Here is a 65,757-nt window from a genome sequence, read left to right as displayed (position 1 = left end):
CTTTCTTTGGGCTGTCTATGTTGGTAAAAACCATTTCTGTTTCTGAAGCTGAGCCCTCAGGGAACACCCAGACGTGGGTTGGTTGGGAAGAACTTTCGTTGTCTGTTCTTCGGGAATGGAGGCTGGGATGCCTACAGAGGGCTGGCCGGGCCTCGTCTCCACTAGGGTTGCCTTCTTGCACGATGGCCGTGGGCACCACGTGGGAAGCAGGCAGGCAGCTCACCATCAGGAAGGGGGAGAGACTTAACCTCATTTGAGGAGTGTGGTGGGTTACGTGATCTCCAGACCACACAGCTAGGCGATGCAGTGCAGACCTGCCCGTTCTCAAATCCAGCCTCCCTCAGATGCTTACTTACTAGCCATGCAACCCCGAGCAAATCACTTCACTTTTGTCTGCCTCAGTTTCCTCAAATATAAAATGGGCATAACAAGAGGATTGCTATAAGGATCAAATGAGATATGTGTAGGCCCTTAGCACCATGCCTGGTACCTAGTAGGTGCTTACTAAATGCTAGTTTTCCTCCTTCCTTCCCATTCTGAATCCTGGCAAATACAATCGAGTCTAACCTGCCTGTCTACAATTCCTCCCTTCCTACAGCCTCAGACTCAGTTTGCCTTTTTGGTTCCATCGCACACCATTAAGCCGCTGAACCCCACCCACCCCCTCCGGATGGTCTGCTCTCTTGTCATGCCCTCCTCACATTTCACTTGTGACACCAAGTTTTTAAACTGAACTTATGCCTCGTATGACTGGAGGCGAGGACTGACTCAGAAGAGGAAGAGCTCACTTGGCCGCTTGCTTAGTTCTGGGCTCAGAGACCAGAGACGAGGCAGTCAGAGGCAATTCCTGGATGGCAAGCTCAGGTGAACAGGAGAAAGATGGCACCAATGTGGGGAAAGGGCAGCTGATGGATTCCATTTGGGGGAGTCCCAAGAGACAGTGGAATATCGAGGGATGTTTGTCATTTGGTCAGTCAGAGATGGACTTTTGGAGACCTTCAGGCAGGTGCCCGATGACCATTTTGCAGTCCATTCTCTGGCTCCCAAAGTGACTCTTTCCAAAATGGCGGGCATTTCTGCGATGTTGGTCGTCCTGCTCAGATTTGGGGAGAAGCCTCTTCCTTGCAAGAAAGTCTGGATTTGTGAGAATAGGGCAAGGCCAGCAGATGGCTTCAAAGCGAAATTGATGTAAAGTTGGGCATTACGTGCACTGCCGCCACATCAAATGCCCCGCTGTGCCCTCCGACAGCCTGCGTTTCTGTTCCTCCCCCAGCCATCTCGGTTCCTTATTGAATGGCGTTTCCCACTGGGCTATTTCCCAACCATTTCTGCGGTGGTGTCTCAGTGCAAGGAAAAGCTTCCTACAAGGAGAGCTGTCCCAGCATGGGACAAGCTGCCTGGAGCGGCGGTGGGCTCTCCCTCTCTCCCTGAGCTCTTGTTGGCTGCCCTGTGGGGAGGGGTTGGACTCTGTGCGGGTCCAGACTGCTACTTTGTCCCTAACCTGGTCCTGGAGTGAGTTGTTTGGGGTCCCAAGAGGCCAAGGGGCTTTGACACCCTGAGACAAAATGAGTACATGGCGGAGGCTGGACTTTTTCTTCTCACTGTTTATTTCTATTTTCAAGCTGCTAGGAAAGGTTTACAAACAAGGGCATTTTGTGTTTGGAAAAGGGACAATGGGGTGACACTGCCGGCCCAGGTGCTCCCAGTAGGTGCCCCCTTCCCAGAAGAAGGGAGCCCCCCAGATTTCAGCCATGAGGTAGAAAGCTGAGCTGGGGTCACAAGCTTGGGGATGGAGAGAACTGGTGCCCCCCACCCCCACCCCGGCCCACTCAGCTCCCTTAGCCCTGTGCTGGCTCTCCTGCCCAGGGAAGTGGCCAGAGCCTGGCACCTGAGCCTTCCCCCACCCAAGGCTCATTGGTGGCACTGAGTCCACAGTGGGTGAAATAAAAAACCCATTACATAGCCTCGCAGGGCCTCGGTTTGCTCATCAGGGAGATGACCCAGGATTTTTGTCAGATCGGAGCAGTGAGCGGGCCCACCCCAAGGAGCCAGATGCAAAAGGGAGCCTCAGAGTTCTCTGAAAAAGTGGAAGAGCAGCCTGCAAATGGCAGAGTCATCCTTCTCCCACCTCCCTTTGTGCCTCACTTCCTCTGATGCCTCTTCTAGGGGAGCTGCTGGTTCTCCTCTCCCCGGCATCGCCTGGGCCATCCTGGAGCGGCCCCTCCCCTCCCTGCATCCCTGCCCAAACCTCAGGGGTCCCCAAAGGCAGGCACTCTCAGGACCCTTGGGAGAGACAGTGGCCTTCCCAGCAAGCCGTCCCCGGGAGTCCTCCGTCCCCCAGAGGCTGGGGAAGGCAGGGACATTGAGGCCAGGGACGTTGAGGAGGGCTGGCAGCCCTGAGAGTCTGGGAGAGCAGAGCCTGGGGCCTGGGCCTGGGTCTCCCTCCTCCTGGCAACCCGGAGTTGCTCCCTGCTCCCTTCTTAGAGAGCCTGGGCCCCCTGCTCCAGGGGGCTTACCCTCTGGCTGCTGATCTCTGGAGCTCCAGCGAGCCCCCAGCCAGCCACGGCTCCCCCAAGGTGCGGTCTGATGCCCACCCCGGCCAGGCCTGATCTCTAAGAGCTCTGGGGCCACCCAGACCCCCAGGAGGTGGAGGCACCTTTGGGGACGGGCAGGGAACAAACTGGAGGACCAGGAAAGAAGAGTTCTCCCCGCGGCCTCTAGAGGGCACCCAAAGCCAGTCTGGCGGGACGAAGGGCTGGTGCTTTTCCAGGTCTGGCCCCTTCCTGAAGGGGGTGAGAGGAGGCAGAGGTGAGCGCGGCTGGGCACCTGCTGGCTGCGGCTCTTCCCAGGTTGTGGTTGGCTGGCTGCCAAGGCACGCTGGGCCCGGAAGGAGCCCCGGTAGGCGGGCGGTCACATCAAGGAAGTGGGGCGGCCAGAGCCAGGCTCTTTCCTTGGGTCCCTCCCTCTCGAGGCTGAGCCGGAGAGCTGCTTCCCTGTAGGGCTCCGGAACTAGACCCAGATGGGGGGTGGGGGTGGGGGGGCCGGGCTGGCTATGCCAGATACAGGGAGGTGCGGGGGCTGGTCTTCTGTCTGGGGGACGGGAAGCCCGCCCTCCTGATGAGCCCCGCTGGGCTGCCGGCTGAGCCTGCTTACTTTCCGGAGTCACCAGGGCAGAGCAGGCGGAGGAGTCTCCCAACCTCCAACAGGAGACTCCAGTCCTGGGCTCCTCTCCTCGGGAAGGGTCTTCCCACCCCAAAGGTCCCTCCAGCACGCACAGGGTGGATTGAAGAAGCAGCAGTGGGGTCCCTGGGCCATTCCAGAGGCCCCTGGGAAAGTAGCTGGGATGCACTGGGCGGGACTTCCTTTAGATGGGGTACAGGTACCAGAGGCTGCAGAGAGGAAGGAGCGGAGATGAGCCCAGACAGGAGAGGGAGCTGCCCGGGGCCCTAGTGCTGACCCTGCTGTCAGCTCTCCTGTAGGGGAGGCTCCCAGCTGTTGGGCCCACAGCCAGAACTCTTCTCTCCCTGAACCCTGGACCCTGATTGCCAGTAGCTTCACCCCCAGATCTGCTCTCACCTGCACTGGTACTGGGCATCTTCAGGGTGGGCCCAAAGCACCTTGAGCACCTCCTGGGGTGGGTCCAGGCCCAGATGCTCTGCTCGTTCCCATCTTTGGAGTCGAGTGATACCTGCCAAGGAGAGAGGGTGCAGGCTGGGGAGAGTCTAGAGAAATGGGGCACTGCCCAAGCCTGGGCCCTTCTGGTGGGCAGGGGAAAAGGGGGTTCACTGCTTCGTGTGGCCCAGCTTTGTGGGCACCGGCAGAGCATGAGGGAAGGGTCAGACGGGGCTCCTGGAAGCTCTTACCTGTACAGGGCCCGAACTGCAGGTCCAGGTCAAATTGCCTCAGTATCTCCAAGTGGCTTTTCTCCTCCAGGACTACACCGGCCTCATCCCCTGGCTCCTCCCCTGACAAGAGAGGCCATCGTTCAGGCCCAGCCCCTAGCCCCCTGTGACCATCCTCCCCTTGTTGGGCAGCCCACTGCCCCTCCCCCTGGCCCACATCCCTTTCCCCTTTCCCCTCCTCTGCGGCTCTCTGCTCCCCTCTATCCCCTTCCTCCGTACCCCGTGCCCCGGCCCCTGGCCCGCCACCTTTCCCCGCCCTTTCCCTTGCCTCTGCTGCCCTGTGCCGCGTCCTGGCCCTCGCCCCCACCTCGCAGCCCTGGCTCGGGCGCCCTGTCCCCCTTGCCAGGACCCGGCCCGCCCTTCCTCCTCCTCTTCACTCTGGGGAAGGAGTCGGTGATGAGCCTCCTCTTCCGGCCCATGGCAGCCACCCAGGGGGGCGAGAGGCCTGGGGAGAGACAGCTGCTGGGTGGAGGACCGGGCCAGGGACGGACCGACGCACTGACCCAGACAGGCGGCTGGAGGGAGGAAGTCCAGCTGCTTCCAGGCAGGGGCCGCCCCCCGCCCCCGCCCCCGCCCCCGCCCCCAAACATGTCAACGCGCCAGGCCAATGGCAGGCCGCGGGTGGGGGGCGGGAGCCCGGCGGAAGCCAATGGGGCGCGGCTCAGGCCTGGGGGGCGGAGCCGAGGTGGAGCTTGATAGGGAGAGACCGGTCTGAGCTCGGGCCGGAGGCTACCCCAGCCGAGCCCGACGGCCCGCTGGAAGTGGTCCGTGCCAGCCCCGCCCCCGGGCAGATGCGGTCTTCGTCCCCCTAATCCCTGTGACCGAAGGATCCAGGCTCGCGCATTCCTCTCCTTGTCCCATGGAGCTGGGGGGCGACCCACGCCCGGCACCCCCCTGCGGCTTCTGGGCAGCCCGAGGAACCCGGTGGAGGAGGGCAGGAAGAGCGCCTTCCCCCACGTCCCCCGCAAAGGAGCCCGAGGCGATCTGTGCCTTCCGGGCCTTCCTTTCCCGGTCTGTAAAATGGGCCCTGCTGGCCTCTGGGCTACGTCGGAGGGCCGGTGGGCCATAATAGGAAGCGGAGGGATGAGGGCGGCTTTACCCCTGCCCGCAGGGTCCAGCTTGGGCCCCAAACAGAGGTTCAGGCCGTGCTCAGGTCTCCCAGGGAGGACCAAGGACGGGAGCAGCCAGTGAGGGGCCGTCACTGCTGCCTAAGCAGAGAGCCCGGGGGAGAGTGAGTCAGGGGCAGGCCGGCCTCCTCACCCTCCGCGGAATCCCTGGGCTCTCGGTGTCCCCAGGCCGGCAGCCCCTTAGCCCCGGATTGCAGGGAGTCCGTCCCCATCCCAGGCCCGCCAAGCCCACCAGGATGTGCCTGATAAGCCTGGGAGGCCCTGGGGCAGCCCCTCTTAACCTCCCAGAATCCCTCTCCTCCCCACCTCCGTGGGCCAAGGTCTCCTGAGGGCCCTGGACTCTCCCCACAGGGTGCAAGAAGAGGCTGTGAAGCAGGGGGGTGGGAGGAGGCAATCCCAGCCTCAGGGTCCTAGCTGGACCTTCTCTAATCCCCCCCTTAGGTGTTGTCAAGCACCCCAGGAAATGGAGGGCCTGAAGAAGGTGGCTTGTCCTTGGAGGGGCTCCCCCAGGGTCTGGGCACCCTCTTTCCTCAAGGGAAGTCCAACCCTGGCCACGTGCCTGGGAGCCTGCAGCCTCTTGGGGTTCAAGCTGCTGCTGTCACAGCCCCTAGAGCCCGCAGGAGGAAATGGGGAAGCATGGGTGGGTCAGCCCCCTCCTCATTCCAGGCCCCTCCCACCCTGAAAGCTGATAGCCGTGGGGCCCCTGCCACCGCCCAGGGAGCGTGAAATGGGGTGTGCCGTTGGGCGGGCCGTCCCCTCCTTCCTCTCTGGTGCCTCTGGCACCTAGACTGCTCCGAAGGCCCAGCCTTGAACGCTCCACTCACCACAGCTCTGCCAGTGTCCGCAGGGGAGAGTTCCGCTGCCGCCTCTCTTTGAGCCACTCAACAGGAGTTGGGGGTTTCCCTTGAGGGCCCAGCTTCTCCCGGACCCCAAGGAAGCTGTCAGCCCATTTTCTCTGTCCTGGGATTTACTGGCCTCATTTGGGGCCTGAGAAGGAACCAGGCAGCCCCCTAGCCTGGCAGTGCCAGCTGATCATGGGGCTCCTCCACGTTTGTGTTCATTGTCTCTGGAGGCCCTCACAAGAGCCTGGGGGCACCAGGGCTTCCTGCCTCCAAGTCCCAGCCCTCTCCCCTAGGCACCCCCTGCCTCTGGGAGGAGTTCCCTCAGGCTCTCCTGGCCATCCCCCCAGCCCTGGGTGGCAGCCCTCTGGGCCATCCCTGGCTCTGGCTTCTCTTCAATGCCTCCAGGATCTGCCATTCCCTCCCTCCTTCTTTCCAGAGGTGGCGCCCTGAGGGCCCCCCTTTGTCGGGCAAGCCCTATTGGTGGGTCAGGACAGGGAAGGTATGCAGGGCGCATCCCCTGGGCCTGCAGGAGGGCCTTGCAGGAGCGTTCTCGCCTCTGTGGGCCTCCCCTCGGTGGTGCTGGGGGTTGGGGGCAGAGCCCTGCCTCATCTGGGCACCTTTGACTTGGCTGCTTCGCCCGGGTCCCCGGAGACCTGGAGCCCCCCTGCCCTCTGCTTCCCTGGCACCTGGGGCCCAAGGGCATGGGCTGAGGCCAGGGCCTGCTTGTGCCAGGAGGGAAGAGAAGAAGAAAGAGCCTCCCACCCTGGGAGCTCTCAGCCCCACCTGCTTCAGGAGAAGGCGGGGATTAGAAGGGCTTAGCTGAGACAATGCACTAGGCTGGGGGCCCCCTGCCACTGCGCATGCACCCTAGGAGCCCCCCACCCCTCCTTAGGGCCCCACTTTGGCTTTGGGAAAAGCCTGTTGGGGGAGGGGGGAATGAGGTGGCTGCCAGGGGGCCTGAGGCCTGGGGGGCTTCTCCTGCCCCCCCCCCCCCAGCTTCCCCGGCACCCAGAACTAGCCCCGGAGGTCCCGGGCACTCTCAGGCTCTCACTGGGCCTCAGCCCCACTAGGGGGCCTGGGCTGGCGGTGGTGGACTCTGGGGAACACTGGCCAGGCCTGGGGAGTCGGAGCCTGGGGCTCTCCTCCACCCTGGCCCCCCCCAGCCCTCCCCTTGGGGCTTCTCCCCCTTTCCCCGCAGACCGTTTCCCACCTTGGCCGCCAGGTGTCAGGCATTGTCCGGCGGAGCTGCTGGGAGAGTCCTGGTTAACTCTTTCCTGGCCAGTGGCTCCTGCTCGCCCCCAGGGACCTCATTCACCCAGCGGGCTCTGCTTGCCCCAGGACGTCTCTAAAGGTCCTTGTCCCAGCCAGGAGAGTGGAGGGACAAAGGCTGGGGAGAAAGGTGGCCTGGGGGGCTGGCCAGGACCCAGCCAGCCTGAGTCACTCCCTGCCCCTTGCTGCAGAGGCCAGAGGAAGATCCGGGGGACTCTGCCTCTCCCCTACGGGGGCAGAGCTTGGGGGAGACCCTGCTCTTGCAGCCCCCTCTGCCTCCCTGGTCCAGGCCTAGGAAGTGGTTAGGGCCAGAGCTCTCCAAAGAGCCTGGGCTGCTTTGCCATTGCCCTCTCCAGCTCATTTTCCAGATGAGGGAAACAGAGGCAAACAGAGTGAAGTGACTTGCCCAGGGTCATATAGTCAGTAAGTGTCTGAGGGCAGATTTGAACTTGGGGAGATGGACAGATCTTCCAGATCTCTCTGCACTCCGCCAGGGGCAGCTACTACTATCTGCCTCTTCAAGATGCACTGCGGCATCTCCTTGGGCTCTCCAGGGCTTCCCAGGCACTGAAGGTGAAAACACTAGAAAGTAGACCAGGAATCAAATCAGCATTCATGAGAGAAGAACTGCCCCCCCCCCCACCACCCTGTCCTCCCTCCTGGTTTGGGTGGGAGAAGCCACTGGACCTTGAGCAGGTCACTGTACCTCTCTCTAAGAGCCTCCTTTTTCTCCTCCTCTTCTTCCTCCTCCTCCTCCTCCTCTTCCCCCTTCCTCTTCCTCCTCCTCTTCCTCCTCCTCCTCCTCTTCCTTTTCTCTTCCTCTTCCTCCTCCTCCCCCCTCCTCCTCCTCTTCCCCCTTCCTCTTCCTCCTCCTCCTCCTCGTCCTCCTCCTCCTCTTCCTCTTCTCTTCCTCTTCCTCCTCCTCCCCCCTCCTCCTCCTCTTCCCCCTTCCTCTTCCTCCTCCTTGTTCTTTTAAACAAACTTTACCTTCTAAGGCAGAAGAGAGATAAAGGCTAGGCCTTGGGGGTAAGTGACTTGCCCAGGGTCACACAGCTAGGAAGTGTCTGCGGCCAGATTTGTACCCAGGACCACCCATTTCTAGGCCTGGCTCTCTATCTACGGAGCTCCCTAACCATCTCATTGTACAGATGAGGAAATCAAGTCTCAAAGAACGTAGTTGACTTATTATCTCAGATCACCTAGCTAGTTAGTAGGTGACAGGTGAGATTTGAACTCAATTCATTGTTTCCTATCACCACCTCATATCCAATAAAGAGCTGGAGATGCGGCACTGTCTATCAAGAGAGTGACTCAGGGCGTGTGCATGGGAGATGCTGGGTCATCAGGAAGGGCCACGGCAGAGCTTCGAAGGCCACCTGGAGCGGAGGGGCAGGCGAAAGAACCAGGAAAGAGTCGCCTCAGGAAAACCAAGGGAGAGGCATCTAGCAGGAGCATACGGGCGCCAGTGCCAGCGGAGGGGCCCTCGGAGTGAGAAGGTTGGACGGTGAGGCCCGCGGCATGCTGGGAAGGGCTGTTCTGTTGGAGCCCGCTTGGGCAGCCAGAGGGAAGCAGCTTGATCCAGAGACCCCTGGAAAGACTCTGGCAGAGTCCAGGAGGGAGAGGAGGAGGCCCCGGCCCAGGGGGCGGCTCAGCTCCGTGGATGGCGGGAAGATGCTGGGAAGGGAGAAGGGCAAAGTGAGGCAGAAGAGCGGCGGGGATGCGAAGGAGCGGATCGGAGAACATGGAGCTGCCAGGGCTGGAGGAGTGGCAAGAAGAGGCGGCCTGGAGAGAGAAGGGCCCGGGGAGAAGAGAGCGAGTTGTGTTTGAGCACGTTCACGACACGCGCGGGACGTCCAGCTTGGGGAGTCCAGGACCCCGGAGAGGAGAGCCGGATGCACCGAGATCTGGGGACCATCTGCAGGGGGATGGTCGTTGAGTCCATGGGCGACGACGACGAGCTCACCATGGGCTATAGTGTAGGGAAAGAGGAGAGGGCGCAGGAGAGAGCCTGGGGGGGGGAGCAGGAGAGCCCCATGTCAGGAAAGCCTAGAGAGGAGAGCAGGTGGCGGGCAGGGGCTGCAGAGGAGCCCACAGGATGCCCTCCAGGAAAGCCCAGTTAGGGACGGAAACCTGAGTGTAAAGGTAGCTGGGGTGTGAGGGGGGTCAGGAGCCCAGGGCCTGGGTCTTCAGCAGCATCAGTGCCGCCCCTGTGCCCGAGGACCCTGCTTTCCAGTCCTGCCCAGGCACTGGCTGTATGACCTTGGGCCAGTCACAGCTCAGCTTCCCCATATGTAAAAAGGGCAGCACCTCCTGCCGCAAGCACGGTTAGGGGCAGTTACCTGGGGGAAATGTCCTGTGCTAGAAGAAGGGGGGTGTCAGGTGACTGCTCCATGCACGTGTGAGAGAGGGAGGGGAGAGAAGGGAGGCCCAGGGAGGCCTTGACTAGGCACTAAAGCTCTTTGCCAGGGCTGCCACCCCATTCCTCTTGCCCCCAGGCCCTAGAGGGCGCGAGTGGTGCAGGTCCCAAGTCCTGCAGAAGCGGATCGGAGGCACTAGGTGGTAAGAGTGTGACCGCCAGCCAGTTTCTCCTCTGGAAGTGGCCCCCTTCGTCTACACCCTGGCCGGCTCTTTTCTCCTCAAACAGCTGCATTCAGGATGCCATTCTCTCCTTCCTGCTTGCCAACGCCAGCCATCTTTCTGCACTGCTCATTTTCCTCCATGTCCCAAAGTGTCCGGCCCGCGCCTCCTCCAGCAAGTCCTCCACTGCCTAGTTTTTCTCCTGCTAGCTCTTCCTCCTCCTCCTCCTCCTCCTCCTCCTCCCAACCCCTGTAGATGGGTGTTCCCCAAAGTCCCGTCTCTCCCTTCCGCTTCCACGTTCTTTGTTGATCCTTGGTGGTCCCCGTCCCTGACGTATCCTCAGCTAGTGTCTGTACAGATACTTCCAAGTCTCGTCTCTCCACTTGCTTGGCTTCTCTTGGAGCAGCAGGTCTCCTCCTGCCTCGGGGACCTTCCCTTGGACTCCCTCCATCCCACCATGGCCCAAGCGGCCCCATCGCCCCCACCAGCCTGCGCCTTCCCTCCCCCTCTCACGCCTGTCCATGGGGCCATCCTGGCCTCCTCCCTTCCCCCTCTTTTCCAGGCTTCCCCAGTCCTTCCCCCCAAATACTCCTGGGAGTGGTTTCCGGGGCTACCATTCTGCGCGATGGGCCCCCCCATTGCCCGCCTGGTGTCTTCCCTTCTCCACAGACATCTCCAGCCGTTCTTCATGCAACTGCCAAAATGATCCTCCCGGGGCTTCGATCCGGGCCTCCACTCCTGCCCTTCCAAACCCGCTGGGGCTCCCTCCTGCAGAAAATGCAGACTCCTCGGTGTGGAACTCAAACCCTCCCCAGCCTGCCGTGACCCCACTCTGGAGGATCTTAGCACCGGGGCTGGGCGGACCATCGGCCACTATCTAGTCCAGCTCCCTTGGCTCCCAGAGGAGGAAACTGAGGCACTGGAAGATGAAGAGACTCTCTAGAGGTTGCAGGTAGCAAATGCTGTTCTCCCTCCCTCCTGGCCACCCCTTCTCTGAAGCCCTCTCAGGTTGCGCACAGCCCGGAATGGGGCCCCGTCTGTCTCTCTTATCCTTGGAAGCTCCTGCCTTCCCCATGCCGTGGCACAGGGGCCTTCGGGCCACGCTCCCCCCCCCCCCACGTTCTGCCATCCCACTTTGCAAGTGCCGCAGCGTCTCTTCTCCCCCCTCCCCCGTTCCCCGAGTCACGGACGGCCCCCCCAGTCCTGGAGGACCAGGAGCCAGGAAGGAGGCCCAACGGGGGATGAGGCCAGGCGGGGGCAGAGGAGGGCTCTGGGGAAAGCATTTTATTTGTTAATACAAGAATAGAAATTCTGCAATAAATACCATCTAATAAATAACATCTCCAAATAAATAAATATTAATACAAACAAACTGAGAGTTGTGAGTGGGGGGCCGAGGGGTGCTGCCCTCTCCTCGCCCCCGAATGCTACCGTCCTCAACAATGTAAACTTTTAGGAAACTCTGTGACTGTGGCCGCCCCGCTGGGCCGGGCGGGGGAGCCAGCAGGACGCGAAGGAGAAGTGTGAGGCCAAGTCATGGGCACGTCTGCGGGGAGGGGTCCCCGGCGCCCACCTCCCGGCCCTGCCCCAGGGGGGAGTGTGGGCTGGCTTAAGGCAAAGGGACGGGGGGCGGCTGCCCCGGAAGGCACTTTTGCTGTGGGCGCCCCAGAAGTGACCGATGCTCCGGAGGCCGGAGCCCGGGGCCGTCCGCTCCCCAGAAGGCTGTGGGGGGGGCTCGGAAGCCCCCGGGCCCCCCAGGAGGCTGGGAAGCTTATTGCAAGGCAGGGGCAGAAGAGAGGTCAGAGGTCAGCAGCGGGGGCCTCCAGGCGCAAAGTGACCGCCGCGGCCGCTCTGGGCTGCATCTTCTTCTTCAGCCGGTTGAAGTCCTTGGCTGAGCGCCACAGCCAGGTCTGCAGCTCCTTCAGCAGCCAGAAGTCGTCCATCTTCTGGAGGAAGTCGCTGTGGGGGGGGCCGGGGGCCCAGGCAGGCTCGGCCCCCTGGGGGGGCAGCGGGTAGCCCAGGGCGGCCATGACGCCGGCGATGCTGCCCAGCAGGCCCTGCAGGCTGGTGCAGAAGTGGGCCAGGCTGCGGCGCAGCTCGGCCGTGGCGGCGTGGCGGTCCAGGCCCTGCAGGTAGCAGAGCAGGTGGCTGTAGGCCTGGTAGTTCTGGGCCAGCCGCAGGCGGTCGTTGAGGCTTCGCCACACGTCAAAGTTCACGGTGGCGCTGGGCAGGGCCTCGGCGCTCAGCCTGGGCGGGTTGAAGTCCGGCTCGTTGAAGGGGGGGCCCAGGTAGTTCAGCTGTGGGGGGAGAGGCCGGGCGGCTCAGAGGGCGGGGGGGTGGGGGGCAGGAGAGCGGGGGGGGGCAGAGAGCGGGGAGGGGGGCAGAGAGCGGGGGGGGGGCGCGAGAGCTGCGGGGGGCACGGAAGAGTGGGAAGGGGGGGTGGGGGCAGGAGAGCTGGGGGGGGCACGGGAGAGCGGGGTGGGGGAGCAGAGAGTAGGGGGGGTGGGAGAGCCAGGGGGGCACAGGAGAGCGGGAAGGAAGAGGCGGAGAGCGGGGGGGGGGGGGGGCGGGAGAGCTGGGGGGGCACGGGAGAGCGGGGGGGGCACAGGAGGGGGGGCGGGAGAGCTGGGGGAGGCACCAGAGAGTGGGGGGGGCGCAGGAGAGCGGGGGGAGGGGCGGGAGAGCTGGGGGGGCATGGGTGAGCGGGGGGGGGAGAGCGGAGAGTGGGGGGGTGGGAGAGCCAGGGGAGGCATCGGAGAGTGGGGGGGCGCAGGAGAGTGGGGGGAGGAGAGCCAGGGGGGTGCGGGAGAGTGGGGGGGGCCAGCTGAGAGAAGGGCCGGCTGGCAGGGGTTAAGGAGGGGCCGCAGAGGAAGCCGAGGCGGGCACAGACCAGTCCTCGGAGAAGTTTGGCAGCCAGAGACGGGCCGGTAGCTGGAGGGGCGGCAGAGAGCCCAGCGAGGGTTTCAGAGGGGGGAAGCCGGAGGACCGAGGGGGGGCACCTTCCACCCCCCAGGAGGGCCGGGGAGGGGGAGGGGCCGGGCCTCCAGGGGCCCGGGAAGGGGGTGGCGAAGCGCCGAGGAGGGGGCGAGGCTCGGGACAGGCCAGGGCCCAGGGGGAGGTTCACACGCTGACAAGCTCAGAGACAAACTAATTTCCTCGGTGTATCCTGGGGCCCAGCCAGCTCCCCTCCGCCCTCCGCCCTCCCCTTCCCTGCCCTGGCTCCGAGCAGCCTTGGGGTGCGGGGGAGGCCGGGGACGGGCCACCTTCCCCTCCTGGACGCCCCAAGAGCGCCCAGCCGGGAGGGAGGGGGAGGTCAGACAGAGGGGAGGCCTAGGCTGCAGGGGCCCAGCGTGCGAGGCCGGGGCGAGCCGGGACACAGGCGTGCGAGTGGGGGCCGCCCCCAGCCGGGCCCCACCCGTGCCAGAGACACCACAACACGGTGTAAACAGAGGAGACTTCCCCAGCCCCCAGGGGGAGGGGGCGGGCTGCTGGGCCGGCAGCCAGTGGGGCAGTGGGCCAAGGCGGGTGCGAGTCCTGCCCACATGCCTAGTCCTGGGGCCGGGAACGGGGAAGGGAGGGGGAGCCCAGGGGAGCGGGAGGGAGGGGCGCCCCGGCCCGGAGCCCCCCTACTCACGTAGGTGCCCGCCAGGCTGCGCAGCTGGTGCTCCAGGTAGCGGGTGAGGTCGTAGGTCTTCTGGATGGAGGGGCCGGGCCCCGGGTCCCCCGTGCGGTTCAGGGCCGGAACGGCAGGGAGGTGCCACAGCACAGTGCACAGACAAGCCAGCATCCCCCACGAGTCCCCTGGAGGCGAGAGACCACAGAGGGGCCTGAGGGGCCGCCGGGGCCCTCCGTGTCCCTGCCCGCCCCTGGCTGGGAGGGGAGCCGGGAGGGACAGGCCGTGGGCGTGCGTGCGCGCCTGCTGGGGTCCCTCCCGTGGGGAGGGCAGGGAGGGGGCTGAGGCGGGATGTGGCCGGAGGTGATTCCACTCCTGCCTTGGGCCTGGCCTGTTTGGTGGCTCCACGCCGGCACGCGTGCCAGAAGCGTGCCACCTCGGCTCGGTGGCCTTGAACCCAGGACCCACCCAGCCGCCCATCAGGGGCCCAGAGCCAGGCGGGAGCCCAAAGGCCGTTGAACCGCACGCGCGGCTCCGGGACTGACGAGCCTGTGTGAGCTGGGCCGAGTCACGCGAGAAGCCCAAGATGGGGCGGCCTCGTGCGTGCGGGGCAGATCGGGGCTGCTTGGCTCGGGGGTGGGAGTGGCATGAAAGCTGGCCGTTGGGTCACGGTCCAGAGAGGGTCCGGCGGGGCTCCCTTGAAGGGTTCGAAAGTGGCTCCGAGTCCGTGGTCTGGCGGGGCTTGTGCTGGGCCTGGGCCAGGGTCAGCTTTGCACAAGCTGCCTCAGAGGCTCGGGATGCTGGGCGGGCTTGCTGGGGGACCTGCGCCTTCAGACGAGGAGACCTTGGCCAAGTACCTTCTCCTCTCTCGGCTTCAGCTGCCTCCCTTTCGAGAAGTCCGTGCCCGGCTTGCCTCCCCTGCCTGTTGGGAATGCCAGCCCATACCCAGCTTTGCCCTGTGATGAGCTGGGCGGCTTGGGCCTCTCCTCCCAGCCTCCATCCCCGGAGGAGGAACCCTATCTCGGCTGTCACTGGGGGGCGTTGGGGCCTCTGGGGTGGTGACTCAAGCCCACCGCCTTCCCCTTTGCCCCTGTGGCTGCTCCGTCCTCTTAAAGCTGCCACCCAGCCCCTTCTGTCTCTGGGGCCGCTGGGCCAGCCCTTCACTTGGGATCCCCAGAGACATTCCGACCTGCCCAAATGGGCCTCCGAGGTCTCCTCAGGTTAGGAAACAGCCCAAGAGAGTGGAAAAAGCACTGGGCTTGGCAACAAGAAGTTGGGCCTGGAATTCTGGCTCTGCCCGGACCAGCTTTGTGGGCTCGGGGAAGTCCTCAGTTTCCTTATTTGTAAAGGGATGCCCTCGAGGGCCCCTTCCCAGCATTTCCTTGTTTGGAAGTTAAAAAACAGTCCTTCCCCCCCTCCCCCAGGTACTCCCCTCTTGCCTCGACACCCCCCTTGGGTGCCATTGGGCCCACACTTGCTGTCCTAAAGGAGTGACTTGGCCCCGTCAGGCTGTACTCCTGATGGAGGGTCCCCCACGTTCAAGGCAGGGATGGTGCTGCTCCCCAGGATCTTGGAGCCTGGCCCTGGAGGATGCTGGGAGTTCTCCGGGCCAGGCTTCGGCTGGAGGTGGGAATGGGGCCCCGGGGTGCTGTGGGCAGCCCGGCTCTAGCCCTTCGCCCGGGTCCCGGGTCCCCCACACCAGGGAGATGCCTTTGACTAAAGCAGAACCTCCTCATCTGGGCAGAAACACTCCTGAGATTAACCAGACGAGGCCGGTGTTTCCAGGAATATTTCAGTTCTGAGGTAACTGTGTCACCGCTGGGGGGGGGGGGGAGCTGAGGGATGAAGGATGGAGAAAGCAGGGAGAGCAGGAGGGGGCGGCTGGGCCCTCCCCCACCTGCCCCCAGCCTGGTCTCCATCTCCAAGGCTGGGAGGGGACGGTGGGAGGGGCAGCGGACACCTGTGTGCCCCAGGAAGCGGGCCGCCCCTGGGGAGAGGAGGCCGGCTCTGGGCTCCGGCTGTCTTTGGGGGTGCTGTGGTCCAGGAGCCCCCCTCCCCTCCCCCAGCCTGCCTCTGGCTGCCGCTGCCGATTGTTTACATCCCGTCTCCTCTGTGTTTATAAATCCAGCTGAGCACGTGAGGAGCTAATGAGCCAGCTCAGGTTTCCTGCTGGAGCACCCCCACCCTGGCCCCCACCCGGCCAGGCCCCTAATTCCATCCAGATCCCTGGGCCCTGGGAACGGAGGGCCCGAGCACACATACACACACACACAGCCCACGCAAGCGCATGGCCACCCCACACGGCTGCACACGCAGGCACACACGTGTACACGAGCCTTGGCCCAGCAGCCCCAACAGTCCCTGGCCTGCAGCCCTCAGCCTGACCTCACCCAGTGTGTCTGGGGGGAGCCTGGAGGCCCCAGTATGCCATGGAGGTGAAGGACAGGAGAAAAGCCTAAGAGGGGCCTCGGGGCCAGCAGGACCCCAGTGAAGCAGTGGGGGAGGGGGCCAGCCTCCAGGGAGAAGGCTGCTTGGGGACCAGAGGAGGCTGAGGAAGGCTCTTTCAGCCCCCAAGAGTGGGGGGAGGACAGAAGGGGTTACCAGAGCCCTCCCCAATTTCACATGGAAGAAACAGACCCAGAGTCAGTGCAGACCATCTGACCCCCTCCAGCTACCACCCTTGTGTGACTCAGGCCCCCAGCCAGGCAGCAGAAAGTGGGTAGAGGTTCTCTTCTCTTCCTCCTCCTTTCTGCTGCTACCTGAGCTGGCCTTTCCGGGAGGTCCTGCCTCCTCCCCCTCCCCAGAAGGACTCCTCTTTCTTCCCAGCCTTGAATAAAGGGCTGGATGGGGCTCCACTTCCGAGGGGAAACTAAGGCCCAGAAGGAAGAAGCAGGGGGACGGGTGAGGGAGTGGAGAGGAGAGCAGGCCTTTTCTGCCTGAATTCAGAGCGTCCTGTGGGAAGCCCGGTGTGTGTGAGACCTCCGGATGTGGTAGCCGGGTGGAAGCACCCCCAAGGAAAGGCCGGGGCAGAGGCAGGGCCGGGAGGGCTCCAAGGCACTGCCAAGCCAGGGGGGAGCGAATCGCGAGTGGGAGCCGGCCGAGGACCGGGAAGGAGCAGTGAATGGAGAGGAAGCCCGGTGTGTGGGAGAGGTGCTGGTGAATGGCATGAATTAGGGGCGGGCTGGAGAGCTCGGCTCCGGCTCCACCGCGTGGACCGGAGCCCAGAGTGATTGGGCTAGGCCAGAGGAAGGCCACGGCCAGGGCTGGGCTGGGGGGGGGGGGGGGGCCAGGAAGGGCTCCGTCTGCCAGCTCTTGGGACTGCCTCAGTGGACGCCTCCTTTGTTAGCTCTGCCGGCCGCCAGTCGTAGAGGACTGCCGGCCGGCTGTGCCGGGCACACACTGTACTAGGCACGGCCAGAGGAATGCCTCCCGCGCCTCATCTCTGGGTGTCTCCCGGCCTTCTGTGGGTGGCCCAGCCGGCCCGTCTCCCCCAGATGCCCTGCTCCTCTGGCCCGTGGCTTGCCCCAGCCCTCCCATCCCTCTCGACAGTGGGAGAGACTGACCATCCGCGGGAGAGGAAGGGCGGCCGGCTTTGGTGGGACCCTTGGGGCGCCGAGGAAGGGGGCCCAGCGAGGGGAGGGGCCTCCGTGGGAATTAGCGCTGGCCGGGTGGGGGGGTGCGGGGGGGGGGGGGCTGGCGGACTCGAGGAAATGGGGGAATCCCTCGGGGTCTACAGCGGAAGAGCCCTCCGGGGCTGGAGGGGGGCAGGGAGATACTTGGATGCCTCGAGGGGAGAGTTCTTGGGAAAGTTTTCGGGGCGTCCCTGGGGTGGGGTTTAGAGGAGTACTTGAGGCCTGGGGAAATGAGGTTGGGGGGCTTTCTCTGGCCGGACCCCAAAGCGATGACCTTGCTCTTCCCGCCCCCTCCCCCCGCGGCGCCTCCTTCCCCCTGTGTGGCCCCTAAGCCCCCGGCCCCGCCCCCACTCCCCCCCTCCTGGGAGCTTCTCCCTTCCCAGCGGCGGGGGCGGGGTCAGGGGGACTGACGGAGTCTCTGGAGCCGAGAGATGCCCTTTCCCCCTCCCGTGGCGAGTTCCCACCTCCAGGCGCGGCCGAGACGGAGCGGTCCCCTCCCCTCCCCAGCCCTCCCCCGGGGCTGAGGACTAACTGACTCCCTTGGCCGCAAAGCGGAAAGTCTCCCGCCGGCCGCTCCCCCGGCCCGTGACGGGCTTTTTCCTGCCCGGGTCCGGCTGGGCCGCCCCCGCCCCCTCCACTAATCACTCCCAGGCCGAGACGGGGCCGGGCCGGGCCGGCCTGAGTCCGCCTGGGCCGGGGGCGGGGACCAAGGAGCAACCCGCTCGGGCCCCCCCCAGGCCCGGCCGCCTCCCTCTTACCTGCCGGCTCCCCGGCCACGGGGAGCATCGTGGGGTCCGGCCGGGGCTGCTCCCAGCTTCGCGCGCGCCCCAGCCCGCAGAGGAGACGCTGAGTCCTGGCGGCCCGGCCCGGCCCGGCCCGACTCTCCGCTCCCTTTCCTTTCCCTCCCCTCCCGTCCCCTCCCCTCCGGGTGGGCGCAGCGGCGGGGGCGGCGGGGACGAGCGGCGGCTGAGTCCAGCTGAGGTGTTGGCCTCCCCCTGTTCCCCCTCCGTCCCTCCGGCCGGCCGGCCGGCCCTAGCTCGGGCTCCCCCCTCTCCCCTTCCCCTCCCTCTTCCTCTCTCCAACTCCCCCTCTTCCCCTTCTCTCTCCCTCCCGCTCGCTCGCGTCTCTTGCGGGTTCGGACTCCCCCCACCCCCCGCCGTCCCCCTTGTCTCGGTGTCTCTCCGTGTCTCTGTCTCTGCCTGTCTCTGTGTCTCTGGCCCTGGCCCTGCCTCTGCCCCGGGCTCGCTCCGGGGCTCCGAGGGTGGCGGGCTCTCCCCGCCCCTGGCTCGCTCGGGCTCCTCCTGCTCGCTCCGGGGCTCCCAAGTCCTCGGGCTCGGCTCCTCTCTCCCTTTGTGCGGGGCCGCTTGTTGCACCCGAGCCCGGCCCCAGCAGCCGCCCAGCCGGGCGGCGGACTCCGGGAACGGGCCGGCCGGGCCGGAGCTGCCCGGGGTAGCCCCCCGGGGGGCAGGGAGGGAAGCGGCTCCTGAGGGTCCGGGGAAGCGGATCTGCAGGCGACCGGAGAGGAGGGGGGAGGGGGGAGGGGGGCGCTCCTTCCTACCTGCTCGGAGGTCCATGGGGCCGGGGGCCGGGCAGGGGCCGGGCGCGGCTCCTCTCCCGGAGGCTGGCGGAGTGGGAGGGAGGGAGGGAGAGCCGCGGCTCTGGCGAAGCCTTCCTAATCCCATCCGCCAAGCCCACTCGCAGGTTTTTTTCTCTGGCTCGGGGCTTTTTTTTCGGTGTGGGACATTCTGCGAACTTTTTTTTCTTTTCTGACGTGTAAGGCTGGAACCACAAATTGTAGCGGCCCTCCCCGGGGGTGGGGGGAGGAGGGGGGAGAGGAGGGAGGGAGGGAGGGAGGGAGGGGAGGGCTTCTCTCTCTCCCACAGCATCCAGGGGGGGTGAGGTGAGGCGAGGCTGCGGTACCACCCTGGGCCTCCGGGGGGAGGGGGGGAAGAGGGAGGGCAGGAGACAGTCGGCAAACACTGGGGAAAAGGGGAAGGGAGGGAGGGAGGGGGGCCGAGAAGGGCCCTTTCTCTCTTGGGCTCCCTGCAGCGTCTGCCGTCCGTCTGCTCGACCCCTGCCCGGATGCCCGTCTCCACCAGAAGCGGACTCCGAGCTAGCCCCTCTCATTGCCCATCGCCTCCTGCAGTCCGATCCCAGCCCCTCGCCTCCATCTAGGACCGTTCGCCGCCCCCCCCCCCAGCCAAAGTAGTGACACATCCCCCACCCCCACCCCGTGCCAATGAGCTGGCCTCTCAGCCAGAGATGGGGTTCTCCCTGCCTCCCTTTGTCTGGGGAGCCCCCACCCCTCTCCCCATTGTCCCGGCGCTCTCCCCATTCTCCGAGCTCGGACTGGGGCCTTCGCTGAAGCAGGTGACTTAGTGACTTGGGATCCCCCCTCCCCTTCCCCTCTCTGGGAGGGCGCCAGCTCGGAGCTGAGAGCACTTGGCACTGGCCTTTCCCCTGAAAGTTCACGAAGTTTGTCATGCTTTTTCTTAATGTCAGCCCGAGTGGGGGGGGGGGGGGAGGGAGATTTGTAATTCATTAATCAGCACGAGGCACAGGACCAGTTTCAACACAAGAGGTTTCTGTGGGTGACTCAGCCGTAACTCTCCCCATTCAAGACCAGAGGACAGACAGACTGAAAGAACTTCGCCTTTGGGGAAATGCTTTCCTCTGTAGAGATTTGGCTTTCTCCTTCCTTTGGGGCTGGGGGGAGAGGAGAAGCTGCCTTGGCTGCCAGCTCTCTTCCTTCTGTGGGCAGGAGGTGGGATGAACTGGAGACCTAGGGGACCCACGAGCCTAGAGTCTCTCTCTGAAGGGGCTCTGTCTGTCTGTCTCTCTCTCAGCTTTCATCTCTTCTTCCTGTCTCTGTCTCTGTCTCTCTCATGTCTCTGTCTCTCATCTCTTCTTCCTGTCTCTCTCTTTCTGTATGTCTTTGCCTTTCTCTCATCTCTCTTCCTGTCTCTCTGTCTCTGCCTGTCTCTCATCTCTTCTTCCTGTCTCTCTCTTTCTGTCTTCCTTTCATCTCTCATCTCTTCTTCCTGTCTGTCTGTCTGTCTGTCTCTCTCATCTCTTCTTCCTGTCTCTGTCTCTCTCTCTCATCTCTGTCTCTGTCTCTGATCTCTTCTTCCTGTCTCTGTCTCTGTCTTTCTCTCATCTCTCTTCTTCCTGTCTCTCTCTGTCTCCCTTTCATCTCTCATCTCTCTTCTTCCCGTCTGTCTCTCTCATCTCTCTGTCTCTGTCTTTCTCATCTCTTCTTCCTGTCTCTCTGTCTCTCCCTCTTCCTTTCTCTCTAAAGGCTACCAGAAGGAGAACATAGGAAGAGCCCCACCTGGTCCCTGCAGGCTCCCCCATAGCCTCTGGGAGCCCAGAGCCTGGCATCTCCGAGGTGCTCAATGAATTCCTGTGGACTCTGAGGAGGGTCATTTGGTCCTTAAGTGAGTCCTGCCTGAGAGCCGGGAGCCTAAGATGGTTTTGTTCTGAGTTGGGGGGCCGCAGGGAGAGGGCAGAATAGCAGAGCTACAGCTGGAGGCAGACTGGGGGAAAGGGGACCCTCTCAGGGATAAATTCCAACAATCTCTCCCCAGGGGGGCCTGGACCCACTGAAGGGGGGCAGGAGAAGGGGCCTGAAGCCCCCTGGCCCCCCACAGCCAGCCCAGCCCAGCCCAGTCTGGGTTTGCAGGCCAGGCCATTGCTGCTTTCCCAGGACAGCTCTTCCCTTTTCTGCAGGGTGAGAGCTGGGGAGGGGGAAGTTTGTTTTCAATTACCTCACTGGAGTGGGACAGACTTGGTTGGTGGATTTTTGTGCTCTCTTTTCTCTAAACAAGGAGAGAAAGGGCTGGCCCGGGGCTGGGGGCAGCAAACTTTCCAGGGACACCAGTTAGCTGCTGGGACCAGACTGGTCTCTGAGGGAGAATGGAAAGAGCCTCCTGTGGCCACGCTTCCAGCTCCCTCTGGGCTTGGGAGCCTCCCTGGGCAGCCTCCTGTCACCCTTGCCAGGCCAAGTAGACAAAAGCCAGGAGGGGCGCCTGCTGGCCAGGAAGAAACCCCAGGAACTGCCCAGTGGAGAGGGAGGGGGTGGGGAGGGAAGAGGACCTGCTCAGAATGAGCCCTGCTCGGTTGGCCTCCCCTCTTCACAGCCGAGCTCACTTGCAGCCTTTCTTCTCTGGCTGGGAGTTTGGAGACAATATGGTTTAGATTTGGCTGAAGCCCCTCAGCACCTTATAAAGCACCTTGCTGAGTCAGGGAGAAAGCAGCCCCAGAACAAGAGGGGAGGGGGTGTGAGAGAGGGAAGGAGAAAGAGGAATGGGGGAGGGAGGGGAGAGAGAGGGATGGAGGGGGAGAGAGGAGAGAGGGAAAGAGAGACAGAGAAAGAGGGATGGAGGGAGAGGGAGGAATGGAGAGGAGAGAGGAATGGAGGGGGAAAGAGAGAGGGAGAAGGATGGAAGGAGAGAAACAAGAGGGAGGAGAGAGGATAGAGAGGGATGGAGGGGGAGAGAGAGGGATGGAGGGAGAGTAACAAGAGGGAGGGGAGAGACAGAGGAGAGAGGAAGGGAGGGAGGGACAGAGGAGAGACAGACAGGCAGGAGGAAGAGAAAGGAGAGGGTCAAAGGAAGGGAAGATGAGGGAATATGGCTTAGGGAGGAGAGAAAGGAACAGTGAGACAAAGTGAGGCTACTGGAAGGAGGATGAAGGCATTTGCCCTCCTTTCCAATTATTCACCCTCTGAGGGCCCCCAGAAGTCATTTGTGCTCAGGAACTGTGGGATGTCACCCCCGAGAAGGCTTGGAGGGTGATGTGTGGGGCCATCTGGCCACCCCGGGCGTGGGCACGGGCATGTACATTTGGGTTCTCCACTCCATTGCCCATGAAGCCCAGCCACATCCTCTGGGCTCTGGGCCCAGCCCTTCTCCGGATCCCCATTGGTGCTCCCCCCCCCCCCCCCACTCCCCCTATGGCTCCCGTCTCTTCCCAGGACAAGGCTCCTTTCTGCAGGAAGCTTACCTGGCTAGCTCGGCGCCAAGATTCCCATGTGAAGTGACTACAGAGACTATACTGGCAATGTGTGTCCCAGCTGCGTGCTCAGGACTCAGCCTTGGAGAAAGACAGTCTCTCTTCGGGCGGGGGCATGGAAGCTCCCAAAAGGAAGAGGAGTCTGGCGGGGTCTCTTTTCCTGCGCTGGGAGATGACCAGCCTGAGGCTGGGCTCCAGCCGGGAGGGGAACAAAAGGACCACAATCACCTGGGAAGCGGCATCTGCATTTCTTCACAAAGTAAGCGAGCTGAACTCAAAGCTGGCTTCCAATCGGAGGCTCCAGGCTGTCTCCCTCCCGGTGGCAGCTCACCCAGCAGCCACCCCGAGGTGGTCTGGGGCTCAGTGTCCCTCCACAAGGGGCGGACTTCCCGCTCTGCGCTCCAACTCCAGAGAATTCATCCCAATGACTCTCTATGAGTTTCACAGATCAAGGGGCTTGGAGGGCACTTGTGCCGCCTGGCTGCAGCACAGCAGCAGCCCCGGGACCCAGTTCCCTCCCCTGTCCCCCGGGGACTCTGGAAAGAGCCCAGGGTTCTTTGGGAGCCAGGCCCGGGGAACCTGGGCCCGCATCTCCTCTCCTGATTGCTCCGGCTTCTCTGGCTATAAAATGAGCTGCGACGTCCCCTGCCTGCCTGCCTGCCACGGAGCAGTGGAGAGAAGGAATGCCGGTCCTGCAGGCACAAGACCTCCACCCAGCCACAGCTCTACCTGGGGGACCCTGGCCCGAGCAGGGATGCAAAGAAAGAAGGGGAAAGGGCTCATTAAGCACCCCCTGGGTGCCCCGTTTCCTTCTGAGCATTTGGGGCTGGAGAGAGAAAAATCAAGGCAGTTATTTCCCCTTTCTGGGTCTCAGATTCCTTCTTGTAAAATGAGGGAATTGGATTACAATCAAAATGGGATTCTTTTGGTTCTAGATCTAGGATTCTCTCAGTGTAGGGGTGTTGGAAGCTAAGATTTAGTCAGGAAGACCCGAGTTCAAATCTTGCCTCAGATAATTATTAGCTAATTTTTTAATTTTAATTTTTAAAATTAAGCTAACTTAATTTTTTTCTTCCTCAGTTTCCTCATGTGTAATAGGGAGATAATAATTGCATCTACCTCCTAGTGTTGTTGTGAGGAGCAGATTAGATCATTGTAAAGCCTTTATAACACTATCTATTACTTTTTAAATTTTTTATTTAATTAGATGATTTCGAATATTTTTCCATCGTTACAGGACTCATGTTCTTTCTCTCCCCTCCCTTATCAGACACACAATTCCACTGGATTTAACATAACACTATCTATTATTAAGGCCAATGGATAGAGCATTGGGTCTGGAGTCAGAAGACTTGAGTTCAAATCCAGTCTCAGATACTGACTAGATTCTGGGCAGGCAAGTGAATTGACCTCCCTCAGTCACAGATTTCATATCTGTCAAATTAGTATAATAAAAGCACCGACCTCTCAGGGTTGCTGTGAGAATTAAATGGGGTATTTGGAAAGTGCTTAGGACAGTGCCTGGCACATAGTAGGTGCTCCATAAATGCATGTTCCTTTCTCCCTTCCCTTGGAAGGACCCAATGAGATAATATGTGAAAAGGTGTTTTTTTGTTTTTTTTTTAATGTTTCTTTTTTTCCTCCTTTCCTCAGACTCCCAGGTTCAGTCCACAGAGCTTGGTAGGGGGAGAGACTAGATGGTGATTACACTTCCATAATGAAGGGGGAGGGGGAAAGTCTGGCCATCCATTTGCAGGGTGTGTTGGCCTAGGGTTTCATCTCTGGGGAGAGCCTAGCCTTTCCACTCCGGAATTCTACGTGTCTGCCTCTGGGTGGGGGTCCCCTTCCCTGGCGGTGCCTGGCGCCTCTGAAGAGGGGCTCTTCTCAGCTCCAGCAAGCATCGCTCAGTGCCAATGGCAGCCAGACCAGAAAGTCCTCCCTCTTCCTCCCCTTTGAGTTTCCAGGATTGATCCCCCCGGCAAAGACAACAAGCCCCTCCAGGTGCCTTTCCACTCCTAAGTAGCAACGAGGGGCCCAGAAGAATTCTCCGGAGAGTCCCTGGAAGCTGCCATTGGGAGCAGAAGAGCCGATTGCCACTTGGGATGATCCGAGTTCAAGCTGGAATCCTGTACCCTTAAGTCTCACCCCAAACAGTCTGCCACAGAGCCTGAAATTCCTCCCTCCAAGGAGTCCCTTCCATTCCGCCAGGCTCTCGGGCCTCCGAAGCCCCCTTTCATGTGCACAGGACCAGGGAGGGGCCTTCTCTGAAGCAGGTTGGAAAAAAGAATTATGCCAGCCCCCAGGGAGAGGGTTCGAGGAAGGAGAGGCTCGGACAAAGGCCACCTTCAAGCAGACCACCTTTTCTGGCTGATATTGGGTTACGATCCGCAAATAAAAACGAAGAGTATAGTTAGAGGAAAGAGAGGACCTCGTGGAGGTAGTCCTGAAAGAAGTGGGGGATTCTGGGAGGCCTCGGTAAGGAGGGAGGCCGTTCCTGAGATGAGGGAGGCTGAGTTTGGTAGAACTTCTTCATTGGTTCCCTTTGATTCTCCCACCACCTCATTCTAGTTTGGAGCCACAGCCTGGGCAAAGGTGTGGAGATGGGAACTGGGACAGCTTGGAGGAGGCAAATTTGGCCAGGATGCAGTGTGGTCAGGGGATGGTCAGATCCTGCCAGGTTGCACCCTGTGGCAAGAGGAAGCTCCTGGAGCTTTGGGACAGGCGTGTGCCTGGTCAGACCTGGCTGGGCTTCTGTCCTTGGGGAACTGTGTGGACTGGATAAGGGAAGAGACTTGCAGCGGGCAGGCCAGTCAGGAGGCTTTGCTAAGAGCTCCATGAACAGATGCAAAGTGAAGTCAGCAGAACCCAGGAAGCAATAGACGGGCGGCTGGAGCAAGGGAAATGGGCCTGAATGCAAATGGCCCAACCGAGAAAGACCCAGGTGGACGGCCGCCAGGAGTGATGAAGAGAAGTCCCAGCCTAGCCCTTTGTGGGGAAAAGGGGGGGCCTTGGCCTTCCTAGTGCCCAAGGGTGGGACTTTCCCACGTGTCCATCCGTGGTGGGGATTTTTTTTTCCTCTTTAAAAAATTCTGTTTCTTCTATGGAATGACTCTCTGGGAGGGAAAGGAAGAGGGATGTGCGGGATAACTAGGATGCTGCAAGAAATAAGAGAGCAATAAAAAGCAGCTATTGCAGTGATTCATGTGGGACCTGGAACAGGGCGTTTATTGGCCGTGAGAGTGAAGAGGAGGGGATGGATACAAGAGATGTTGTAGAGAGAAAATCTAGAAGCTTAAAAATGGATTGGCCAGGATGACTAGGTGGCTCAATGGAAGGAGCACTAGGCCTAGAATCGGGAGGACCTGCGTTCAAATGTGGCACCAAACACTTCCTGACTGTGTGACCCTGGGAAAGTCACTTCACTCCCATTGCCTAGCCCTTGCCCTTCTGTCTAGACAGAAGGTAAGACAGAAAGTAAGGATTAAAAAAAACAAACAAAAAGATTAGACATGGAGGCAGAGGGAAGGGGAAGTGTTGAGGGTGCCCATCTATTCTTGTGCCAAGCTGTTTAGTGACATTCGTCCTTTGAAGTCATCTTGAGCACCCCCCAAAGGGTCCCCCCCACTGCCATCCCAAGACACACCTATAAGTGATACAAAATGTCAGAATCTCACAGCTGGATGCACCCCGAAGGGTTATCTAATGCAACCAAATTCCTTGTCACATTCCTTCGCTTTAAGAAATCTACTTTTACTGTTGCCTAAAGAGGAAAAAATCAACCCAATTCATGGACACATGGGAAGAGTCTGAACACTGGCGGCCCCTGAGAACCTCCACGGGAAGGCGGGCTGGGTGTGTCCCTTCCTCTCTGCTCATAGAGCCCCCCTTTAGGGTTATTGCTTTGTTCCATTCAACTTTGGTCTTTCTTGGTAGTTCTTTTCATTTCTATTGTGGCCCTTATTGTGTCTCTTGTTTTCTTGGTTCTGCTAAATTTACTCTGCCTCAGTTCACATCAGTCTTTTCATGCTTCTCTGTATTCAACACATAAATCAATGTTTTTAATACCCTCGTCCCTTCTTAGGATCCATACTGTGTATTAGTTCCAAGGCAGCAGAGCAGTAGGGGCTAAGCAATGGGGGTTAAGTGACTTGTCCAGGGTCACCCAGCTAGGAAGTGTCTGAAGTCAGATTTAAACCCAGGACCTCCAGACTCCAGGTCTAGCTCTCGGTCCACTGAGCCAGCCAGCTACCTCACACATCTCATTTCTTTCATTGTTTCCCAATGTGCAGAGTTTTTAATATGTAATAAAGAGGCATCTACATCCCCATCCTTTTATTATTATTTTAATATTTTCTTTTCCCAATGACATGCAATAACAATTTTTAACAAGAGTTTTCAGAAACTACAAGATCCAAATTGTCTCCCTCCCTCCCTTCTCTCCCCGTTCTTGGAGATGGCAAGCAATAGGATTGCTATCCATGTATTATCACGTGAAACTTTCGTCCATGTTGGTCGTTGTTGTAAGGGAAGAATCGGATAAAACCATGAACAAGTTCATGTGAAGGACCATCTGCTTTGACCTGCATCCGCCTGCAGCTCTTTCTTTGGAGCATTCCACACCCACGTCCTTCCGCATCGTCCTGGATCGTGGCACAGCGGAGAGTCACACAGTGTGGCTATTGCTGGCTCTGCCTGCCTCACTTGGCATCAGTTCATGGAGATCTTCCCAGCGTTCTCTGAACTCCTCCAGTTCGTCATCGTGGTCCATCCCCACCCTGTGCCACAATGGGTTCCACCGTTCCCCAGCGGACAGCCAACGTCCCTTTAGCTTCCAAGTCTTTGCCGCCGTAAAGAGAGCTGCTGTGGATGTTTTGTCCGAGCAGATCCCCCCCCCCCCCATCCTTAAAAAAAGGGATGCAGACCCAGTAGTAGCGTTGCAGGACCCCTCTGGGCAGAGCTCCACGTCGCCCTCCCCATGCTCGGCTCCGTTCACCCTCCGTTGTGCCCCCCCCCCCCCAGCACGACTCTCTTTCCTTCAGGGTCCCATCGGCCGGTGGGAGGTAAATGCGCATTTCTCTAATAGAGCCGGATTTGGAACATTTTTCCTATGATTGTGGATGGCTTTGATTTCTCCGGCTGAAAACTGCTTCTTCGTATCATTTGGCCATTTGTCGATTGGAGAACGGCTTGTGTCTTTGTAAATTGGACTCCGTTCTCTAATACTTGAGAAATGAGACATTTGTCCACGTAGATCGTTGCTCACGTTGCCGTAATATCATGCCATTTAATTCGTGTTCTTTCTATTACATCTCTTTTCTCAACCCTCACCGGCCGTCTTGGAGTCAATACTGGGTATTGGTTCTGAGGCAGAAGAGCGATAAGGGGTGGGCCATGGTGGGGAAGGGCCTTGTCCAGGGTCACCCATCTGGGAAGTGTCTGCGGTCAGATTTGAACCCAGGACCTCCCATCTCTAGGCCTGGCTCACCATCCACTGAGCTACCCAGCCGCCCCCTATTACATTTCTAAATGGGCATCCATTGCAGGGGAGCAGCAGCCCACCACACTTGGATAGCTCTGGTTTCCTTTCCTCGGGCCCCTGTGGATCTGTTGGCACCATGTCTCCTCGCTCTCACCTCTAGGGCCCAGCAGAACCAGTCGAACCCTTTGCCTGTCTTCTTTCCTCCAGCTCAGACATTCTCATTTTCCTCAGCCATGTTCATGTGGCAGAATCTCCAGGCTCTTCCCCAAGCTGGCTGCTGGTGCCTGAAAACTCCCCAGAAGATCAGCACGACTCCCAAGATGATGTTCCTCGCGGTGGGCTCTGCTCAGGGCCCTTTCAGAGAGGGCTGCCCAGGCACAGGAGTCCCATCTCCAGGCAGACAGACGGGAAGGGGCTCCCTTCCTGGCCCGGTATCCAGCCTGCCTCTTCCTGCTCCAGCCGCCATTTTGGTTCCTTCCTTCCTCCTGCCTGGGCCGAAGATCTTCTCCCCATAGAGTAAACAGGAGGTGAACAAGCGATGGATGAGCCACTCTGCCGGCTGTCATCTCCCCATCACACCGGAGCCTTCCCTTCCTGAGTTTCTCTACAAGCCCAGCCCTCTCTTGGATCAGCCCTGGCGGCTCTCAGACGCCTCCTGTCCGCCTCTCCGGCCCTTCCGAGGGGCTCTTCCCAGCTTGGGCCACGGCGGAGGCTCTCCGGGCACCTCCTCTCCTTCCATCTGTCCTGTAAGGCTGTTAACACTCGACGAGGGTGAGGGAGTTCCCTGATGATCCGCCTCACACGGCACACAATTTCCTTTCCTCCTCAGAACGTTCCCCTTGTGTCTGAGAGCTTCATCGTTGGGAGCTTTCCATTCTTCCTTGGCTAACTTCCACGGAGAACTTTAGACCGCGGGATCCTCCCTCCCCTCCTCGGAGGCCTGGGAAGTCTGCTCTCCCATAACCCAGGGCACCTCATTCGTGTCAGCCCATGCTCAGGTTTCCTCTCCTCCTCCAAAGGTTTCCATCACTTCTGCCCAACAACTCACTCTTCCTCCTTGGCAAGAAGCAGATTGGGAGGGAGGAAAGGCCCCTTCTGGGTTCCGCCATCTTTCCAAGGATGAAATGATCATGAAGGCAACAGGAGAAATGATTAATTCCCTTGTTTGGGGTGGAGAGAGGGAGAGAAATAGAGGCAGGGAGAGGAAAAGAGAGGCCGAGAGGAGGGAGAGAAAGAAAGAAAGAAAAGGAGAGAAGAGAGAAAGGGAAAGAGAGGCCAAGAGGAGGGAGAGAAAGGAAGAAAGAAAGAAAGAAACAAACAAACAAAGAAACAAAAAAAGAAACAAACAAAAAAGAGACAGGAGAGAGGGAAAGAGAGGCCAAGAGGAGGGAGAGAAAGAAAGAGAGAGAGGGAAAGAGAGGCCAAGAGGAGGGAGAGAAAGAAAGAAACAAACAAACAAAGAAACAAACAAAAGAAACAAACAAAAAAAGAGACAGGAGAGAGGGAAAGAGAGGCCAAGAGGAGGGAGAGAAAGAAAGAGAGAGAGGGAAAGACAAGGAGAGGCAGAGAGAGTAGAAGGAGAGAGACCCAGAAAGATAAGGAGAGGGAGAGGGAAGGGTGAAATAGAGAGGAAGGAGAGACCCAGCACATGTCCTGATGATTAATTCTCTATGGCCAATTCGCTCTCTCTCATCCCCTAACAACTCTAAAACAGAAGAGCGAAGGCTATGCCATTGGAGGTTAAGTGACTTGTCCAGGGATGGCACAGCTAGGAAGTGTCTGAGGCTAGATTTGAACCCAGGTCCTGGCATGTTAGCCACTGAGCCAGCCCGCTGCTTCCTGCCATCTGCCATCCTTCCTGTTTTTGCCCACATGCGAGCACCCTGTGGACTCTGAGCCTCCCCCTCCACTCCCTGAAGTTCAACATCTCCTCCCTTGAGCACGGGGCATCCTCTGAAGAGCCAAGTCCACTCCCACCTCCCCCTCAACCAGTGTTGGGCCTTTGGAGCCGGCTCTGGGCCTGGGTGCCAGGCAGCGGCCCTCGGAGAGCCTTGGGTGCCTCCGGGAGCCCGATGAGACACGGAGGAGCTCATGGGCAGGAGGTCTGGAGCCCCAGGAGGAGCCCATCGTGGACAAGCTGGCTCCGTTCTGCGGGGGCTGCCAGGAGGGCTCAGGAGAGGCTGTCACTGGCCCACCCCTGGGAGGCTGCGGTTTCCAGGACACTCTTGGGAAAAGCCCTCTTTCGGCCTCAGAATCCCTGCTGTGCTGGTTCCAGGACAGGAGGGAGGGCCGGCTAGCCACGGAGGTCAGGGGACTTGTCCAGGGCCACCCCGCTGGGAAGGGTCCGAGGCCTGGCGGGGGAGGTGACAGCGCCCCTCAGGGCCGGCGGGCGCTCCCAGAGCTGCCCCACCCCCGCTGACATTCTCGCTCCCGGGAGGTTCCCGCTCATGAGACGGCTGGCATTTGTGGTGGCGTGCCGGCAGTGGCGGAGGCGGCTGAGGGCAGGAGGGTGGGGAGCCTGGGAGGGGAAGGAAACCCATCAGGAATGTGTTCCTGCGGCTGCCAGCCCTGCCACACTTTCCCTTTTCCCAAGGAGGGAAGGAGCCAGGAGCCGAGGGCTGCCAGCCCTGCCTTGCCCTGGGCTCCCTGTGATGTCACCGGAAATCCCAGGGGGCAGGCGGCGGGGTTTCTGCTTACCTCACCTTCTGCCCTGCCTGGCCCTGCCCCGTGTCCCCCCTGGCCCTGACACAGCACCTGGACCAGCCCAGGCCCTCCCCGACCTCTCCCCGGCTTAGCACAAGAATCTGGCTCGGGAGGCTCCCTGGGGTCCCTCCCCTCTCTGGGGCCGCATCTCTCTGGGGGGTCCTGACTGCGGCAATGCAGGACCCCCTCCCTGGCACCTGTGCCCAGCCTCATGACTCGGTCTCCCCTGGGGGGTACCTCTGGGGGGGCCTTCTCCCGAAGTGCTGAGTCACCGGCTGCCACCCGATCCTCTCTGCCCTCCCTCCCTCCCTCCCCAGGTTTTTCCTGCCAACCTGGGCCTCCCTGGGGGCCGGGGAGAGCCTCAGCCTTGGGGGGGGAGCTGTGGAATGCTGAAAGGGCTTCAGAGAGGCAGAAAATGGGCCCCGGCTCAGCGGCAGGGGAGAGCAGCTCAGGGACCCCCAGCCTGGCGAGCGTCAGTGGCCGGTCCCTAAGGGTGGCGCATGGGGAGAGCTTTCTGCAGCTGGGGGAAGGGGGATCCCCACTGCACCCCGCTTCTGCTCTGCGGCTGGCGCCTCCGGGTGGGGGTGAGCCTGCGCCGCCCCTCAGTCTCAGGCCTGCTTCGGATCGGGATCGGCGCGGGCCGGAGGAGCTCTTGGGCAGGGAACCCGGCAGGAGGGGCCTCTTGGGCTCTGGTGGTCCTCCAAGGGGGTCGGAGCTTCCTGGGAGGTGGGTAGGCTGGGCCTTGGAGATGAGCCCGCTCCATCCCCTCCGCGTCCCAAGACTCCCCCCCCCCATGCCAGGCTCCCACAGCTCCTGTTTGCCTGGGATCTCCCCCTCCTCCCAGGGCTGGCCTCTGAGGGCTGGCGGGTGGCTTGGAGGCATCTTTGATCATCCTTGAATGAATGAATGAAAGAAATGATGAAGGAAGGGCCTGCGCGATTTTATCCTTTTAACCAGGGCGGGAGGGTCTGGCCGGGAGGCAGCGCCTTCCTCATCAGTGGCTGGGAGAGATGCTGGCACCGGGCACCCAACTCAGAGGGACTTGGAACTCGCGATGGCGTCTATCGAGCGCCCTCTTCTGGCCCTGCAGGGGTAGCCCCAGCCTGGTCTTCACCCCCCGCCCCAGCTCCCTCTTTGTGCTCCAACATTACCCAAGCAAGAATTGGGGGTAAATGTAGGGAGACAGAACCGTCCCCGGAAGCCTGGCTGGCTTTTCCCCACCAGGAGCTCAGAGTTAGGAAGACACCCGTCCAGTCTGCCTCTTTTCCGAGCCTGGATCCTCATCGAGAAAGGCAGAACAGCAATAATCCTCGCATCCCCACTTCTGGGGGTTGTCGTGGCTCAAAGGAACCTTCCTGAGGAGTCGTTGTGGGCACGTGTCGATGCTCCCTTGTTGGCCCTCCTCCTTCTGAGGACGCCGTGCCAGGGGAGTCTGCAGGAGTGAGAAGCCTGCGGAGTGGGTGCCCCCCACCAAGGCCCTTCCTCTATCGAGCCTCGGTCTCATGGTCTGTGAGAGGAAGATGGTCCGGCCGTCCTGCTTCCCTCACAGCGTCCAGTAGGGTCACTCACAGCAAAGAGTGGTGTCAGCACCAAGAGCTGGAGGAACAGAAATGATTCTTGAGGGGGCAGCTGGGTAGCTCAGTGAATTGAGAACCAGGCCCTAGAGACAGGTCCCAGGTTCAAATCTGGCCTCAGACACTTCCCAGCTGTGTGACCCTGGGCAAGTCACTTGACCCCCATGGCCTAGCCCTGACCACTCTTCTGCCTTGGAGCCAATACACAGTATTGACTCCAAGACGGAAGGTGAGGGTTAAAAAAAAAAAGAAAAGAAATGATTCTTGAGCCTTTCTCTGGGGTGGCACCAAGGCCGGTGGAGGGAGCTGCGGGCCCCAAACCCCATGGTTCCCTCACTACCTCCTTAATGGGGCTGTCATCCATGGATTTATCTAAACCTTTTGTGAAGCGATTTCTATTTCCAGCCTGGACCACATCTTAGGATAATGAGTTCCATCAGTTTCCTCCCCCACTGTGGGAAGTGGAGCTGCCTTTAATTTGTCCTAAGCTTACCTCTTTCCCGCTCCAAGGAGGCCCCCCGGAGGAAGCCCTGCGGATCCAGGTTTCAGTGCCCGCCTCCGCCGGGTCCCCCCAGCCCTGACCCGCCGGCGCCGCCTTCCTAAACGGAGCAGGACGGACCTGCTCGGGCCATTCCCGGCCCGGTGCCAGCCTGCCGCCCTCACCTCCAGCCCCGACTCTCCAGAGTGCGGACGTCCCTCCCGTTGGCGCAACCTGCCGTGAGACCTTCTCAGATCACAGAACCACAGACTGTCGCCTCTGGGAGGGGCCTTTGCCAGACAGCAGAGACAGGCCAGAGCCGAGAGCTCAGTGTGATGGGGTGAAACCCCAGAGGGCGCAATGCCAGGTCTTACGGGTGCCAGATCTGGGGGCGCAGAGTCGAGCCGATCGGCGTGTATGGAGATGGACGAAGGCCTTTAATGCGCCTCAGACCAGTCTGGAGCAGCGACCAAAAATTGAACCATCTTGCAACTGAAAAGGCCCACATGGAGGACAGCTGGGTGGATAGAAAGTCAGGCCCAGAGATGGGAGGTCCTGGGTTCCAATCTGGCCTCAGACACTTCCCAGCTGTGTGACCCTGGACAAGTCACTTAACCCCCGTTGCCTAGCCCTTGGTGCTCTTCTGCCTTGGAATCAATACTCATTCTTGATTCTTGGGCAGAAAGTAAAGGTTTTTAATGAAAAAGAAAAGCAAAGGCCCACCTGTTGGGGGTCGTGTTCAGTTCTGGGGATCCCAGTTTGAGAGGGAGACTGACAAACAAGTCGGAGGGTATCCAGGGAGGCCCCCCGGATGGCGAAGGGCCTCGTATCCGTGCTATACAGGACTGGGTGAAACAACGAGGGATGGATCCGTCCGGGGGGCTCTCGTGGAAGAGGAATTAGACCTGCTCGGCTCAGCCTCAGGAGGCAGAAGCCGGAGCGATGGAGGAAGAGACGAGGAAGCCAATCTAGATGGGAGCCTTACTGGGTTACATGCCGGTTACCGTGGCTGAACTCCTTCCCTCCCAGCTTAGAATCGTTGGCTCCAAGGCAGAAGAGTGGGAAGGGCTGGGCAAGCCTGGTTAAGTCCAGCCACCTAGCTAGGAAGTGTCTGAGGCCACATTTGAACCCAGAACTTCCTGTCTCTAGGCCTGGCTTTTGAGCCACCTCACTGCACCCTGCATTTTGCTTTCACACCAATACTTTTTAAAGGCTCTAGAGCTGCCCAGGACGGTGCCACAGTTTGTTTTTGGTGCCAGGGAGCCTCGGTGAAGGGGAAGCTAGTTCCTGGCTCCCGCGCTTAGACTAGATCCAGAAGGCGGAGCGCCTTCTGCCCTGTTTGTTCTCCGGCTTTCTGGGGGTTGCTGTGTGGATGCTGCACTGTAGGGTGGGCTCCCGGCCCCTCCATGCAGCTCCCCACAATGACTGGGGCCTGGGCAGGCTCCATCGGAGTTGATAACACTTTAAACATTTCCGCCATAATGTTGGGGCTGAAAACACTGGCTGGGAAAAGGCCCCATTCTGTAAAGTTCAGTCTGTGTTACTAACACTTCCTCCACCGCTTTACTAAGTTAACAGAATTCCCGAACAAGAAATGACACCTGATTTCTAGCAGCTGAGAAAATGTTGAAAGGGCCCACCTCAGAGGTGTGTGTGTGTGTGTGGGGGGGGGTTCTTCCTCCTTGGGGGCCTTCAGGCACGGGCTGGACAGCCACTCATCCAGTCCTGTCTCCTGGCTCTTGAGCTAAACGTTACATTTTAAGGGTGAGCATTTATACCCCAGAAATGGGCAAACACTACAGACCAGGGCTCAGTTTGGATTGTTTTATTGGTTCCTGGACCTAAGAAAGTGATAGAGAAAAGGTGAATAATGCAAATTCAACTGAAAAGTGTGCCTGACCTTTTAAGAACGACTGGTGAGTATGCCCCTGAACATGCCATTTTGGGTGAGATTGGTCACTGCTGAGGTCCCTTCCAATCCTCAAAATGTTAAAAGTGGAAAAGAACCTAGAACGGTGATGATGAAACTTTGAGACCGAGTGCCCAAACAGAAACCCCCACACTGCATGTGAGTCTCCCCCTTATCCCAGACAGGAGGGAGGAAGCTCCCATTGGGCAGCTGGACAAAGGGGCAGGTGAAGTGAAAAATATCCTCAGGTATGGTGGAGAGGGGGAGGGGAGCAGCTCCCTCTGGCACACGTGCCATTGGTTCACCAACATGGGTCTAAAACATCACAAGTCATAGCTGGGGAGGAGAACCTTATCTAGCACTGATGCAATCTCTTCTTGACAAAGAGAAAGAAAGGAACTTGGACATTGTGGGTAGAGTTCGTGACATGTGGCAACGGACTTAAATGGACATCCAGGGACTTTCCAAGGCCATGGAGCACTCATCAGTGGCATGCCATTCCTTGTGGGCTCAGCATGGGATGAATTCTCTTCTCTTTCAGATCAATGTTCCTCTGCTCAGGTCAATGGCAGCCCATCCAAAGAGCCAATGATAGTCATTGTGGGTTGCTGTGACCAAAGGAAAAACACCCCCTGGTAAGCAAGCTTCTCTGATCACTCATCAACAATGCCAGGCAAGAGCCATTCCCAGAACAGGGTGCCCAGGGGCTGTGCGGGAAGTCCTTGGGAGCAGGGGGCGCTGGGGCAAGCAGAAGGCGGGAGGGCAACGTCAGCACCCGGTTAAAAGTCCCCTTTGTTGGGTTTCCCAGACCATGAGGGATCAGATCATTCTGGGCCTGGGGGTGGTGACTCAGCTGAGTCCATGAATGAGGGTTTTTCTGGTCACCTCCACATCGTACCCCCTTAGGGCCAGTCTTTCTGTAGGGATCTCGAAGCTGCCACCTTGGAGATTCCATTTGCAGGATGCCTTTGGGTTCTCTGAAAGGTGAGGATGGAGGCAGGAAGTGCTGTCCTTGGGGGACCTGAAGGAGGGCTCACCTCCGAACTCACCATCTACATGATTTTCAGTTCTGAAATCACCATCTCTACCTGTTATAGGCCAGATACTACGCTAGGTGCGAGGGACCCAAAGACCAAAGCAATAGAAAAGAGCGTGCATAGGGTGGCACCCTCGGTTGGCTCACTCTCCCAGCTGGCACTCCCACTAGCAGGCTAGTTCTCCAGCAGGGGTGATCGATCGCTCCTTTGGGTTCTAGGAGCAATTTAATGGGTGACTCCTTATTTGTCCAATTAAATGTAATAATTTTCAACATACATTTTCCAAAATTATAAGATCCAAGTTGTCTCCCTCCCTCCCTCCCTCCCTTCCAGAGATGGTAGGCAATTAGATCTGTATTTTTTAAAGTAACATGTTGAGTGTATTTTTTTAATGAAATTTTAATTTTATTTTTAGTTTCAAATGATCTCTCTTCCTCCTCCCCCAGCCATTGAAAAGGCAAGAAAAACAAAATGCATAACAAATATGAAGTCATGCAAAATAAATTCTCAAATCAGCCATGTTCCTGGGGGCAGCTGGGTAGCTCAGTGGATGGAGAGCCAGGCCCAGAGATGGGAGGTCCTGGGTTCAAATCTGGCCTCAGACACTTCCCAGCTGGGTGACCCTGGGCAAGTCACTTGACCCCCATTGCCCAGCCCTTACCCCTCTTTTGCCTTGGAGCCAGTACACAGTATTGACTCCAAGATAGGTAAGGGTTTTTAAAAAAAATCAGCCATGTTCCAACTAAAAAATGAAAGGAAGGAAGAGAGAGAGAAAGAGAAGAAAATGGGATTTAACTGCATTTGGAAGCCATCTGGCGGGTCTTTGTGTTGATCAGAGAGTTCTTAAAGTTTCAGAGTTGATTATCTTCATAGTATTGCTGCTCTTATATAATTGTTCTCCTGGGTCCACTTGCTTTTCTCTGCCTCAGTTCATACAAGACTTCCCCAATTTTTCTGAACCATTCCCTCCTCATTTCTTACAGCACAATAGTAGTATTCCATCACCATCACAGGCTGCAGCTTCTTCAGCCATTCCCCGGCTGATGGGCATTCTGTCATTTTGCAGTTCTTCACTAGCACCAAAGAGCTGCTACACAGGACTCCTTTACCTCTTTCTCCCATCTTTTTGGGAGTAGCATTGCTAGGTCAGAGGGCAGACATAGTTTTGTAGCCTATTGGGCAGAGTTCCAAATCCCTTTCCAGACTGATTGGCCCAGTTCACAACTCTACCCACAGTGCATTCAAGTGCTGTCTCGCCAACATGGGTCATTTTCCTTTTTTTGCCAACTTAACCGAACTGAGAGGTATGAGCTGGTGCCTCGGAGTGGTTTTCATTTGCATTTCTCCATATACTTATGAAAGGGCTGCTTCTTGATGGCTCAGGTTTCTTTTTCCAAAAAGCACTTGTTTATACCCTTTGACTATCAATTTGGAAATGGTGCCTTTTCTTGTAAATTTGGCTCATTTCCCTCTAGATCTCAGAGAGGAGACCTTCGTCAGAGAAACTTGCTGGAAAGACTGTTCGTTTTGTTTGGGCAAAAATCAAATCTACAGAATCAAAATTATCCATTTTTATCTGCTGTGATCCTTCCTGTCTGTTGTTTGATCATGAACTCTTCTTCCATCCATTGATCTGAAAGGTAATTTCTGCTGTGCTCCTCTAATTTGCCTAAGATGTCACCCTTTATGTCTACATTGTATACTCATCTGGAGCTTATCTTAGTGTATGGTGTGAGATGTTAGTCTATACCTGGTTTCTGCCAAACTCCCTTCCAGTTTTACCCAATAGATTTTAGTAATATCGAGTTATTGGGAGCAGCCAGTTGGCTCAGTGATTTGTAAGCCAGGCCTAGAGAGGAAAGGTCTTGGGTTCAAATGTAACCTCAGATACTTTTAGCTATGTGACCCTGGCTAAGTCACTTCACTTCCACTGCCTAGCCCTTACTACTCTTCTGCCTTGGAACCCATACACAGTATTATTCTAAGGTAGAAAGTAAGGGTTAAAAAAAAAACAAACCATAGTGAGTTCTTACCCCTGTAGCTGGGATCTTTGGGTTTATCAGATACTAAGTAATGGTGCTCATTTGCTTCTATATGTTGTGTACCTAACCTAGTCCATGGATTAACTTCTCTATTTCCTACCTAGGACCAGATACTTTTTTTAAACCTTTACCTTCTGTCTTAGAATCAATACTAAGCATAATTCGAAGTCAGAAGAGCTGTAATGGCTAAGCAATGGGGATTAAGTGACTTGCCTAGGGTCACAAAGCCAGGAAATCTTTGAGGCCAGATTTGAACCCAGCACTTCCCATCTCCGGGCCTGGCTCTCTCTCCACTCAGCCACCTAGCTGCCCTAGGACAGGACAATTTTGATGATGACCACATTATAGTGTGCTTTGAGAATTACTACTAAGGCTCCTTTCTTCTCACTTTTTCTTTTCATTGATTCTAAAGGAAGACTCCAGAATGGAAGGGTCTTCCTGTCTTTTCAGGGGTGAGCACAGCCACGGACAGACTCCCTACAGATTGGGGCTCCAAGCCTCTGACCTTGCACCGTCCCCTTGGCTGAAGTCTAAACAAGGTTCACCCTTATAATTTGTGCTTGGTCAGGCGTTCTTCAGTCATGCCTGACTCTTCCTGCCCCCATCTGGGGTTTTCCTGGCCAAGACGCTGGCGTGGTTGGCCATTTCCTGCCCCCAATCATTTTACAGACAAGGAAGCTGAACGGTTAAGTGACTTGTCCAGGGTCACAGTCCGAGTAAGGGTCTGACATCCGACTGGAGCTCAGGAACCCAGGCTGCCCCACCCTTCCATTAGGGACTGCAAAACAGATAGAAGGTCATTTGGGGCAGCAGGGGAGATCAGGGAAAGCTCCTGCAGCAAAGGGCCCACGAGGTAAGCCTTGAAGGAAGGAAACCAGAGTCCAAGTGAAGGTGAGGAAGGAGAGACACTTTCAGGCAGGGGGGTCAAAGGCAGGTAGACAGGAAATGGGGAGCTCTGCTTGAGGAACAGGAAACAGGTCAGCCCAGGTCTGATCTCAGCACCCTGGCCTCTCCTCAATCAACCCAGTGGCTCCCTATGGCTCCCAGATCAATATGAAAGGCTCTGTTGGGAGCCCCTCCCCTCTTCCAGTCTTCTTAGGCCTCCCTCCCTGAAGTGACCCTGGCCTCCTGCCAGGTCTAAAAGTCTCCCTCTTCAGCCTCTGGGCATTTTCTCTGGTCCACCATCCTTCCTCATCTCTTACTCCTGGCTAAATCCCACCTCCTCCAAGTAGCCTTTCCCAGCCCTCCTTCATCTTCGCTCTTATCCTGTCCATCTCAGATTTTAAAAATGTCTTTATTTTGGGGCAGCGGGGTGGCTCAGTGGATGGAGAGCCAGGCCTAGAGATGGGAGGTCCTAGGTTCAAATCTGGCCTTAGACACTTCCTGGCTGTGTGACCCTGGGCAAGTCACTTGACGCCCATTGCCTAGCCCTTACCGTTCTTCTGCCTTGGAACCAACACACAGTATTGACTCCAAGACAGAAGGTGAGGGTTTAAAAAAAAAAGTCTTTATTTTAATAACGGACGTCCACTAGGTTTTCCAGGTTCCATGATTCATGCTGTCTCCTCCCCAGGTGACAAGCAGTTCCACCACATACATGGGTTACCAAGCACAACATCCATCTCCAAGTCACCCCACAGATTCCTTGTTTGGATGTTTGGATTCCTTGTTTGGATGCCCCATTAGGGCAGAGAATAAGCTGTTTTTAGGACTCTCTGCAGTCATGCCGACAAAACGCTCACCATTAGAGAAATGCAAGAGAAAACAGCTCTGAGGGACCAGCCCAGCATCAGATTAGTTAGTAGAACTGAAAAGGAAAATGAGGAAGCTTGGAGGGCGTGTGGAAAAGACGAGACAGGAAGGCTCGGGTCGGAGAGCGGCGAAGTGGCTCAAGCATTCCGGAGAGTCATTTGGGCCAACAGTACAGACTCCTTGAGCCAGCGTGTGTGTGTGTGTGTGTGTGTGTGTGTGTGTGTGTGTGTGTGTGTGTGTGTGTGTGTGTGTGTGTGAGAGAGAGAGAGAGAGAGAGAGAGAGAGAGGAAACACTCGCCAGAACTGAAGCAGAGTGAAGGAAGGAGAACATGGTACACGGTGACGGCAATACTGTGCAATGAACAACTGTGAATGACTTCGATCTTCTCAGCAAAAATAACCCCCAAAGCCTCTGATTGCCAAAAATGCCGACTGCTTCAAGAGAAAGAACTGATGGAGTCTGATCCAGCCCAAAGGAACTTCTTTCACTTTTTTCCCTTAATTGTTTTTAGTTTGAGTTTCCTTCCACAAAAGAGTTATATGATTACAAATGTCAAATTTGTATCCATTGCTAACCCTCTTGGTCTGAGAAGGGAGGGAGGGAAGGAGGGAAGGAAAGAATTCAGAACCCAAAATTCTTTTTAAAATGTTGGAAATTGGGGGGTGGGGCAGCTGGGTAGCTCAGTGGACTGAGAACTAAACCTGGAGTCTGGAGGTCCTGGGTTCAAATATGACCTCAGACACTTCCCAGCTGTGTGACCCTGGGCAAGTCACTTGACCCCCATGGCCTAGCCCTTACCCCTCTTCTGCCTTGGAGTCAATACACAGTATTGATTCCAAGATGGAAGCTGAGGATTAAAAAAAAACAACCCAAAACACTGGAAACTTTTAACATGTAATGGGGGGGGGGCCTCAAAGATTACTGGGAAAAAAAGGAATGGGTTGTTTGGGGCGGGTTTTTGCATCCAGTTGCATTGGTGCCTGCCCAATAGGTGTTCAATAAATGTTATTGATTCTACTTGGCCTAAAAGGGGAAGGCTTGCTCTTGGCTGGTCCCTCTCCTCCCTTCTCCCCCGCCCCAGGGAAGCAAGCTGCTGAGGCGGGATCCCCTGGCCCTTGTCCTACCATTGGTCCCCTCTGCAGATTGTCCCCCCGGGGCTGGTCACCCGCTGGCTCCACTCTGGTCCTGGTTAATCCAGAGCCCCAAAACTCGACTGGCCCCCGTCAGCCAAAGTGTCCCCGAGGCTCCTCCCAGCCTCTTTCCAGACCTCCATCCCGCCTGTTCCTGAGGTGAGCTAGTGGGAGGAGGTCCTGTGACGGGGGCTCCTCCTGCCCCAGGAAGCTGCCCAGCCCTGCCCTCATCTGGGAAATGGGGGTCGTCCTTGCTTTCATTCACTCATTCCACATTTATTAATAAAGGAGTGGCTTGCGAGGCGCTGTGCTGGGGGCGAGGGTGCAGGGGCAAAACCAAGACAGCCCCTGCCCCAAGGGAGAGTAAACAAGGACGACATTTGGGAGAAAGACCGCTTGGGAAGACACGAGAGCCCCGATCACAAGCCCCTCCAGGTCTTGGCAGCCTCGGTTTGTGCATCTGCACGGGAGGCAATTGACAGAGACCTGGAATTTGAGAGAGTCTAGAAGTAAAGGGGCATACTCAAGAAGGAAGCGTCGGCGCACGCGCCATTTGGAGGCGGGCCCGCGTTGGGACCACACCTCCGAGCGGGAGGAGCGTTGCGACGCCCCAGGCTGGGGTAATGTGACGTGACAGTGGGTCAGAGGTAGTTGGGGTGCTTCGTCATGTGATGAGCAATTCCGGCCGAATTCCTATCATGTGACGAGGACCTCAACATGGATAGGTTGGTTCCTCCGTCACATGATGAAGGCGCCTGCATAGGAACCAATGAAAGGGCGAGGCGGGCCGAAGCCAGGCCGAGGCCCAGCGCGCGGGAAGGGACCCGGCCCTGGGTGCGGGCTCGCCGGGTCGGCCGGGAGCAGGAGGCGGGGAGGAGAAAGGCGGGGGAAGGGCAGGCCGGGGCGGGCGACATGAAGTGCCTCGTGACGGGGGGAAACGTGCGGGGTAAGTGCGGGGCTACGGCCAGGGGCGGGGTCGGAGGTCACAACCTCTGCCCTCTGACACCCGCCCCCTTCCGCAGTGCTGGGCAAGGCCGCTCACTCGCTGTCGCGCATCGGAGACGAGTTGTACTTAGAGCCACTGGAGGACGGGGTGAGGGGCGTGCGGTGGAGGGCGGGGTAGGGCTGGGTAGGGCTATGGGCGGAAAGAGTTCACCTCTGACCCCCGACCTCCGCCCTCAGCTCTCGCTTCGCACCGTGAACGCATCCCGCTCGGCTTTCGCCTGCTTCCTGTTTGCGCCGCTTTTCTTCCAGCACTACCAGGCGTCCCGGCCGCCGCAGGGGCAGCCTCCGCGCTGCAAAGTCCTCATGAAGGTAGGGGCGTGGGGCGGGGCGGGGCGGAGCTGGGGGGCCGAGCCAGGAGGCTCGGGGCGCACTCCTCCTTGCTCACGGCCGCGTCGTGTCCCCTGTCAGTCGTTCCTGTCAGTATTTCGCTCGTTGGCAGCGCTAGAGAAGACAGTGGAGCGCTGCTGCATCGCGCTGAGCACCGAGAACAGCCGCTTGGTCATCCAGCTCCACTGCAAGCACGGTGCGGCCCGGGGCGGGAGGGGGCCAGGCCAGGCTGAGGCTCAGCACCCAGCCCTCCACATCCCTCTCACCTCCTGCCCCCGCCTCCAGGCGTGACCAAGACCCACAACCTGTCCTTCCAGGAGTGCGAATCCCTCCAGGCCGTCTTCGACCCGGCCCTGTGCCCGCACTTGCTCCGAGCCCCTGCCCGGTGAGCCAGGGGAGGGGTGGGGTGGGGTGGGAGGAGAGCTCCGGGTCCCCCATGGGGAGTGTCTGTTTCCCAAACATCCATTATTGGGTCTGAAGCAGGTTCTGCCGGGAAGGGGGTGGGGGTGGGCAGGGATCCTATGCCTACTGATGCCTCAGGAAGATGAGGCCTCCAAACACCCAAGACAGACAAATGACTTCCACCATTGGGCTGCTATTCCCATCGGAAAAATGGGCCCTTAGGGCCATCTTGGGTGGTCAGCAGAGCTGTCCAAGCTGAGCATTACTGTGGCCGGTGCCCTGGACAGGGTGTTGGTGGAAGCTGTGTCGCCCTTCTCACCAGCGTTGTCAGAGGTGACCCTGGGAGTGAGCAGGGGCCGAAGAGTCGTTTTCAGAAGCTACCTGGAGGAGGATACAGGTGAGCTGGGGAGCAGAAGCAGCTATGCCCATTGGGGTGGGAAGGTGTGGCTGACTAGAGCCTCTGCTTCCTCTTTGAAGATGCTGCCAGAGCCATGATGACAGAGATGAGCCTCAGTGAAGAAGAGTTCCAGCAGCTGCAGGCCCAGGAGGGAGCCTCCATTACCTTCTGCCTCAAGGAGTTCCGGGTGAGACCCTGCCCCCACCACAGCCCCTGTTGCTTCTCTGCATCAAACCAGCTCTGACATTTGGTTCTGGTCTTTCAGGGTCTCCTGAGCTTTGCAGAGTCAGCTAACCTTCTCCTCAACATCCACTTTGATGTTCCTGGCAGGTATTTTGGGCTCTTCCCAACAGCCTATCAGATAGGCAGGAACTGGGCTTCGATGGGGGCCCCCACAGGGCAGTGAAATATGAGAGGGACTTCTGCTATTCCCTCCTATTCTTGCCAAGGGCCCATGGGTAGCTCTCTTCCTTCCTGCCAGGCCAGCCATCTTCTCCATTGAGGATTCACTGCTGGATGGTCACTTTGTCCTGGCTACTCTGTCTCAGTCCGACCTCTGTTCTCAGGAGCCTTGTCGGCCTGGGCAGGGGACACACAGGTGAGGTGGCTTTCCTTGGCATCTCTCCCTTTCCTGTGAGCATGTTGTCCTCTGTTGTGATCTGGTCCAGCTTCTCCCTCTACCCAGCCTTTCCCAGCTCCCTGTGCCGGTTGGCTGTTTATAACAGTTTTCAGACTGACCTTGTAAAGTCTGTGGGAGATAGGACAGTCGAGTGGCTTGGGCCTCCTACTCTCCCTCCATTGTCCTCCCTTTGTGGGGAGAGGGGGTGGGCTGAAAGGACCCTTCCCTCTGCTGCACAAACAAGACTAGCCCAGCTGGTTGAGTTGTACCAAGTGCCCACACCCCATCCCTAGCTCTGGGCCTTTATCCCTTAGTACAACCCACCTGGATGACTTTGCAAATGATGATATCGACTCTTATATGATCGCCATGGAAACTACTGTGAGTGAAGGGGCAGCAGTCACTCCCAGGACCCCTTCCCCTGTGTCGGAGGAGGAGGCAGAGCCCAATGTGGTACCTGGGACCCCTCCTCTAAAAAAGGTGAGCAAGTGGTCAGTCCCCATAACTATTCCCTGTGGGGGTTGGGGATCTTCCACTAGGGCACTTGCTGCCCAGCTCAGGGCCAGGGCCCATGCTCAACTCTTTCTTTCCCTTCCTAGTTCCGTTCCCTGTTCTTTGGCTCAGTGTTGGCCCCAACAGAGTCTCCTTCTGAGCCCAACCCAGTACTGGCAGAAGACAGCGAGGGGGAGGGCTGAATCATGCTCCTCAGGACGAACCTCGAGTTCAAGACTTTTCACCTGCCTGGTTGTTTGTGCCAGGAAAGGCCTGAACCAAGCTGGGGGTGGGGGTATTGGTGCATCTGAGAGAATGGCTGCCCCTATCCAGCAGCAGGAGAGGACACAAGAGGCCCTTGGGCCTCAGCACCATGTGGCTAAGTTCTCTAGTGGGCTCTGGGTCTTGCTTCCTCCCCCTTCAATGCCCATGAGGCCTTCTGAGAAGGCAGCACCTTCTCCCTCAATAAAGACTCCCAAGCCCAAAGGAGCATGTGTCATTCCTGGACAAAAGGCAGGCTACTCAGGGGCTAGTGAGAATCCAGCTTTGACATTTATTCAAAAAAGACCAAATAAGGGCACAAAGCCTGATGTCTCCACACCCCTCTGCCAGAGGCAGGGCAGCTGAGCCCAGGCAGGACTCAAGCTTTCTTCCCTGCTCTAAAGGGGCTGTCCTCTTCCCTTCCCACCTCCCCCCACCCAGGATCCAGCTCAGAGAGTGGGGGGGAGCGGGGGAGAACAGGCTGGAGCTAAAGGGGATTAGACTATCTGATTTTGTTTATAAAAGAAAATGACACCGAAGTTTGGTGCTCCCTGCAACTAGAAGCCCTTGTGGGCATCTGAGGCCCCAAGAGGAGCCAGGATTTCTGTACAATCAGTTGTCCCCAGGGAAGCCCAGGGAGGGCTATTTCTTGGCTTTGGCAGAGTTGCGGGGTGGGGTGATAGGGCGGCCACCAGAGTTGAGGCCACTGAATTGCCCATATTTGCCTTTGTTCTTGTCGGCTGGTTTAAGGATCTGCAGAGAAGATGGGGCTGGTCAGAGGGTCTGTCCCCAGTGGATCCCCCAAAGCTCCCGTCCCTGCTCCCTTCTAGCCCTGGGCTCACCCACCTGGAAAGAGCACATGAGTGTTTCATCCACGCTCATCATGGCACCAGCATTGTCAAATTCGCCACAATAGTTGGGGGCAGAGAAGAGGGTGACCAGCTGCCGCTTGGCGAAGAATTCATAGCCATCTTCCACCACCTAGGCCAGAGCAAAGCCTGGTCAGCACTGGGCCACCCCCTGGTCCCAGCCCTCCTGGTCCCACTGCCCCCTTCCCCCACACACCTGGTGTGCCCGGCAGATGAGGTCCAGATCATGCTTGTGCAGAAACTTGGCCACCACCTCAGCCCCAAAAGTAAAAGAGACGCCGCGGTCGTTCTCCCCCCAGCCTTGGACATCTTTGTCAGGGTCTGACCATAGGAGGTCACACAGCAGCCCTTGGTCTGGCACGTCTGTGGGCCTCATGATGCGCCTGATCTGTTCCATGGACTGCAGGTCTGGGGATAGTCCTGGGGGGGCAGGGAGGTGCCTTCTCTGAGCCTCCTGCCGCCAGGGCAGGCACCTTCCTCCTCCCAGCTCAGTCAGACTCCCCTCAGGCCCCCTGACCTCCATGGCAGCAGAAAATCTTCTCATCTACAATGGCTGCGATAGGCAAACAATTGAAGCAGTCTGTGAAGGTCTTCCAGAGCTTTATGTTGTAGCGTCTCTTACCTGCAGGGGACAGAGGAGGTCGGGTGGTCTGAAGGAGGCCTGGATCTCTGGCCAAGTCCCAGGCTGGCCCCCAGGAGCCCCCACTCACACTCATCATAGAAGCCATAGATGCGGTTGATGCTGGCGCACTCGTGATTGCCGCGGAGCAGGAAGAAGTTCTCGGGGTACTTGATCTTGTAGGCCAGCAGCAGGCAGATGGTTTCCAAGGACTGTTTGCCTCTGTCCACGTAGTCCCCCAAGAAGAGGTAGTTGCTCTCAGGGGGAAAGCCCCCATACTCGAACAATCGGAGCAGGTCATAGTACTGGCCGTGGATGTCCCCTGAATGGGGGAGGCCCCAGACTGAGCTAGTTCTCTTCCCACCCCCAAACGGGAGCCCCCCAGACTGCTGTGAGGTACAGCTGTTCCCCATTATCTCAAGGCCATCCCAGCCTGGCACTTGGAGGAACACCCCACCCCCCCCAGCCTGGCTTCCCCCTGCGGCAGCAAATGCCCAGGGACTTGCCCCTCTCCTCTGCCCCCATGGAAGGGAAGTTCCCTTGGGCCCTTTACTTTTGGGGCCGTGGTGGTGGCCAAGTTCCTGGTCCCACAGGCCTGCCACCCGTTGGGTCCTGGACTCAAGTCGTGCATGTGGCCGAAGCTTCAACTTCACTATAAGGGGTTCATCTGTCCTGCCCCCCAGGTGCTTCTATGGAATCGAGGCAGGGGTCCCAGGAAGCTCACCGCATATCTTGAGAGGCGCCTCGAGCTCCAGGAGGATTGGCTGGCTCAGAAAGATCTCCCGGGACTTGAGACACAGGCCGCGGATCTCGTTCTCCGTCAGCTGTACGTTCTTGCCGGGTCGGGAGCCCTGCACTGGACACAGGCCTCAGAGCCCGCCCTGGCTCCACCGGGGGGGGGGGGGGGGAGGAGCACCCCCCATTCGCCCCCCGGCACTTCCGGTGGTCCCGGGCGCCCCCACCTCCCGCCGACACTTCCGGTGGTCCCGGGCGCGCCCGCTCCCCGCCCCGCCGGCACTTCCGGCGAGGCCCTGGCCCCGCTTCCGGCAGCCCCCCGGCCTCCCCACCCCACCCCGGCCTCCGGCCCCCACCCGGTACCTTCCAGGAGCCTCCCGATGATGGAGTCCAGGTTAAGCTTCTCGCTGTCGGACATGACGGCGCTGCCCCGAGGGCCCCGGCTACGTCCCTCCGGCCCGTGCCCCCCTCCGCCTCCGCCGCCGCCGCCGCTCCCGCCGCCCGCTCACGCCGCCGCCGCCGCGCCCTCCGCCCTCGGCCCGCGGCCTCAGCCCCCGCCCAGGCTCCGCCCCGAGTTTCGCGCCACAGCGCCGCTCGCCGGCCCGGAGGGGAGCAGCGGAGGCGATGGCGGCGGGAGAGGACGGGACCAATTAGTGAGGAGACGGCTCCAATAGGAGGAGGCTGAGGCGAGAGGCAGGACCAGTGAGCGAGCAGATGTCTCCGATAGGAGCAGGAGAGGGGCGGGACCGGCGAGCCCAGACACGGTCCTGATAGGAGGAGAAGAAGGAGGGTTGGGGGCGGAACAGGGCGGGGCTGGAGCTGGAGCCGAAGCCGGAAAAGAAGCCGGGAAGAGGGGCAGGGCCAAGACCAGGAAGTGACAGGAAGTGGGGCGGGGCCTGGGAGGAGACTGCGAAAGAAGAAGGAAAGGGACCGCGAGGTGGCGCTTGGCGCACAGCTCTGGACTTCGTGCTGGCGAGATGAGGCTTTGAATCCTACCTTAGACGCTTCCAAGATGCTATTGGGCCCAGGCAAATCTCAAGTTCTGCCTGCCTTCTTCCCCCATCTGTAAAATGGGGATGTCAGTTTTCTATCCACTTCAGAGCGCTACGGAAATGCTAGCTGGGATGGGGATGAAGATCATCTCGGGGAGGTCAAGGGGAAGGTCCGAAGGCCAAGGGGTGGGGTCTGAAGAAGAGGGACCTAAAGTGGGATAGGTGGGCCTGGAAGGAAAGAGGCCCAGTGGGGAGTCTGGGGTGCTCCCCCACATGCTATCATCCCCATTCATCTATAAGGAAACAGACTCAGACAGGCGACACCAGCATCTCTGAGCTGGAAGAGATCCCTGACTGAGTCAACAGGAATCAAGGGGGTGTCCGGCCTCTGCAGCTCTCTAGGGCCACCTCAACTTGGCCCTTTACAGCATTTCCCCAGAACAGGCCCTCCTCCCTGGGACTCACCCTTCCAACAGTCTCTCCTCCATGCTGACTGCCCTCCTCTGGCTCTCCAGAGCACTGGATGGTGGGACCCTCCCTGTGGAGGTCTGGAGCCAGGCTTGGCTGGACCAGCCCCCATTGAGAAAGCCAGGTGCCAGGTACTGGAGATCTCATTCAGGCCACCCTGGCTTTGACAGCCAATGTCATGGGAGTACAGGATTCAGACCTGGATCTCATGTACACAGGGAGAAACTGAGTCCTCCAGTGTTGAGGCTTTCCTCAAGATCCCCTCCCCCCAGTTAAAGTCTGGAGCTTCTGACTTCAAACTAGTCTTCTGTAGACCCCTACCCAGTGAGGAGGGAAGATGAATCTGCCTCTCCTGCATAAGTGATACAGAAACATCTTGAATAAGCCAGCACAGGGTGGCAGGGGAGGGCAGCTCTTTGGATATCAGGGGAATAGCAAGTAGGGAGAGCCCAGCAATCCCTGTGGGGTAGAAAGCAAGGGTAGGCAAGAGCTGAGCCCTGTCAGGAGTGTAGGAGGCTGTGCTGGAGCAGAATAGGGTCCCCCACCCCCACTGCAGGGGCCACCCAGCTTCATCTGGGGCTAAGGAGGAAATGATTCTGGGGAGGAAGTGAGAGAGCCAGAGAGGAGAGGTGAGGGGCTGAGCAAAGGAGCAGCAAACTATCTGAGGTGAGTCCGGTCTGCCCCCAGAAAGGAGCCCAGGGCTGGACTTGCAGGATGCTGGGCACAGCTGAGCTGAGCCTGGCGTGAGGGGTAGGGGTGGAGGTGGCCCCCGGATGCCAGGCTTTGGTACAGGTGACACTGGCTGTTGATTCTTTGCAGGAAGGGGGCAGGCTGGCCATGGCTGCCGCCCTAGGGGAGGACCTAGCCGTGGCCCCTGACATCCAGGACGACTCTAGCTCCCTTGGTTCAGACTCGGAGCTCAATGGTCCAGGGCCCTTCCGAAGGGCCGATCGCTACGGCTTTATTGGAGGCAGTGCCAACTCCTCAGAAGCAGGGTGAGTTGGGTAGGGGGTGCTGAGGGGAGTAGCAAAGTCAGCCTCCTGGGGAAGGGAATACTTTGGGGATCCAGACTGGGTTAGGTCACATGTGATTCATTTGAGCTTCAGAGGTTGCCTGTAATTCAATAAACCTTTCTCAGAGCCCAGGAGGTACAGAGCTTAGATCTTGGGGCTACGAGAGGGAATGGGGGGAAAGTCTAGGTAGGACATGAGACGAAGGAAGCTGGGAAGGGAGGGGAGCAGCAGACTTGGAGTCAAGAGGCCACAGGACCCTGGAGCGTTCCAGGGCCCTCTAGTCTGGCCCCCTCACTTTCCGGGTGAGGAGGAGACCAAGGATGAGAGAGAGGAGAGGACTTCTTTAGCCTCAGTGTCCTATCTGTAAAATGAACAGTTTGGACTTTAGGGTGAGCCAAACACTAGGTCTTCTCTAATCTGTCCCTCTTTGAGGAAGGTGCCAGCTTCAGAACAGGGAAGGCATGGCCAGCTCAGAGCATCAGGCAAAGCGTGACACTGGATGAATAAGGGAGATGGGCTTAGGGCTGGGCATGGGTATTGGCCCTAGCCGGTAAGATGGGTGAAGGGTTCTTGGGGAGAATAGCCATGGCACCCAGCACCCCCTCTCTGTGCTTGGCAAAGTCCTAGAACTCCCATGAGGTATGGGCCAGGGAGACTCCTCTGTGGAATGGGCACCGTCAGGTCTGAAGTGGGCCAGAGACAAAGACAAGCTGCTGCCTACCTCCTAGCCCAGCTCCGTGTGCTGCTGGTCCCTGAGCCTTTAGCTCCCCAGAGCTGAGCTCTCTTGGCCTCTGTTCTGGGCAGGCCTAGCAGGGAGGGGGAACTGGGCCATGTCCCCTCCCTCTTCCAACCACACTCTAAGCCACATCCTTCCCATTCTGGTGACAACAAGAGAGGCTCGGTGTAGGGGCACCCCTCCCCCGGGAAGGTGGCCTGTCTGCAGACAGAAGGGGCAGTGATGACCACTGGGGGGGCCTTGTCCTCTCTGACCCCTTTAGCCCAGGGCAGCCCCCGTTGGAACTCATCCGGCAGCGAGAAATGAAGTGGGTGGAGATGACGTCTCACTGGGAGAAGACCATGTCCAGGAGGGCCAAGAAGGTGAGGGCCCCAACAGGGATGGGACAGGAGGGAAAGCTGGACTTCCACCTGATTCAGTGAACAAATAGTAGATGCCAACTGTGTGCTGGGCCCTGGGAATAGGAAGTGGAACAGACATCTGGAACGTCACTGGAATCCAGAGCTCCAGACCTGTGCCACTGGGTCGTTGCCACCTCAGGCTCTTGGAGAGCTGCCTAGAGCCCACCGGTCTATTGCAGACATGGGCCTTGAACCCAGCTGGCCTTAGTAAACACCCACTATGTGCCAGGCACGGTACCAAGCTCCGGGATAGCAGGGAAGGCAAGAAGAGGCCCTGCCCCCCGGAAACTGCCAGTCTGAACGGGAGACAAGAAGCAAAGGCTCCCTCCAGACAGGATCAACAGGAAAAGATGAGCAGAGGGAAGGCCAGCTTGGGAGAGGCTTCCTGGAGAAGCGCAGATTTTGGCTGGGACTTGAAGGAAGCCAGAGAAGTCAGTGGGTGGTGGAGTGAGAAGGGAAAGCATGGGGGTGGCCAGAGAAAACTCTTTGAGCCCATAGGTGGAGCTGGCAAAAGCTGCTGACCCAGGTGGTGGCTCTGGGATACCGAGGAGCCCAGGAGAGGAATCCATGAGCTGGTGAAGGGAGATGAGAGAAAGGGAGGCGCTGAGGGGCCTGGGTGGGGTGGTGGAAGGATGGCACATCCAGGGGCAGATACCCAGCAGGAAGTCGGGGACGTGGGTCTGGGGACAATCAGGAGACAGATTCTGGGGGGCTCTCCAGATCGAACAGAAGAATTGGACCCAAGGGAGCAGAGGAGCCCACTGTGAGGGCATGCAGAGAGAGAAGCAAAGGCCCTGAGCCCAGAAATGCCAAGAAGCTGGAGAAAGATAGGCCAGCCCAGAGCCCTGGTGGGAAGCCTGAGGGAGGAGCCAGAGGCTTGGAGGGAGTCAGAGAGTGAAGAAAGGTGGAGCAGAGGCCAATGTAGAGAAAAGGGCACTGACTTCAGCGAGGAAGGGAAAGTCCTGTGTGCAGAGGAGTGCGAGCAGGGCCCGGCACCTTGTCCCTGGGAGGCTGGTAGTGAGATAGGGGAGGGGAGATTGGGATGGGGGGAAGGCTGGTGTGTGTTTCTCTTTAAGGAGGCCAAGAAAACAGGGAGAGAGAGAGATACAGAGAGACAGAGAGAGAGAGAGGGAGGGAAAGAAAAAGACAGAGATTGGGAGAGAGAGACAGAGAGAGGGAGGGAGAGAGAGGGAGGGAGGGAGAGACAGAAAAGGAGAGGGAGACAGAGAGAGACAGAGACAGAGAGAGAGAGAGGGAGGGAAAGAAAAAGACAGAGATTGGGAGAGAGAGACAGAGAGAGGGAGGGAGGGAGAGAGAGGGAGGGAGGGAGAGACAGAAAAGGAGAGGGAGACAGAGAGAGACAGAGACAGAGACAGAGAGAGGGAGGGAAAGAAAAAGACAGAGATTGGGAGAGAGAGACAGAGAGAGGGAGGAAGAGAAAGGGAGGGAGGGAGAGACAGAGAAAAGGAGAGACAGAGAGAGACAGAGACAGAGAGAGAGAGGGAGGGAAAGAAAGAGACAGATTGGGAGAGAGAGACAGAGAAAGGGAGAGGGAGACAGAGACAGAGTTAGAGACATGAGAATGGGCTAGGTGAGGGGACAAGACCCCAGGGGGTGCAGGAAAGGGTGAGATCTCTGACCCAGACCCAAAGGAGGGCTTGACCTCTTCAAAGACAATTGGTGGCTGGACGGTTTCTCAGATTCTGGAGCAAAGACTGCAGGGAATGGAGAAGCGGGTGGAGGAGGGGAGAAGAGGGAGCGCATGAAGATGGCCTGTTTTTTCAGGCGTTGAGAGGGTTTGGCGGGAAGCTCAGGAGTTCCATTTTGGACATGCTGAGTTTAAGACGCCTCCTCGACGCCCAGCTGGAGATGTGAGATTGGAGAGCAGCAGAGGCTGACCCAGTAAAGGAGACGGAGAAGAGCGGTCTGGGAGGCAGGAGGAGAAGCAGGAGACGGGGGTCTCTGAAAACCTGCAGAGAAGAGAGCAGGGGGGAAGCTGTAGGAAGGTCGGAGAATGAGAACCGAGGAAAGGGTTTGGCGTCGGTAGCTTGAGAGAGCCTCAGTGGAGGGATGAGATTGGGAGCTGGACTGTAAGAGGTGAAGAGGAGTGTGGCAGGGGCAGTGACGTGGCTCACTGGGTAGAATCAGGCCTGGAGCCCCCCTCCGGGTCCTGGATTCCAATCTGGCTTCAGATACTTCCCAGCTGGGTGACCTTGGGCAAGTCCCATAACCCCCATGGCCTAGCCCTTCCCGCTCTTCTGCTCTGGAAGCAGTGCTTAGTATGGATGCTGAAGTGGAAGGGAAGGGCTTAAGAAAAGAGGAGGGGAGCAGGAGCTCTTGGAATAGAGGATACGGGAAGTTTTCCTGAAAGCAGGGGCTCTGGGGGCCAGAAGGAGGTGGGGGCCGTCGCTGTAGGGGCTTCAGGAGAGAAGAGAAGGTTAGGCTGAAGGCAGTCAATCTTGGAAAAAGGATTGCTTTGCCCCGAGGTAGGGAACAGGGGTGGGTGTGTGTGTGTGTGTGTGTGTGTGTGTGTGTGTGTGTGTGTCCCGGGGAAGTTTGACAAATGGTAAATCTCATCCAGGGCTTCAACCCTTCTCACTCTCACCCAAACTGGAAGCTCTGGATCCCGAGTGCCATCATCCAGCCTCTGTTTCTAGAGCTTTATTGAGGCCTTTTTGCCTTAAAAGCACCTACTGGGTGCAGAGAGCTCCCACAAGACCCCGATTCGGAGGATCCTCACATCCAGCTTTTCGGAAGGCAGCCGAGAGGTGTAGACGCAGTTCCAAGGATGTGTTCCAGCCGGGGCCTTCCGAAGCCCCTGGTTTAACCCAAGGAAGACGGATGTTTTTTGCGGTGGGCCGGGTGGGTGCCCGGTGCCCATCTGGGGCCTCCTGGGCTAAGGGTGGCATCACTCCCTGCAGGTAAAGATTCAGTGCCGCAAAGGGATCCCATCTGCCCTTCGTGCCCGCTGCTGGCCCCTGCTGTGTGGGGCCCAAGCCCGGCAGCAGCAAAACCCCAGCACCTACCAGGTGAGGCTCCAAGCCATCTCCCTGCAGCCTTCTCTCCCGCCCCTCCTCCTCTTCCTCCTCCTGCTCTGAGTTAGCAAGTCCCAAGGGAAGAAGCAGGAGGGCCAGGGCCCAACAGGAGGGGGAGGGGGGCGACCTGCTTCGGGTCCCTCCCCCAGCTTCCCGCGCCCCCCCCCATCCAAGTTGAGCCCAGCCTGGGAGCAGGAGCCCCTCGGAGGATCCCTGAAGGGCCCCCACCACGGGGAGGGGAGGCCGAAGTTCTGCCCCAAGCGCTGCTGGGCCTCCCTCCCATCTGCCTGCCCTTGCTTAACCCCAGGAACTGCTCTCAGCCCCTGGGGACCCTCAGTGGCTGGAGGCCATCAGGAGAGACCTGCATCGGCAGTTCCCCCTTCATGAAATGTTCCTGTCGCCCCAGGGTCATGGGTAAGAGAGGCCGGAGCCGTTGGGGGGGCCGAGGAACTGGGGGAAGGCCCGCAGAGGCCCAGAGCAGGACCCGGCTTTGCCCCGATCCCAGAACTTGGGGGTGGTAGAGCCCATCCGGTCCCAGGCCTCTGCCTTGGGGCTGCCGTCGTCTCTGTTGGGCCCCCTCGAGGGGCAGGGCCCGGGGTCTCCTGATGGGGTCTCCTCACACAGGCAGCAGGGCCTCCTGAACGTGCTCAAGGCCTATACCCTGTACCGGCCTGAACAGGGCTACTGCCAGGCCCAGGGGCCTGTGGCCGCTGTCCTGCTCATGCAGATGCCTCCTGAGGTGAGAGACATTCGGACCCTGAGGCGGGGCCCTTGGGGAGGCGTCAGAGGCCCCAGGGACCCTCTTCCTCTCCGAAGGCCCGATAGCCCATCCCCAATCCCAGGCCTGAGGAGCCCCCTCCCCCCAGCCCTGAGGAGCCCCCTCCCCCAGCCCTGAGGAGCCCCCTCCCCCAGGCCTGAGGAGCCCCCTCCCCCCAGCCCTGAGGAGCCCCCTCCCCCAGCCCTGAGGGGCCCCCTCCCCCAGGCCTGAGGAGCCCCCTCCCCCAGGCCTGAGGAGCCCCCTCCCCCAGGCCTGAGGAGCCCCCTCCCCCCAGCCCTGAGGAGCCCCCTCCCCCAGCCCTGAGGAGCCCCCTCCCCCAGGCCTGAGGAGCCTTCTCCCCCAGCCCTGAGGAGCCCCCTCCCCCAGGCCTGAGGAGCCCCCTCCCCCAGGCCTGAGGAGCCCCCTCCCCCCAGCCCTGAGGAGCCCCTCCCCCAGCCCTGAGGAGCCCCTCCCCCTGCCAAACTGGTAAAGGAAGAATCCCCCACAATGATGCTGGGGGGGGCGGCTCTCGGTGCCCCGGGGGGCCCCTACTCTCCCTGGTGCTTTTGGCCTCTCCCCACCTCATCTCCTGCCCCCACAGGAGGCTTTCTGGTGTCTGGTGCAGATCTGCGAGTTCTACCTGCCCGGCTACTACGGGCCCCACATGGTGAGTGACCCCGTCTCCTGGGGGGTCCCTGGGGAGCCGTGTGGGGCAGACAGGCCGGGGAGGGGGAGGGGGAGGGGCCGGCCCTCACCGCCCCTTCCTGGGCCGCTCCAGGAGGCCATCCGGCTGGATGCGGAGGTGTTCTCGGCCCTGCTGGGCAGGCTGTGTCCTCGGATCCACAAGCACCTCCACCAGCAGGGCGTGGGGCCCCTCCTCTACCTGCCCGAGTGGTTCCTGTGCCTCTTTGCCCGCTCCCTGCCCTTCGCCACCGTCCTGCGCATCTGGGACGCCTTCTTCAGCGAGGGTGAGTGGGGCGGAGCGGGCAGCCCCCCCCCAGGGCCATCCCTCCTCCAGGCTCTGCATTGTCCAGCCTGGCCCAAGCCCGGGTTCTCCTGACAGGTCGGCGGAGGCTGGTGCAGGAGGCCCTCCAGCTCTGCCTCGTACCACGAATGGTCCTCCGTGTGGGCCATCCTCTGGGCAAGGGCTTGGAGTCGGGAGACCCTCCGCCGGCTGTCTCGGGGCTGCCTCCCCCTGCGCCAAGTGAGGGATGCTTTTAGGGCCTTCCCAGCCCCAAAGGCCTGTCCTGGGCAGCAAGAAAAGGTCCAAAAGTCTGGGAAAAGGCGCTCCTTACCTGCAAGGCTCTCATCATCTAATGAGGGAGGGGACAAAAACAGGAGCCCCACTAACTCCCCTCAGGGCATCGAAGGAAGCAGAGAAGGGCTCACCTGAGCAGCCAGGGAAGGCTTCCTGGAAGAGGCAGCATGGAGCCAAGCGTGGAGAGCAGGCAGGAGCGAGGCAAGGAGAGCTTAGACTTAGAGTTAGAACAGACCTTAGGGATCCTTTGATCCGATTGCCTCCTTTCACAGAGGAGGGAAACTGAGTCTCAGAGGACGAGCCAGGGTTCAACATGGCCCAGAGATGAAGAGGCAGCACTGGCATCTGAACTCAGGACTCGGTCCTTATCCAGGGTAGCAGGCAACCTCTCATGAGCAAAACAAGGCTAGAAGGCCAGATGGGTTGGCCTGGAGAGGCAAGGAGCCTTCTGGGGAGGCCACTGTTGCAGTGGTGCTGGTGAGGAGCACTGAAGGCCTAAACCAGGATGGCGAGAAGGACAGTCCAGGGGAATGCTGGGGAGGGAGCTGGACCTGCCTGGATACAGGTGGAAGGAGGAACCTGGAGGAGGAGGTGGAGGGCAGTGCCCACTGCGCCAGGGAAGCTGGGGGAGGGGCAGCTTCCGGGGCTTGGGGGGAGGGCTCAGATTTGAGGGGCCAGCAGGAAGCCCCGGCAGCCTTGTCTGGGCTGTGGCTGGTGAGGAAGAAGAGGCGAGTTCAGCCTGAGATGGTGGTGAAGGGCCCTGCCTCGCCCTCCCCTGCCCCCTTTCCCCTGCACCCCCTCCTCTCTCCTCCCCTGCCCCCTTTCCCCTGCACCCCCTCCTCTCTGTTCCAGACTCTCCCCCCCTTCTCCTCTCCTCCCCCCAGGTCAGAGAGATGAGGTGAGGCCAGCCTTGGAGGAGGGTCTCCGGCGTTGTGCCCAGGATCTGTCCTCAGTGACGTGAGCCCATTTAGCAGGGTCTTAGAAGAGGCAGAGAGGGCAGGCTCCTCCCAGTTGTGGGTGACACACCCGGGGGCCAGGAGGAGCTAATGTTCCGGGTGAAGGCCAGGATCCAAAAGAAGACCTTCAAGAGGCAGACATGATGGTCCCAACCCAACACGAGGAAGTCGAGTATCCATAAATGTAAAGTCTGACCCTTGGGTCCAAAAATTCAGCCTCACGAGTACCCGCTGAGGGAGGTACAATGAACCGGCCGTTTGTATGGAAAGGGTCTGGGGGTCTTAGCGGACCACAAGAGCAATGTGACTTGTTATAGGGCAGTCAACAACGTGATCGTGACCTCAGGCTGCTTGGGCAACTTAAACGGGTCAAAGCCCGGCCTTGGCGTCCTGCCTCCATCAGGCTGCGTTCAGGGAATTGGGTTCAATTGGCTTAGTGGAGGCTCGGGAAGGCCGCTGGCAAACTGAGAGTGTCTGTGGAGGGCGGCCAGTGGGCCTGGAGTCCGTGGCCCAGGGGGCTCGTGGCAGTAGGTGGAGATGTTGAGACGAGAAGAGAAGGGAGCCTCAGGGAGGCCCGGGAGCCTCCCCCAGCTCCAAAAGTCCCAAAGGCAGGATGAGGTGAGCCAAGACCCTGAGGAGTGGAGGCCTCCCCGAGGACTGGGCCTCGCCACAGGTGGGGAGCTTCTGGCTGGGGGGAGGGGCTGCCTCTGAGGCCCTTTTCGGCTCTGGCCGTCTCTCTAGGAGTGAAGGTCTTGTTCCGGGTGGGCCTGACCTTAGTCCGCCTTGCCTTGGGCACCGCTGAGCAGCGCAGGGCCTGCCCGGGGCTGCTGGAGACACTCGAGATGCTGCGTTCCATCCCGCCAGCCCAGCTGCAGGAAGACCCGTTCATGGCCCAGGTGGGTGGCAGCCCTGAGCCCCAGTCCCAGAGGCAGAGGCTTGGCTGGCATCCTCTGCCTGCCATGCCCTCCCGTGCCCGCCCCTCAACGAGCCGTCCCCACAGGTTCACGCGGTGGCCGTCTCGGAGCGAGACCTGCGACGAGAGAGCCTCACCCAGCTCGCCAAGCTCCAGAAAACTGACCCAGAGCTGCAACTGAGGCCCAAAGACCGCCTGCCCGGGGCGCCCGCCATCTTCGAGGCCCAGCAGCTGGCCGCAGCCTCGAAGGCGCCAGGCCGGGAGGTGCCCCGGATTGTGGTGCAGCCCCCTGAGGAGGTGCGTCCTCGAAGGAAGCCGCAGACGAGGGGCAAGACCTTCCACGGGATGCTGACTCGGCACCGGGGCCTGCAGGCCGAGGGACCGTCCAGGACCCACCGGGCCTCCTCCTCCTTCCTGGACACCCGGTTCTGAGAGACCTGCCTGGGGCAGCCCCAGGGGAGGAGTGTGGAACTGTGGGCTGCGACTCCGGCCTCTCCTGTGTCCTTCTTGGACCTCAGTGGGCCTGGTGCCCTCCCAGGTCTCTTTCATCGCTCTCTCCAGGATGTAATGAGTGACATGGGGAGGATTTGAGCCTGAACTCCCCTGTGGTGGTGCTGGGGGTCTCCCTGCTTCTCTGCCCCCACCTGCCACATTTCTCTGACCCTCATGACCCCCCCGGCCGCCCCCCACTCACCCCAGGAATCCATCAGCCAGCATGTTCTGCTGGCTCCCACTTGTATTTTCAGCCCTGAGCACCTCGTGGGACCTGGCCCAGAGTCGGGCTCTCAGGCAGGTGATTCAGCTGTTAAAAGTGGCCTGAGCTAGACCAAATCCTGGGGGACACAATGAAATTCTGGGGTCCCACCCTGCGGTCTCCACAGCCAGCCAGCCAGAGTCACAGAGAGAGGCGGGCCTGGTCCTGCCTCCACCAGAAGAGGGGCTGACCAGGTCAGCCCCCAAACAGGCCAGCGGAAGTGGGGCTTCGGGGGGCCAGGGGGCCCCCACAGGGGCTTAATAAAGGCGGGTCCGTCCCATCTCCTGAATTGTGGTCGTTTTCTCCTCTGGGAAAAGAAGGCGGATCTCGTCTGGGGTGCTCAGGAATCTCCTCAAACTCTTCCTGTCCAGGGAGCCCGTCCCCTGCTCATAGGCCCCCGCCAGGGTGCACCTGGGCTTGCTAACGGCAGCCTGCCTGCCCCAGAGGTCTGCAGGGCCAAGCAGGAAGGGGCTTTCCCCAGCGGCCACCAGGAGCACCACATCATTCCTGGGTGCCCGGGGGCGCAGCCCTGGCCTTGGGGGCAGGAGACCCGGGTTCCAGGCCAGCCTCAGAGCCTCTGCGGCTCTCCAGCTCTGAGGGCCTTTATGAAGCGAGGGGGCAGGACTGGCCGCTCGGGAAGGGCCCTGCTTGTTCCCGCTGTTGGCAGGACGACCCCACCTGCTCTGGGGGCCCCTCACTGCCTCCGAGGCTGGCATCTCCTGCTGGCTCCAGATGGAGGCCTCCAAGCGGCCCCTCTCCTCCCACCAGGCCTGGCCGACAGGAGCAGGAGGGGGATTCTGCTCGAGGCTCCTATGCCCCCCCTTCCCAGGAAGCCAAGGTTGAACAGAGGCCCAGTGTGTGAAAGACAAAGGAGAAAGGCCCAAAGGCTCCCCCTCCTCCACAGCCCCCACCCCCATCCCCAGAGCCTCCTGGGAGCTCAGAGCCTGGCCAGCTGGGGGGAGGGGGCACCCCCCGGCAAAGTGGCCCACTCTATGCTCACCGGCTGCCTTCTGCCCCCTCCCACCGGCCCCCACCTCAGCCCTTCCTCTCCCGCCTGTCATGGAAACCATCCCCCAACTCACTCCCTAATTGCTACCTGGGCCCACCGGGCCTCATTAGGGCTCCTCCGGCCTTCGTTGTTGCTGGGTACTAGCTGTTGCCAAGGCAATGAGGCGGGTTCCTTGGAGACCCCCCTTCCCTTGCCATCTACACTCCCCAGTGTCTTCACCACCCCCGGGGCCAGCCAGGCTGGAGGAAGGGGACAAGCGGGGAAACTGAGACCCAGCCAGTGACACAATGGAGCCAACAGGTGAAGCCAGGTGTCCCTCGATTGCCAGACACCTGGCTCTGCCCGCTGGAGGATGGAGGGACTCCTGAGCCCCACCCAGACCCCAAGCAGGAAGGGTGAGGCCGGCCTGGGCAGAGCTCAAGTCCTCCGTCCACTTTCCCACTTCCCACAATGCAAACAAGTCTCCAGGCCAAAGGTTTGGGCCGGGCTGGGTTGGGCCTCCAGCGGAGGGAGAGCCTGGGGGGGGCAGGGCAGAGGGAGCCGCCCAGGCTCAGAGAGACCCCCCACTCCAGGCGCCCGGAACTAGGCGGCGTGACTGCCACCATGCAGAGGGCCGCCGGCGACGCTGTCAAGCAACAGAGACACCAGTGACTAGAGGCTGGTCAGCAAAGAGAAGGCAGGCAGGAAGGGCAGCCGAGCCCCGCGTGCTCTGGCTGGGCGGCTGCCTGTGCCCTCCCTGGTCAGCCGGGGACCGCCCGGTGCCTGAGCCCTGCAGGGCTGTCCTAGGTGGAGAAGGGCTCACCTCGGAAAGCCAGTGGGTTGGAGCAGAAAAGAATAATGGTAATAAGGAGAGAATCCCGGCACCACGGTCTAATAGTCTCTTGTATCTGCAGAATGCTTTCTGCTTGGGCAAAGCAACTTAACCCCTTTCATCCTCACAATGACCTGGTAATAGTTCCATTTTTACAGATGAGGAAACTGAGGCCCAGGGACTAGTCACATTCCAGATCCTACGGCTCAAGCCTGCAGCAAGATTTGAACTTGGATCTTCCTGACTCCATGTGCAGGATTCTATCCATTGCGGGTCCTGAGAGTCAGGAAGATGTGGGTTCAACTTCTGCCTCACTCACTTACCAGCTGTGTGACCCTGGTCAAGTCACTAAAATTCTCTGGACCTCAGTTTCCTCATCTGTAAAATGGACCCAATGGCCTCTGAGCTCCCTCCTAACTAAAGTTCTGTGAGCCCCTGAACCTGCTCCAAGGAGTTCACCCAACAAGTCAAAGCCTTTCCTATACCATTCCAGATGTCAGGGGGGGACCTTCATTAATGATCCCTCCCCCATGGCCTCTCTGCCTCAACTCCTTTTCCAGTCTCTAATGCCCTGGAGGAGCTTAAACAGGAAGAATGCCCAGGGGCACCTGTACCCCCTGTCTGGCCCAGCTCAGAGTGATGGGTTGTTTCCTGCATGAGAAAGGAAGCTGCATGAAGGCAAGAATTGCCTTTCCATTTGGTTCTTGCCCCATCATAAAGGCTCAGGCTAATAGGGACAACACTGATTCCTTTTGGTCTCAGAGGACAAGACTAGAACAAGGGAGGCTGTTACCAGGAGGCAGACTCTCACCTAATTTAGGGAAATTTTTCTAAACAATCAGAGATATGTAACAAAGGAATAGGCTGTTTTGTAAGGTAGTGAGTTGCCCATCTCTGGTGATATTCAAACAAAGTCAGATGGCTTATATCTGGCAAGCTGCCCAGGAGATTTTTTTAAATAAGCATTTAATTTTATTCATTTAATTAACTAATTTAGAGTATTTTTCCGTGGTTCCATGATTCATATTCTTTCCCTCCCCTCTCCCCACCCCCTCCCACAGCCAAGGAGCAATTCCTCTAGGTTTTGCATGTGTCATTGTTCAGGACCCATTTCCATATTATTGATAATAATTGCACTAGGGTGATCACTTAGAGTCTCCATCCCCAGTCATATCCCCATCGACCCATGTGACCAAGCACTTGGTTTTCTTCTGTGTTTCTGCTCCCACAGTTCTTTCTCTGGCTGTGGAGAGCGTTCATTCTTTCTGATAAGTTGCTCCAAATTGTCCTGGATCCCTGGAGAAGTCCATCACCTTCGATTGTGCCACAGTGTGTCAATCTCTGTGTACAATGTTCTTCTGGATCTGCTCCTCTCACTCTGCATCAGTTCCTGGAGATTGTTCCAGGTCACATGGAATCCCTCCAGTTCATTATTCCATACAGAACAATAGTATTCCATCACCATCAGATACCACAATGTGTTCAGCGTTTCCCCAATGGAAGGGCATCCCCTCATTTTCCAGTTTTTGGCCACCCCAAAGAGCGCAGCTATGAATATTCTTGTACATGTATTTTTCCTTATTATCTCTTTGGGGTACAAACCCAGCAGTGCTATGGCTGGATCAAAGGGCAGACGGTCATTTAAAGCCTTTTTGCCCAGGAGATCTTTGATCGGCCTCAGGCCACCAATTCCCAGGTTCCTAACTTGTTCCTGGCCCTGGGAAATGCTGATTTTTTTTATGGGTCTACCAGGTCCAACCTTGCCCCAGGCCTCAGGGAAAATTGGCCTAGTCTCTTCAGCTAGGAGGAAGGGCTGGATCAGCTACACACAGGAGTTTATGGGATTGTGGGCTCCCGGTTGGAAAGGGCCAGGAGAATGAGCCCTAACCCTAACCTTATCCAGCGCTTTTCAGAGAGGGAAACTGAGAGGTTCAGTAAATTGTCTCAGGTCCCACCGCTGCTAATAGTAGAGCCAGAATTTGATCCAGGGACGTCCAGACTGTCTATTTGTGCCCCCTTCCTATGACTGGACTGGAGAGGATGCCATTATAAAGGTCCACAGACAAGTTGGACAAACTTTTTCCCATGGCAAAGCCATTGGTCCCTGTGGACGTTGGGTCTTTCACCAGAGCCACGGGAGCTGTTTGGTCCTGAGCAACAATTCCAGTTCACAGAACTGAGATGTTCCCACGGCTGGTACCACAGGAAGGTCATGGGTTCCCTAAACAACCCTTTGTTCCTTTTGTCTTTAACTATCATGGGGGGAGAGGCGATGGATGGCCCCCATCAAATTGGCTACAACCTGTATCAGTGACCTTTGAGGAATTTAAAGAACTCAGTTGATTTTCACAGGTCTTTGGAAGCATTTTTAGGTACCTCAGAGAGCCACCGCCTCCCACAGACCCTTCACCTACCCATAACTTGTTGTGGCAAGAGATGAGGGTCCATTAAGTGGTAGTAAATATCTGGGGGACAAAGGGCAGTGCACCTGCACCATTCCATTCCCTACCTCCACATTTATCTGTGCTAGAGCACAGCCTAGAAATGCCAAGGATGGGACCCAGAAATGCATGCCTTTTATGGCTATCACAGCTCATCCCTGTGGAGGAAGGATTTCCCAAGGGGCTTGGGGACCCCCGGCCAGTTCTATGTTTGTAACTCTTCAGCATGCTCTCCCCTTCCCCCAGGATGGCTTAGCTTGTGTTATTCCACCCATATTGGTACACAACCACTATACTTGCCACATAGACAAGTCCACAGTCAGGAATCTGTGTTCTCAGTGGCGTTCTAGACCCAAGAGGTTGAGGCCAACTTTAATAACCTCTTCTTCAGCAGTACAGAGGTTTTTCTGTCAAACTTTGGAAGGGTGACCATGAGAGACTCTGTTAGAAACATCTCAGCTGAGGTTGAAAGATCGACTCAAGACAGCTTAGGCCATCGCCCGAACTCCGAAAGCCACCTCGTACCTGCAGGAAGAGACTGATTCCTCTGCAAAAACAGTTCTACAACAACAGTGGCTGGCCCTCAGCACACTCATAGCCACATCACATCCATCGGGAGGTATGTGTGCCTTTATTCATCAGTCTTGTTGTTCTTACGTAAATTGGTCTGAGAAATCATGACAAACATTCAGGAGCTTCAGAAGATTTTCACTGACACACAGCAAGTGGCTGTAGAGACTTGTGGGGCTCCTGATGGTCACCAGCAGACCCTCTCGTGGCTGCAGGGAACTGGACTGCTTGTTACTATCATCAAATGGGCTCTTCTAGTTTGGGAAATTGTGGAACTCTTCAGAACCTGTATTAGCTGCTAAACTACAGTTTATAACAAGCTTTTTTACCAGGTGAAAAAATGATGGACACTCACACTGTGGAGCATGGCCAAGTCAGAGAGCAAATAGAACTCCCTTCTGAGTGAGAAATCCTTATTTTTTGTCCCTGTTTGACCAACCCATTATCAAATGGGATATGCAATCAGAATTTCTGTTTTTTTTAATTGTTCTTCTCTGTATTTCCAACAGGAAATTTGAAATGTTTTTCTTCTTCCTTTTTTCTTTTTACTGGAGCATATGGAATCAGTATTCATGTTTGAATTTTGAAGGATGTTTCCAAGGTCTATTAGCCCCAATACCTATATGAACCCAAAAGCTTTAGACTATGGAAACCTGCCATCAATTGTTAAGTGTCATGGAACTTTAACTAAAATTTCTGTCTGATTCCAGAAGAAGGGATTACTAGGGAGCCAGTGCACAGTGCAAAGAAGCATGAGGTCAAGGAGACCAGCAATTCCTGTGGGAGTGAGGAGGATCTATGCCACGACAGAGGACTGGTTTAGGGGTTCCAGGAAGTGGTTATTTGGCAAACCCAGAGGCTGAACTTCCCTGTGCCACATTCCTACAAGTATATTCATTTGGCTTTTGTTTTGACTCCCCATTCCCTGAGGCTGAAGGAAAATCAAACCAGGGAATAATATTTCCCTTTTACCTCAGACTTTTGTCCCCTTTTCTCTTTTATAGTACGGCAATTTTCTGTAGTCCTGGCTGCTGATGGGTGAGTGCAATATTGCTACAATTGTCCTGCATGCTTGTAAACCACTTTAATTGGGCTTTGCTGGTGATTCAGGGACCTGTTATGGTTTTATTTTTACTCGTAATTTTTTACACATGGAATTTTGATGTAAACGTTTATCCAGAATTTAATTTTTTTCTATTCTATTTTTTTTTTGAGAATCGATTCTTATATCTCATAGCAGAGCCATGTTTCCCAGGGTGATTCTATCTATCTATCTATCTATCTATCTATCTATCTATCTATCTATCTATCTATATCCCTCTATTCTAGCTATATATATATCTATATATATCCCTCTGAAGGGAGGATTGTGTGATTACCCAGAAATCCAAGAAGTAAGATCTTTTAAAGCAACTTCCATTCCCCCATATTTTTCCTCTCCTACTTTTGATTACAGCCAGTTTCTTAATTTTCACTCTTACACATCTCAGAATCAATACTAAGTATTAGTTCCAAGGCAGAAGATAGCAATAAGAGCTAAGTGGTTGGGGTGAAGTGACTTGCCCAGGGTCACCCAGCTAGGAAGTGTCTGAGGCCAGATTCGAACCCAGATGCACCCATCTCTAAGCCTGGCTCTCCATCCTCTGAGCCCTCTTGCTGCCTCCTTCATCAGAGACAGCCTTTTCAAGACATCATAGGCAGCATTTTCAAGAACTCTCTGTTCCAACCTCCCATCATCTGGCGCATGCATCCATGGAAGGCTTCAGTGACAGATGATTCTCCAGACTCTTCTTGGATACATCCAGGGACATGACACTCATTGCTATGGCAGCTCAGGCCATCCTTGTACACTACCAGGTATCATCAGAGTCCCCCTTGTACAGGCTGGCCCTCCACTTGTCCCATGCATGGACATTCATTTCCATGTGGGAGCCCTTGCATAAACTGTCCTGGTGCCTGGAGTGCTGTCCCCTGTTGGAATCTGGGCTCCTCCAAGGCCCAGCTCCAGCCTCCCCGGGCCCCGGTACCCCTCGATCCCCCCTGCCCCAATGACTTGGCACTGTTCAGGTACCCCTCTGCCTTCCCCATGCCAACTCCAGGAGGACAGAAATGAGCTCCCTTTCCTCACTGTATTCATCTGGGCTTGGCATATAGGAGGGGCCTAAGAAGTCCCTCTACTATGAAAGAACCCCGATCCAGGGATGGAGAAAGACCCAGCAGCAGTGAGGACCATTCAGGGACGGGTGCAGAGTGATAGGATCATCCAGGAACAGGGGGCAATTGGGGGACAGAGAGAGGAGAAGACTGAGAGCAGGTCAGGTGCCTCCTCTCCCTCCGGGTGGGACTGAAGGCCTTGAGGTGGACTCACAGTCAGGAAGCCCTAAGTTCAAATTTAGCCAGACACCTCCTAGCTGTGGTACAGCCTCAGTTTCTTCATCTGTAAAATGAGATAATAACAGCACATACCTGTACTCACGTGAGGAGGCCCAAGTGTATTATAACAGGTTAATGCACTCTGCAAACCTTCCAGAGCCCCACAAGTGCTAGTTCTTCTGCTTCTTCGCCAGTCACATCTCCCCCCGGTGGGTCTTTGGGCAGAGGGTGGCCTAAGAGCCCCCAGCCTCGACTCGGAGCAGTTTCAGCAGAACAGATGGAGGAGCACCTTTCGCTCACCCAGGAAGAGTGAGGTTGGGCTGAAGGTGGCTTGGAACTAGACAGATCCTAAGCCCCAGCCCCTGGCAGGCAGGGATGGAGGACCCCAGGCCACTCATGCCAGCATCTAACCTGGGGCTTCACTTCTCAGTGGAGAATTCCAGGGTGAGATTGAGTGTGGGTGTCTCCAGTCCTCTGCCAAACCTCAGTGATGACTTCTCTTCTGTCCTTAAGAGAAGCCTCTGCCTGGCCCCAGGCCTGAAGGTTGGTGGTGCTAGGATCCAAAATGATCCAAAGGACATTTATTAAGTACCTACTGTGTGCTGGGTTCTGTCCTTGATTGGGGAGTTACTAAGACAAAAAAGCCCACGGAGATTTCATTCTCCACACAGACCCCCAGATCTTCTTTCCCTGCTCCGCAAGCCTCTGCCACCTGTCCTGCACATGACCCAAAGGTGGACCTTTCTGCTCACTTCCTAGAGGAGAACCTTCCTCCAGATCCCCCTAGCCATTCCTCATATTGTAGCAGCTGAGGGCTCTAGAAGATGCTGGCAGAAGAGTGGCTGCTGGCTTCGGGGGGTGGGGGGGTGAGGCCTCGAGAAGGGAAGGCTCAGGGAGAGAACTGCCATCAAGTCTCGGAGGGCCCACCATGAGGAAGAGGGAGCATTTAGATCGTACTCTACAGTTCACAAAATACTTAAAAATATTGTCTCACACTGTGGGAGAAGAAACGCAGAAGAAAAGCAGATGATTCATCACTTGTCTGTACAGGTAAAGGACTTGGGGCTTTGGTCTTAAAAGATGACTCTATTACCAAGATGAATAATTTGGAAATGGGTTCTGAGGGAAAATATGTGAATAACCCAGTGAAATCACTTGTTGTCTCTGGGAGGGAGGGAGGAAGAGGGGAGGGAGACACCATGGATCATGGAACCCTGAAAAAGTTTTTAAAATTTCAATTAAAAATGTTCAATTAATTAATTTATTTAGAATATTTTCCCATGATTCCATGATTATGTTCTTTCTCTCCCCTCTTCTCTGAGCTGATGAGCAATTTCACTAGGTTTTACATGTATTGTTATTCAAAACTTATTTCCATATTATTAATATTTGAAATAGAGTGATCATTTAAAGTCCAAATCTGCAATCATATCCCCATTGAACTATGTGATCAATCATGTTTTT

At 58.2% G+C, this 65,757-nt stretch overlaps 5 protein-coding genes across 10 annotated transcripts; 2 read left to right on the top strand and 3 right to left on the bottom strand.

Moving 5' to 3' along the window:
* Positions 1 to 1,589: 1,589 nt before the first annotated feature.
* Positions 1,590 to 4,486, bottom strand: POLD4 (DNA polymerase delta 4, accessory subunit). Of its 2 annotated transcripts, none has more exons than XM_007502641.2 (4): positions 4,210 to 4,486; positions 3,864 to 3,965; positions 3,577 to 3,688; positions 1,590 to 3,389 (listed from the first exon to the last, which is right to left on the bottom strand). In XM_007502641.2, exons 1-4 carry the CDS (start codon positions 4,319 to 4,321, stop codon positions 3,365 to 3,367), a joined length of 351 nt encoding a protein of 116 aa, XP_007502703.2. In that variant the 5' UTR covers positions 4,322 to 4,486; the 3' UTR covers positions 1,590 to 3,364. The 2 variants fall into 2 exon arrangements, with proteins under 2 accessions (XP_007502703.2, XP_001364456.3); XM_001364419.4 differs by having other exon boundaries at positions 4,171 to 4,471.
* Positions 4,487 to 10,986: 6,500 nt separating this feature from the next.
* CLCF1 (cardiotrophin like cytokine factor 1) lies at positions 10,987 to 18,759 on the bottom strand. 3 transcript variants are annotated; one of them, XM_056801238.1, is made up of 3 exons: positions 18,521 to 18,759; positions 13,352 to 13,518; positions 10,987 to 12,014 (listed from the first exon to the last, which is right to left on the bottom strand). In XM_056801238.1, the coding sequence occupies exons 1-3, from the start codon at positions 18,642 to 18,644 to the stop codon at positions 11,517 to 11,519; spliced, it is 789 nt and encodes a 262-aa protein (XP_056657216.1). In that variant the 5' UTR covers positions 18,645 to 18,759; the 3' UTR covers positions 10,987 to 11,516. The 3 variants fall into 3 exon arrangements, with proteins under 3 accessions (XP_056657216.1, XP_056657218.1, XP_056657215.1); XM_056801240.1 differs by lacking the exon at positions 18,521 to 18,759 and adding an exon at positions 17,721 to 18,501; XM_056801237.1 differs by lacking the exon at positions 18,521 to 18,759 and having other exon boundaries at positions 13,352 to 16,992.
* A 22,026-nt stretch (positions 18,760 to 40,785) lies between these two features.
* Positions 40,786 to 43,808, top strand: LOC130454920 (cell cycle checkpoint control protein RAD9A-like). Of its 3 annotated transcripts, none has more exons than XM_056801234.1 (11): positions 40,786 to 40,914; positions 41,103 to 41,173; positions 41,263 to 41,394; positions 41,494 to 41,608; positions 41,698 to 41,797; positions 42,037 to 42,211; positions 42,292 to 42,398; positions 42,477 to 42,541; positions 42,693 to 42,809; positions 43,145 to 43,310; positions 43,430 to 43,808. In XM_056801234.1, exons 1-11 carry the CDS (start codon positions 40,850 to 40,852, stop codon positions 43,523 to 43,525), a joined length of 1,209 nt encoding a protein of 402 aa, XP_056657212.1. In that variant the 5' UTR covers positions 40,786 to 40,849; the 3' UTR covers positions 43,526 to 43,808. The 3 variants fall into 3 exon arrangements, with proteins under 3 accessions (XP_056657212.1, XP_056657211.1, XP_056657213.1); XM_056801233.1 differs by having other exon boundaries at positions 40,879 to 41,026; positions 42,102 to 42,211; XM_056801235.1 differs by lacking the exon at positions 41,103 to 41,173 and having other exon boundaries at positions 40,898 to 41,026; positions 41,730 to 41,797.
* A 44-nt stretch (positions 43,809 to 43,852) lies between these two features.
* LOC100029055 (serine/threonine-protein phosphatase PP1-alpha catalytic subunit) lies at positions 43,853 to 46,353 on the bottom strand. The gene is made up of 7 exons (XM_056801236.1): positions 46,170 to 46,353; positions 45,796 to 45,927; positions 45,163 to 45,393; positions 44,970 to 45,074; positions 44,649 to 44,872; positions 44,430 to 44,564; positions 43,853 to 44,336 (listed from the first exon to the last, which is right to left on the bottom strand). Exons 1-7 carry the CDS (start codon positions 46,222 to 46,224, stop codon positions 44,226 to 44,228), a joined length of 993 nt encoding a protein of 330 aa, XP_056657214.1. The 5' UTR covers positions 46,225 to 46,353; the 3' UTR covers positions 43,853 to 44,225.
* Positions 46,354 to 46,501: 148 nt separating this feature from the next.
* On the top strand, positions 46,502 to 57,378 carry LOC100617208 (carabin). Its single transcript, XM_056801232.1, has 10 exons — positions 46,502 to 47,932; positions 48,086 to 48,261; positions 49,278 to 49,377; positions 52,338 to 52,445; positions 52,759 to 52,865; positions 53,076 to 53,190; positions 53,810 to 53,875; positions 53,987 to 54,176; positions 56,164 to 56,318; positions 56,423 to 57,378. Exons 2-10 carry the CDS (start codon positions 48,104 to 48,106, stop codon positions 56,765 to 56,767), a joined length of 1,344 nt encoding a protein of 447 aa, XP_056657210.1. The 5' UTR covers positions 46,502 to 47,932; positions 48,086 to 48,103; the 3' UTR covers positions 56,768 to 57,378.
* Positions 57,379 to 65,757: the final 8,379 nt, after the last annotated feature.

The sequence above is a fragment of the Monodelphis domestica genome, chromosome 6, assembly GCF_027887165.1.
Source record: "Monodelphis domestica isolate mMonDom1 chromosome 6, mMonDom1.pri, whole genome shotgun sequence".
Taxonomy (NCBI): domain Eukaryota; kingdom Metazoa; phylum Chordata; class Mammalia; order Didelphimorphia; family Didelphidae; genus Monodelphis; species Monodelphis domestica.
Note: the sequence above shows the minus strand (reverse complement) of the source record. Positions and strands in the feature narration are given on the sequence as shown.

Bases quoted from the DNA above. Each gene is read 5' to 3' on its own strand.
- LOC100617208 (XM_056801232.1), top strand. From the start codon at position 48,104: ATGGCTGCCGCCCTAGGGGAGGACCTAGCCGTGGCCCCTGACATCCAG. The intron at 48,262-49,277 runs GTGAGTTGGGTA...TGACCCCTTTAG, and splicing joins GCCAACTCCTCAGAAGCAGG to CCCAGGGCAGCCCCCGTTGG. The intron at 56,319-56,422 runs GTGGGTGGCAGC...CCGTCCCCACAG, and splicing joins AAGACCCGTTCATGGCCCAG to GTTCACGCGGTGGCCGTCTC.
- LOC100029055 (XM_056801236.1), bottom strand. From the start codon at position 46,224: ATGTCCGACAGCGAGAAGCTTAACCTGGACTCCATCATCGGGAGGCTC. The intron at 44,565-44,648 runs GTGTGTGGGGGA...GCTCTGGCCTAG, and splicing joins TCATCTGCCGGGCACACCAG to GTGGTGGAAGATGGCTATGA. The intron at 44,337-44,429 runs GTGGGTGAGCCC...TCTTCTCTGCAG, and splicing joins CACTCATGTGCTCTTTCCAG to ATCCTTAAACCAGCCGACAA.
- POLD4 (XM_001364419.4), bottom strand. From the start codon at position 4,321: ATGGGCCGGAAGAGGAGGCTCATCACCGACTCCTTCCCCAGAGTGAAG. The intron at 3,689-3,863 runs GTAAGAGCTTCC...TCTCCTTGGCAG, and splicing joins GCAGTTCGGGCCCTGTACAG to GTATCACTCGACTCCAAAGA. The intron at 3,390-3,576 runs GTGAGAGCAGAT...TCCTCTCTGCAG, and splicing joins GATGCCCAGTACCAGTGCAG to CCTCTGGTACCTGTACCCCA.
- CLCF1 (XM_056801237.1), bottom strand. From the start codon at position 13,810: ATGGGCGGCTGGGTGGGTCCTGGGTTCAAGGCCACCGAGCCGAGGTGG. The intron at 12,015-13,351 runs GTGAGTAGGGGG...CTCCCCCCACAG, and splicing joins GCAGCCTGGCGGGCACCTAC to CTGAACTACCTGGGCCCCCC.
- LOC130454920 (XM_056801234.1), top strand. From the start codon at position 40,850: ATGAAAGGGCGAGGCGGGCCGAAGCCAGGCCGAGGCCCAGCGCGCGGG. The intron at 41,395-41,493 runs GTAGGGGCGTGG...GTCCCCTGTCAG, and splicing joins GCTGCAAAGTCCTCATGAAG to TCGTTCCTGTCAGTATTTCG. The intron at 42,542-42,692 runs GTATTTTGGGCT...CCTTCCTGCCAG, and splicing joins CACTTTGATGTTCCTGGCAG to GCCAGCCATCTTCTCCATTG.